The sequence below is a fragment of the Pseudophryne corroboree genome, chromosome 3 (assembly GCF_028390025.1).
Source record: "Pseudophryne corroboree isolate aPseCor3 chromosome 3, aPseCor3.hap2, whole genome shotgun sequence".
NCBI lineage: Eukaryota > Metazoa > Chordata > Amphibia > Anura > Myobatrachidae > Pseudophryne > Pseudophryne corroboree.
The window spans coordinates 604,852,482-604,924,570 of NC_086446.1; the positions used below are offsets into that span (position 1 = coordinate 604,852,482).

At 46.6% G+C, this 72,089-nt stretch overlaps 1 long non-coding RNA gene across 1 annotated transcript; it reads left to right on the forward strand.

Annotated features, from left to right (window-relative positions):
* The first annotated feature begins 30,192 nt into the window (after nucleotides 1-30,192).
* Nucleotides 30,193-51,168, forward strand: LOC135058076 (uncharacterized). Its single transcript, XR_010244580.1, has 2 exons — nucleotides 30,193-30,302; nucleotides 48,781-51,168. It is a non-coding gene; the product is annotated as an uncharacterized LOC135058076 (long non-coding RNA).
* The last annotated feature ends 20,921 nt before the right edge of the window (nucleotides 51,169-72,089 follow it).

Genomic DNA, 72,089 nt, shown 5'->3' on the forward strand with positions numbered 1-72,089 from the left:
GGTATATGGGGTACTACTACAGCGAGGCGCAATGCGTATATTGGGTACTGCAGTGAGGCACAAGGATATATAGGGTACTACAGTGAGGTGCAGTGGGTATATGGGGTACTACTACAGTAAGGTGCAATGTGTATATGAGGTATTACTACATTGAGGCACAATATGTATATGAAGTACTACTACAGTGAGGCACAATGTGTACATGAGGTACTACTACAGTGAGGCTCAATGTGTATACGGGGTACTACCACAGAGAGGTGCAATGTGTGTATGGGGTACTACTGCTGTGTGGTGCAATGAGTATAGGGTACTACTACAGTGAGGTGCAATGGGTATATAGGGTACTACTACAGCGAGGCGCAATGGGTATATGGGGTACTACTACAGCAAGGCGCAATGGGTATATTGGGTACTGCAGTGAGGCACAAGGATATATAGGGTACTACAGTGAGGTGCAGTGGGTATATGGGGTACTACTACAGTAAGGTGCAATGTGTATATGAGGTATTACTACATTGAGGCACAATATGTATATGAAGTACTACTACAGTGAGGCACAATGTGTACATGAGGTACTACTACAGTGAGGCACAATGTGTACATGAGGTACTACTACAGTGAGGCACAATGTGTACATGAGGTACTACTACAGTGAGGCGCAATGTGTATGGGATACTACTGCTGTTTAGCGCAATGTATATGTGGTACTACTGTTGTGTGGTGCAACATGTATTGGGTACTACAACAGTGAGGCACAATAGGTATATGGGGTGTTTCTACAGTGAGGCGCAATTACTACAGTGGGGTGTAACGGGTATATGGGCTACTAATGCTGTGTGGCGCAATTGGTATATGGGGTACTACTGCTGTATTTCTTTTTTAATGTTTCTGAATGGCTGCTGGAAAATATCACTATATATCGCATCATTACGATATATAGTAATGTTTGGTAACCATTCAGGAAAGTTTACCTTTCTTCCAATAAATGGCCCCTCTGAGAGCCTGACAAACCTTGTGGATAATGCATTACCCAAATTAGGTACGTGTTTTTAGCACTGCACAGGCAGGACAGGGCAGGGGTGGGAGCAGAGAAGCCAACCATATGAGAGTAGGGGCAGTCAGCAGTGACCCAGCATATGCAACCCCATTTTTTATGTATTATGGGGGTAATTCCAAGTTGATCGCAGCAGGAATTTTTTTAGCAGTTGGGCAAAACCATGTGCATTGCAGGGGGGGGGGGGGGGCAGATATAACATCTGCAGAGAGAGTTAGATTTGGGTGGGTTATTTTGTTTCTGTGCAGGGTAAATACTGGTTGCTTTATTTTTACACTGGAATTTAGATTGCAGATTGAACTCACCACACCCAAATCTATCTCTTTCTGCACATGTTATATCTGCCCCCCCTGCAGTGCACATGGTTTTGCCCAACTGCTAAAAAATTTCCTGCTGCGATCAACTTGGAATTACCCCTTATGTTAGTGAGCTTACTATGGTGATTGCTGAGCTCTCTGTTTTTGTTTATTTAAGCGATGTGGTCACAGACCACTGCACCCCAACCTGGGAATGGTGAGTGCAGGTGTTTCTTTTGAAACTGCAACCAGGTATTTTTTTTTCACCACCTTAAGGAATTACATCTGGTCACATCAGGATGTCTTTCAAGTTGCGTCTGTTTCTGTAACTTATTAGTGGTTTACCCAAAGTTCTTCCAGTAAGAGCTGGATCGCTAGCTACCACGTGCCAATGTTTCTTAATTGCCTAACGAGCAACTTGTGTTAAAGTTAGTAGTTATAACGAATGGATCAGCCAATTCCGCCTGTTGTTTCTTTTGTATTGCCATTTTAAAATATCTTCTGGGCCTTGGCCAGGCATCTAGTGACAGTCAAACTACTATATCATCTGTAGACAAATCTCTCACTCATCTCTTTTAGTTGAATTTCAGCAATCTTATTATCAGAATTGTTCCTGTAAACCCTTAAAAACTGTGACACCGAGGGTGATGGCTATCAAAAGTCAAGAGTGTTGCGGTCCTATTGGCTTTCTGCACAGTCTATAGCCATAGCCCAACCAGTAGTATAGATCGTGATATCTGGAAAATCAGTACATTCACTATTATAGGACATTGTGAATCTGATAGGTGAATAAAGTTTATTAAGATGTACTAACATCCCCTGCAGAGCCATCTCAGTCCCAGTCCAGATCAAAACTAGAGATGAGCGCCTGAAATTTTTCGGGTTTTGTGTTTTGGTTTTGGGTTCGGTTCCGCGGCCGTGTTTTGGGTTCGAACGCGTTTTGGCAAAACCTCACCGAATTTTTTTTGTCGGATTCGGGTGTGTTTTGGATTCGGGTGTTTTTTCAAAAAACACTAAAAAACAGCTTAAATCATAGAATTTGGGGGTCATTTTGATCCCAAAGTATTATTAACCTCAAAAACCATAATTTACACTCATTTTCAGTCTATTCTGAATACCTCACACCTCACAATATTATTTTTAGTCCTAAAATTTGCACCGAGGTCGCTGTGTGAGTAAGATAAGCGACCCTAGTGGCCGACACAAACACCGGGCCCATCTAGGAGTGGCACTGCAGTGTCACGCAGGATGTCCCTTCCAAAAAACCCTCCCCAAACAGCACATGACGCAAAGAAAAAAAGAGGCGCAATGAGGTAGCTGTGTGAGTAAGATTAGCGACCCTAGTGGCCGACACAAACACCGGGCCCATCTAGGAGTGGCACTGCAGTGTCACGCAGGATGTCCCTTCCAAAAAACCCTCCCCAAACAGCACATGACGCAAAGAAAAAAAGAGGCGCAATGAGGTAGCTGTGTGAGTAAGATTAGCGACCCTAGTGGCCGACACAAACACCGGGCCCATCTAGGAGTGGCACTGCAGTGTCACGCAGGATGTCCCTTCCAAAAAACCCTCCCCAAACAGCACATGACGCAAAGAAAAAAAGAGGCGCAATGAGGTAGCTGACTGTGTGAGTAAGATTAGCGACCCTAGTGGCCGACACAAACACCGGGCCCATTTAGGAGTGGCACTGCAGTGTCACGCAGGATGTCCCTTCCAAAAAACCCTCCCTAATCAGCACATGATGCAAAGAAAAAGAAAAGAAAAAAGAGGTGCAAGATGGAATTGTCCTTGGGCCCTCCCACCCACCCTTATGTTGTATAAACAAAACAGGACATGCACACTTTAACCAACCCATCATTTCAGTGACAGGGTCTGCCACACGACTGTGACTGATATGACGGGTTGGTTTGGACCCCCCCCAAAAAAGAAGCAATTAATCTCTCCTTGCACAAACTGGCTCTACAGAGGCAAGATGTCCACCTCATCATCACCCTCCGATATATCACCGTGTACATCCCCCTCCTCACAGATTATCAATTTGTCCCCACTGGAATCCACCATCTCAGCTCCCTGTGTACTTTGTGGAGGCAATTGCTGCTGGTCAATGTCTCCGCGGAGGAATTGATTATAATTCATTTTAATGAACATCATCTTCTCCACATTTTCTGGATGTAACCTCGTACGCCGATTGCTGACAAGGTGAGCGGCGGCACTAAACACTCTTTCGGAGTACACACTTGTGGGAGGGCAACTTAGGTAGAATAAAGCCAGTTTGTGCAAGGGCCTCCAAATTGCCTCTTTTTCCTGCCAGTATAAGTACGGACTGTGTGACGTGCCTACTTGGATGCGGTCACTCATATAATCCTCCACCATTCTATCAATGTTGAGAGAATCATATGCAGTGACAGTAGACGACATGTCCGTAATCGTTGTCAGGTCCTTCAGTCCGGACCAGATGTCAGCATCAGCAGTCGCTCCAGACTGCCCTGCATCACCGCCAGCGGGTGGGCTCGGAATTCTGAGCCTTTTCCTCGCACCCCCAGTTGCGGGAGAATGTGAAGGAGGAGATGTTGACAGGTCGCGTTCCGCTTGACTTGACAATTCTGTCACCAGCAGGTCTTTCAACCCCAGCAGACTTGTGTCTGCCGGAAAGAGAGATCCAAGGTAGGCTTTAAATCTAGGATCGAGCACGGTGGCCAAAATGTAGTGCTCTGATTTCAACAGATTGACCACCCGTGAATCCTTGTTAAGCGAATTAAGGGCTCCATCCACAAGTCCCACATGCCTAGCGGAATCGCTCCGTGTTAGCTCCTCCTTCAATGTCTCCAGCTTCTTCTGCAAAAGCCTGATGAGGGGAATGACCTGACTCAGGCTGGCAGTGTCTGAACTGACTTCACGTGTGGCAAGTTCAAAGGGCATCAGAACCTTGCACAACGTTGAAATCATTCTCCACTGCGCTTGAGACAGGTGCATTCCACCTACTATATCGTGCTCAATTGTATAGGCTTGAATGGCCTTTTGCTGCTCCTCCAACCTCTGAAGCATATAAAGGGTTGAATTCCACCTCGTTACCACTTCTTGCTTCAGATGATGGCAGGGCAGGTTCAGTAGTTTTTGGTGGTGCTCCAGTCTTCTGTACGTGGTGCCTGTACGCCGAAAGTGTCCCGCAATTCTTCTGGCCACCGACAGCATCTCTTGCACGCCCCTGTCGTTTTTTTAAAAATTCTGCACCACCAAATTCAAGGTATGTGCAAAACATGGGACGTGCTGGAATTTGCCCATATTTAATGCACACACAATATTGCTGGCGTTGTCCGATGCCACAAATCCACAGGAGAGTCCAATTGGGGTAAGCCATTCCGCGATGATCTTCCTCAGTTGCCGTAAGAGGTTTTCAGCTGTGTGCGTATTCTGGAAAGCGGTGATACAAAGCGTAGCCTGCCTAGGAAAGAGTTGGCGTTTGCGAGATGCTGCTACTGGTGCCGCCGCTGCTGTTCTTGCGGCGGGAGTCCATACATCTACCCAGTGGGCTGTCACAGTCATATAGTCCTGACCCTGCCCTGCTCCACTTGTCCACATGTCCGTGGTTAAGTGGACATTGGGTACAACTGCATTTTTTAGGACACTGGTGAGTCTTTTTCTGAGGTCTGTGTACATTTTCGGTATCGCCTGCCTAGAGAAATGGAACCTAGATGGTATTTGGTACCGGGGACACAGTACCTCCAACAAGTCTCTAGTTGGCTCTGCAGTAATGATGGATACCGGAACCACGTTTCTCACCACCCAGGATGCCAAGGCCTCAGTTATCCGCTTTGCTGTAGGATGACTGCTGTGATATTTCATCTTCCTCGCAAAGGACTGTTGGACAGTCAATTGCTTGGTGGAAGTAGTAAAAGTGGTCTTACGACTTCCCCTCTGGGATGACCATCGACTCCCAGCAGCAACAACAGCAGCGCCAGCAGCAGTAGGCGTTACACGCAAGGATGCATCGGAGGAATCCCAGGCAGGAGAGGAATCGTCAGAATTGCCAGTGACATGGCCTGCAGGACTATTGGCATTCCTGGGGAAGGAGGAAATTGACACTGAGGGAGTTGGTGGGGTGGTTTGCGTGAGCTTGGTTACAAGAGGAAGGGATTTACTGGTCAGTGGACTGCTTCCGCTGTCACCCAAAGTTTTTGAACTTGTCACTGACTTATTATGAATGCGCTGCAGGTGACGTATAAGGGAGGATGTTCCGAGGTGGTTAACGTCCTTACCCCTACTTATTACAGCTTGACAAAGGGAACACACGGCTTGACACCTGTTGTCCGCATTTCTGGTGAAATACCTCCACACCGAAGAGCTGATTTTTTTGGTATTTTCACCTGGCATGTCAACGGCCATATTCCTCCCACGGACAACAGGTGTCTCCCCGGGTGCCTGACTTAAACAAACCACCTCACCATCAGAATCCTCCTGGTCAATTTCCTCCCCAGCGCCAGCAACACCCATATCCTCCTCATCCTGGTGTACTTCAACACTGACATCTTCAATCTGACTATCAGGAACTGGACTGCGGGTGCTCCTTCCAGCACTTGCAGGGGGCGTGCAAATGGTGGAAGGCGCATGCTCTTCACGTCCAGTGTTGGGAAGGTCAGGCATCGCAACCGACACAATTGGACTCTCCTTGTGGATTTGGGATTTCGAAGAACGCACAGTTCTTTGCGGTGCTTTTGCCAGCTTGAGTCTTTTCAGTTTTCTAGCGAGAGGCTGAGTGCTTCCATCCTCATGTGAAGCTGAACCACTAGCCATGAACATAGGCCAGGGCCTCAGCCGTTCCTTGCCACTCCGTGTGGTAAATGGCATATTGGCAAGTTTACGCTTCTCCTCCGACAATTTTATTTTAGGTTTTGGAGTCCTTTTTTACTGATATTTGGTGTTTTGGATTTGACATGCTCTGTACTATGACATTGGGCATCGGCCTTGGCAGACGACGTTGCTGGCATTTCATCGTCTCGGCCATGACTAGTGGCAGCAGCTTCAGCACGAGGTGGAAGTGGATCTTGATCTTTCCCTAATTTTGGAACCTCAACATTTTTGTTCTCCATATTTTAATAGGCACAACTAAAAGGCACCTCAGGTAAACAATGGAGATGGATACTAGTATACAATTATGGACTGCCTGCCGAGTGCAGACACAGAGGTAGCCACAGCCGTGAACTACCGTACTGTACTGTGTCTGCTGCTAATATAGACTGGTTGATAAAGAGATGTCTATGTAACTATGTATGTATAAAGAAGAAAGAAAAAAAAACCACGGTTAGGTGGTATACAATTATGGACGGACTGCCTGCCGAGTGCAGACACAGAGGTAGCCACAGCCGTGAACTACCGTACTGTACTGTGTCTGCTGCTAATAATATAGACTGGTTGATAAAGAGATGTCGTAGTAGTATGTATGTATAAAGAAGAAAGAAAAAAAAACCACGGTTAGGTGGTATACAATTATGGACGGACTGCCTGCCGAGTGCAGACACAGAGGTAGCCACAGCCGTGAACTACCGTACTGTACTGTGTCTGCTGCTAATATAGACTGGTTGATAAAGAGATGTCTATGTAACTATGTATGTATAAAGAAGAAAGAAAAAAAAACCACGGTTAGGTGGTATACAATTATGGACGGACTGCCTGCCGAGTGCAGACACAGAGGTAGCCACAGCCGTGAACTACCGTACTGTGTCTGCTGCGACTGGATGATAAATGATATAAAAAATATATATATATCACTACTGCAGCCGGACAGGTATATATTATATATTATATAATGACGGACCTGCTGGACACTGTCTGTCAGCAGAATGAGTTTTATTTTTATAGAATAAAAAAAAAAACAACACACAAGTGAAGTCACACGACGAGTGTTTAACTTTTTCAGGCAATCACAATATAAGTATACTACTAACTATACTGGTGGTCAGTGTGGTCAGGTCACTGGTCAGTCACACTGGCAGTGGCACTCCTGCAGCAAAAGTGTGCACTGTTTAATTTTAATATAATATTATGTACTCCTGGCTCCTGCTATAACCTATAACTGGCACTGCAGTGCTCCCCAGTCTCCCCCACAATTATAAGCTGTGTGAGCTGAGCAGTCAGACAGATATATAATATATATAGATGATGCAGCACACTGGGCTGAGCCTGAGCAGTGCACACAGATATGGTATGTGACTGAGTCACTGTGTGTATCGCTTTTTTCAGGCAGAGAACGGATATATTAAATAAACTGCACTGTCTGGTGGTCACTCACTATATAATATTATGTACTCCTGGCTCCTGCTATAACCTATAACTGGCACTGCAGTGCTCCCCAGTCTCCCCCACAATTATAAGCTGTGTGAGCTGAGCAGTCAGACAGATATATAATATATATAGATGATGCAGCACACTGGGCTGAGCCTGAGCAGTGCACACAGATATGGTATGTGACTGAGTCACTGTGTGTATCGCTTTTTTCAGGCAGAGAACGGATATATTAAATAAACTGCACTGTCTGGTGGTCACTCACTAGTAAACTCTCTGCACTCTCTACACTTCTACAGTACTCCTCCTAGTCCTAACTAAGCTCCAGTAAATCTCTCTCTCTTATAATCTAAATGGAGAGGACGCCAGCCACGTCCTCTCCCTATCAATCTCAATGCACGTGTGAAAATGGCGGCAACGCGCGGCTCCTTATATAGAATCCGAGTCTCGCGATAGAATCCGAGCCTCGCGAGAATCCGACAGCGTCATGATGACGTTCGGGCGCGCTCGGGTTAACCGAGCAAGGCGGGAAGATCCGAGTCGCTCGGATCCGTGTAAAAAAAGCTGAAGTTCGGGCGGGTTCGGATTCCGAGGAACCGAACCCGCTCATCTCTAATCAAAACAATGGCATTCATAAAACAACGGTAAAAAGCGACATTATCTCCAAACACAGAGAATATAAAACTCCTTTCCATGTATACATTTGCATACAATGGGGCAATGTTACTCCACATCTCAGTCCCAGTTGTTTGGAGATAATACTGCTCACTGTATTGGAAATAATTACATGTCAGTTCAAGCTCCAACAAGCCCACAAGGAATTCAACTGGAGGCAACCCCCTATGAGAGTTAATCAAAGCATCTCTTACTGCAGACAGGGGATAATTCAGAGTTGAACGCAGCAGCAAATTTGTTAGCAGTTGGGCAAAACCATGTGCACTGCATGGGGAGGGGGGTGGGGGCAGATATAACATGTGGAGAGATAGTTAGATTTGTTTCCGTGGCAGTGATCACGGCTTTGAAGAATACTTACTGGAGATTTGGTTTGGCCTGCCCTAGGTGGGCAGAACAAAGCCCCCCATAAGTGCTGGCAGTCGGGACTAATTAGCCACTGTAAATTACTACATCTATTTGGATTACGCCCTTAGGATGATTTTTCAGCAAATTGAAGGCACCAATATCTGAGCTACACACTAAGCAATTTTTTTCAAGTAACAGATATTCTGCCACACCACACTGAGTTTGCATATGCTCTGAACACAAGGCAGATGACGTCTCCGAAAATCATGGGAAATATGATAGGATTATCGAGAATGCCTACATATCGCATAGTATCTGGAGATTGAGGCAGATATTTTCTGTCATCTGTTTGTGACCATGATTTCTCCTGTTTATTTGCCAAACTCTAAACAATCGTTCATGCACGCTAAACAATAAAACAGGCATAACTTGCAAGATACTGCCATCTAGTGGCTATTATATGCAGTAATTTAGAAATTTTCTCATACTCCGTCCATCTAATTTTACTGCACAGTCACGCAGTACAAAACATAGCCAATAGACACTAAACAGATATCTTTGGTTAAATTAGTTTAAAATAAATGAATTAAAAAAACCTCTTGCTTTCTACTATCTGCCTATTTACAGTAAGTAGGACAATCACATACAGGCACGCTTTGTGCATCAGATTGACGTTCATAGGTGGTCATTCCGAGTTGTTCGCTCGGTAATTTTCTTCGCATCGCAGCGATTTTCCGCTAACTGCGCATGCGCAATGTTCGCACTGCGACTGCGCCAAGTAAATTTGCTATGCAGTTAGGTATTTTACTCACGGCATTACGAGGTTTTTTCTTCGTTCTGGAGATCGGAATGTGATTGACAGGAAGTGGGTGTTTCTGGGCGGAAACTGGCCGTTTTATGGGAGTGTGTGAAAAAACGCTACCGTTTCTGGGAAAAACGCGGGAGTGGCTGGAGAAACGGAGGAGTGTCTGGGCGAACGCTGGGTGTGTTTGTGACGTCAAACCAGGAACGACAAGCACTGAACTGATCGCACTGGAAGAGTAAGTCTCGAGCTACTCAGAAACTGCAAAGAAATTTCTATTCGCAATTTTGAGAACCTTTCGTTCGCAATTTTGATAAGCTAAGATTCACTCCCAGTAGGCGGCGGCTTAGCGTGTGCAATGCTGCTAAAAGCAGCTTGCGAGCGAACAACTCGGAATGAGGGCCATAATTACATCACCAGCCACCCTAGCAAGTGAAGTTTTGGCTTTGGCTCTGTACTGTAGATGGTAGTGGGCATAGGTAGTAGAACACCGTTGCAGGAAGTGTGGCAGGTAAGGGCTACCCTCAAATCTGTGCCCCATAGCCCTGCAACGGAAGCATTTTTAACATTGCATATTTCGACTTTCTCATTGTTTATAGTCTGCACAGTATGCGGTGTTTGTACAGACGTGATTTAGTGTTCTCCCTAGGTTTAGGGCAGGGCAGGGTGCAAAGGTGTAATGGTTAGCATTACTGCCTCACAGCAATGAGGTCATGGGTTCAATTCCCATCATGGCCCTAACTGTGCGGAGTTTGTATATTCTCCCCGTACTTGCGTGGGTTTCCTCTGGGTACTCGAGTTTCCTCCCACAATCCAAAAATATACTGGTAGGTTAACTGGGTCCCAACTAAATTAACCCTAGTGTGAGTGTGTCTGTGTGTACATGCGATAGGGAATATAGATTGTACGCTCCACTGGGGTAGGGACTGATGTGAATGGGCAAATATTCTCTGTACAGCGCTGCGGAATATGTGTGCGCTGTATAAGTAACTGGTAATAAATAAATAATAAATAAATAAAGGTGTCGGGCAGGTAGAAAGCGCCCCCTCAAAAAGGAAGTGTGGCTGGCCAGGGAGGGGGTGTGGCCCTGCTGGCATCTCTAATGTGGGGGATGGTCCCCTCAATGTCACTATTGGGGGCATGTCACAGCCATGGCCTCACTGATGAGGGAGTGTGTGCTGGGCTTCCCCTAAGCTCTCCCTTTAATGTGAATGCATGCTGTTCACATGCACATGGCATCTATTCACACTGCGCTGGCACAGCAGCAGGCAGGCTGTTTTAGCAAGGTGCCGCTGAGGGATCAGGGTGCATTTTGTGCTTTAAAAATCAGGCAGGACATGATGCCCAGCTAACACAGCCTAGCGTGAACACTACATGATTGTGTGCCATGTGCAGTCCAGCTTAACAGTAGATGTATACATCGTATAATATGAACTATGGCTGCTTATTGTGTTAAATATGTAGAAGGGTCTACAGATCTCCATCCGTATCGATATGGAGCTATGTAATGTGAATAAGGAGCGATACGGTGCAGTGTAATGTGAATAAGGAGCGATATGGGGCCGTGTAATGTGAATATGGAGCAATCCGGTGAGGTGTAATGTGAATAAGGTGTGATCCGGTGTGGTGTAATGTGAATAAGCAATACAGTGTGGTGTAAAGTGAATAAGGAGTGAAATGGGGTGGTGTAATGTGAATAAGGCGCATTACAGGATGGTGTAGCGTGAATAAGTGTTATGAACCACAAGCAGTGGTTCATTCCTGTTTGCTTTCTGTTTATTCATTTCATGTTATAGTTCTGTTTGCATGCCAGGATGGTACTGGTTTAGAAGACTCTTGTTGGCCGCCGGTGGTGAGTCTGTGTAACTGCAGCCTGTTTCTATGTGTTAAGCCTCACCTGTCAGATATTTGGTCATTATGTGGTGAGTCTCTGTACTGCAGTCTGGCTCTTGTCTGTGTACCTCACCTGCTTGTATTTTTTGCCATTAACCTGTACCTGGCTTCCAGCCATCCTGATTGGGCCGTGTTCCCTTATTATCCAGCTAGCCCTGCAGTCTAGTGCTGGTGATAGACATTTTGTTAAGATACCTGTATGTTCCTGGTTGTTTCATGTCCAGTATTGCATCTGTGTCCAGGCCCTGTTTGCCAGTTAATTCTGTATCCTGAGTCCTGGTATCCGGAGCCAGATCATTGGAATTCTTATCCAGCCTTCCAGTCCTGTTGTCCTGTACCTGCAGTCTTGGGGTTCCTGTTCCTTCAGCGTGCACCTTTACCAGTGTTGTGAGTAGCGGCTCTGCCGCATCTTACGGCTGTGGCCGTATTTGTTCTTACTTTCTGGCTTTTGTGTTTCTCTGCGGGGGTTTCCGCTATTGCTGTCCTCGCTGAATTACGATGGTGTCGAGTTTGGTATATGGGCAGCATTACCTTGGTTACAGTTTGTCTTGGCGGCTGTGCCACACATACCTTTGTTGTTGTGTTCAGTAGTTCCCCCTATCTCTGTGTTTCTGTTTCAGTTAGAGGTTCCCCTTGTTCTCGCCCCGTCTCGGTTTACGCCTTGTCTCCAACTAAGACCAGGGGGGCATCGGAGTTGGGCAGACCTAATCCGCCCTTCAAACCCGGCTGCCGTTGGCCCAAGCAAACATAGTCTCGCAGGCATAGACTGACCATGTGGGTGAGACAACGAAGTCAGGGTTCCATAGGGGTTGCTGCTGAACTTCGTGCCAACTACAGTATCACGTTCCTGTGCTTGGGGCTTATCCACTCAGCCTCTTGAGTTCCAAGTACGGTGAACATAACAATAAGGAGCAATAGTGTGTGGTGTAATGTGAATAAGGACCGTTACGGTGCAGTGTAATATGAATAAGGAACGATACGGTGCGGTGTAATGTGAATAAGTAGTAAAACATGTGGGGTAATGTGAATAAGTAGCGATACGGTGTGGTGTAATGTGAATAAGGAGTGACACGGTGTGGTGTAATGTGAATAAGGAGCGATAGTGTGTGGTGTAATGCGAATAAGGACCGATACGGTGCGGTGTAATGTGAATAAGTAGTGATACATGTGGGGTAATGTGAATAAGTAGCGATACGGTGCAGTGTAATGTGAATAAGGAGTGCTACGGTGTGGTGTAACACGAATAAGGAGCGATACGGTGCGGTGTAATGTTAATAAGGATCGATATGGTGTAGTGTAATGTTAATAAGGAGCGATACAGTGCGGTGTAATGCGAATAAGGAGCACTCCTGTGAGGCGTAATGTGAATGAGGGACACTATCGTGTGATATAATATGAATAACATTTCACTAGTGTGCTGCGTAATTTGAGTTTGGGGGTACTGTTGTGTTTCCAAGCATCTTCCCATCATGAAACATGCCCTTTTTTGGCCTGCATACCTTCACATGCAATGACCCTATTTCAAATATTGGGGCTGGCAAGGTCTCCAAAATGTAGCTTCCAGAGAATACAGTACAATCACACTCATTACTGTACCACTCTCCAGCTCTTCGGTGAACAAACTGCCTTCTGTTACAGCCAAATATTAAAATTTTGACTCATCAGTCCAAAGCACCTGCTGCCATTTTCTGCACCCAGTCTTATGTTTTGTGCATAGTTGCATCATTTAGCCTTGTTTTCACATCGAAGGTATGGCTTTTTGGACACAATTCTTCCACGAAGACCACTTCTGGCCAGACTTCTCTGAACAGTAGATGGGTGTACCCAGGTCCCACTGGTTTTTGCCAGTTCTGAGCTGATGGCACTGCTGGACATCTTCAAATTTCGAAGGGAAGTAATCATGATGTGTCTTTCATCTGATGCACTTAGTTTAGTTGGCTGACCACTGCGTCTACGGTCCTCAACCTTACCTGTTTCTTTGTGCTTCTTCAAAAGAGTTTGAACAGCACATCTTGAAACATCAGTCTGCTTTAAAATGTTTGCCTGGGAGGGACCTAGCTTCTTTATTTTCCAGGGACCATTAATGAGTCCGTTTAATGTTGGCCACACATGGGTGCACAAACTGAGAAACAGGATAATATTGCACCTTGTGTGGGATCATTAAAGCCACATTTTGTATTGTGATGATGATGATTATTATTATTATTATTATTATTATTATTATTATTATTATCTTTTATTTATATGGCGCCACAAGGAATCCACAAGGAACAAGTATGGCAAACAAGAAAACAGTGACTAACAGTTCAAGACAATATAGGACAAGTACAGGGTATATTAATAGCTGCATCAGCAGACGACACGGAAATAAGTATCATGATGGCAGAAAACCGAGGTATTTGGTGCCGTCAAAGGGAGTATGGAATAGAAAATAGTTTAAGTAGGACAAGGAAAAGCACAAGAGGGAAGAGGTCACTACTTATGAGAGCTTACATTCTAAAGGGGACACAGATGGGGTAGACAGTGAGCATGGGACAGAAGACTTAGGATGAGAGTTGTTGGGTTTGCTGAAGATGTGGGTCTTAAGAGACTGTTAGAAGTTTTGTAGAAAGGTGGAGAGTCTAATAGAAAGAGGGAGATAATTTTAGAGATAGGGAGCAGCACGTGCAAAATCTTGGAAGGTAGGAGTGGAAGGAAGTAATCAGTAGGCAGGAAAGGTGGCGTACATTAGCAGAGCGAAGAGGACGGACGTGAGTGTATAGGGAGATAATGTCAGAGATGTAAATAAGAGAGGAGTGGGTGGGTGCTTTGTAATTGAGGAGCAGATTTATTAAGACTGGTGAAGTGATAAAGTGGAAGGTGATAAAGCACGAGCCGGTCAGCTCCTAACTTACATGTTCTAGGCTGGGTTTGAAAAATTACAGGAGCTTACTGGCTGGTGCTTTACCACCTTCCACTTTATCACTTCACCAGGCTTAATAAATCTGCCCCTGTGTGTGAGAAGCTTGAATTGGATTCTGAAGGGGAAAGCAAGCCATTGACTTGTAGGAGAGGGGAGGTGGACGTAGTGCGTTTGGTGAGGAAGATGAGCCGGGCAGCAGCATTGAGGATAGATTGGAATGGAGGAAGGCATTTGTCAGGGATGCCGGACAGGAGAAGATTACAGTACATTACGGTAATTCTGGTTAGAAAACAAAGAATAGGAGAACGTATAGTGAAGGGAAATGTGGACAATAGAGAGGAGAGAGCTGTCACAACTGAGGGCTGGTACTGACCAGGGGAAGCCTCAATTGTAGGGGCAGAGGTATATGTGAACCTGGGAAGCAGTACAGAGTTCTTAGACATGCGGGGAACCTTTACCACAGATGCCCGAAGGCGTGACCACGACAACAAAGGAAAGTTCAAAGGTTTTATTGAAACTCAGCTCACAAGCATATGACGGCAGTTAGCAATATTAAGAACAGCATATAAGTCACAGTTCCCAGGAGTGCATATAGGCAGTCTCTAGGTGTGGTTTAATTAAGCACAGTCTTGAAGGACTTGGAGATGATATTTCCTTACCAACACCGATGCACTGGGTAGCTGATGGGAAACAGAAGCTGATGACTGAACTGCTGGGAAATGCCTGATAGGACCGACACAGGTGGTGAGCTGTGAAATGGTGTCAGATACCAGTGTAATGGAAGATCAGATGCAGAAACACTGGTGATGCTAGAGATTGATGACAGAGCACCGATGGTGACTTGGGATCGATGGCGGAACACCGATGGTGACTTGGGATCGATGGCGGAACACCGATGGTTACTGGGGATCGATGGCAGAACACCGATGGTTACTTGGGATCGATGGCGGAACACCGATGGTTACTGGCAGGGCAGAGCACCGCTGGAAGCTAGAAGCTGGAAGCCGGTCTCGGGTAACTGCCAGCCACAGGGTGCAATGTTGAGACACTGCAGAGTCAGGCTGTACTGCAGAGAAAGTCCATGGGATTACTGCACACTGGAATCACTGAAGACAATTGAAGCACTGACATCTTTCCACCCCAGGAACAGGATATTTATACCTGCTGGGAAGCAGGGATTGGCTGACTGATTAACCAGAGACCAGAGTGCAGCTGCTGTGTAATCAGGCTGAGAGCAGAGTGCAGCTGATAGGCTGAAAGGTAACATGTGATTAGGAAAACATGGCTGCGCCCATGGTAGCTTTTGGAGGGAAAGATTGTTTGTAACTTGAATGTGAGCTTTAACCATGAAGCTGCCAGAATCACAGTAAAGAGATTTGAGACAATGAGATGCAGCGTGCTGCACACAGACAGTGCAGATGGAATCCAGGCTTGGAACACTGGGACAGTCTCAGGAGGCATTTGGAAGGTAAATACTGATAAGGAATTACCTAGATCGTGACAAGAGCAGCTTGCGAGCGAACAACTCGAAATGAGGGCCATAATTACATCACCAGCCACCCTAGCAAGTGAAGTTTTGGCTTTGGCTCTGTACTGTAGATGATAGTGGGCATAGGTAGTAGAACACCGTTGCAGGAAGTGTGGCAGGTAAGGGCTACCCTCAAATCTGTGCCCCATAGCCCTGCAACGGAAGCATTTTTAACATTGCATATTTCGACTTTCTCATTGTTTATAGTCTGCACAGTATGCTGTGTTTGTACAGACATGATTTAGTGTTCTCCCTAGGTTTAGGGCAGGGCAGGGTGCAAAGGTGTAATGGTTAGCATTACTGCCTCACAGCAATGAGGTCATGGGTTCAATTCCCATCATGGCCCTAACTGTGCGGAGTTTGTATATTCTCCCCGTACTTGCGTGGGTTTCCTCTGGGTACTCGAGTTTCCTCCCACAATCCAAAAATATACTGGTAGGTTAACTGGGTCCCAACTAAATTAACCCTAGTGTGAGTGTGTCTGTGTGTACATGCGATAGGGAATATAGATTGTACGCTCCACTGGGGTAGAGACTGATGTGAATGGGCAAATATTCTCTGTACAGCGCTGCGGAATATGTGTGCGCTGTATAAGTAACTGGTAATAAATAAATAATAAATAAATAAAGGTGTCGGGCAGGTAGAAAGCGCCCCCTCAAAAAGGAAGTGTGGCTGGCCAGGGAGGGGGTGTGGCCCTGCTGGCATCTCTAATGTGGGGGATGGTCCCCTCAATGTCACTATTGGGGGCATGTCACAGCCATGGCCTCACTGATGGGGGAGTGTGTGCTGGGCTTCCCCTAAGCTCTCCCTTTAATGTGAATGCATGCTGTTCACATGCACATGGCATCTATTCACACTGCGCTGGCACAGCAGCAGGCAGGCTGTTTTAGCAAGGTGCCGCTGAGGGATCAGGGTGCATTTTGTGCTTTAAAAATCAGGCAGGACATGATGCCCAGCTAACACAGCCTAGCGTGAACACTACATGATTGTGTGCCATGTGCAGTCCAGCTTAACAGCAGATGTATACATCGTATAATATGAACTATGGCTGCTTATTGTGTTAAATATGCAGAAGGGTCTACAGATCTCCATCCGTATCGATATGGAGCTATGTAATGTGAATAAGGAGCGATACGGTGCAGTGTAATGTGAATAAGGAGCGATATGGGGCCGTGTAATGTGAATATGGAGCAATCCGGTGAGGTGTAATGTGAATAAGGTGTGATCCGGTGTGGTGTAATGTGAATAAGCAATACAGTGTGGTGTAAAGTGAATAAGGAGTGAAGTGGGGTGGTGTAATGTGAATAAGGCGCATTACAGGATGGTGTAGCGTGAATAAGTGTTATGAACCACAAGCAGTGGTTCATTCCTGTTTGCTTTCTGTTTATTCATTTCATGTTATAGTTCTGTTTGCATGCCAGGATGGTACCGGTTTAGAAGACTCTTGTTGGCCGCCGGTGGTGAGTCTGTGTAACTGCAGCCTGTTTCTATGTGTTAAGCCTCACCTGTCAGATATTTGGTCATTATGTGGTGAGTCTCTGTACTGCAGTCTGGCTCTTGTCTGTGTACCTCACCTGCTTGTATTTTTTGCCATTACCCTGTACCTGGCTTCCAGCCATCCTGATTGGGGCGTGTTCCCTTATTATCCAGCTAGCCCTGCAGTCTAGTGCTGGTGATAGACATTTTGTTAAGATACCTGTATGTTCCTGGTTGTTTCATGTCCAGTATTGCATCTGTGTCCAGGCCCTGTTTGCCAGTTAATTCTGTATCCTGAGTCCTGGTATCCGGAGCCAGATCATTGGAATTCTTATCCAGCCTTCCAGTCCTGTTGTCCTGTACCTGCAGTCTTGGGGTTCCTGTTCCTTCAGCGTGCACCTTTACCGGTGTTGTGAGTAGCGGCTCTGCCGCATCTTACGGCTGTGGCCGTATTTGTTCTTACTTTCTGGCTTTTGTGTTTCTCTGCGGGGGTTTCCGCTATTGCTGTCCTCGCTGAATTACGATGGTGTCGAGTTTGGTATATGGGCAGCATTACCTTGGTTACAGTTTGTCTTGGTGGCTGCGCCACACATACCTTTGTTGTTGTGTTCAGTAGTTCCCCCTATCTCTGTGTTTCTGTTTCAGTTAGAGGTTCCCCTTGTTCTCGCCCCGTCTCGGTTTACGCCTTGTCTCCAACTAAGACCAGGGGGGCATCGGAGTTGGGCAGACCTAATCCGCCCTTCAAACGCGGCTGCCGTTGGCCCAAGCAAACATAGTCTCGCAGGCGTAGACTGACCATGTGGGTGAGACAACGAAGTCAGGGTTCCATAGGGGTTGCTGCTGAACTTCGTGCCAACTACAGTATCACGTTCCTGTGCTTGGGGCTTATCCACTCAGCCTCTTGAGTTCCAAGTACGGTGAACATAACAATAAGGAGCAATAGTGTGTGGTGTAATGTGAATAAGGACCGTTACGGTGCAGTGTAATATGAATAAGGAACGATACGGTGCGGTGTAATGTGAATAAGTAGTAATACATGTGGGGTAATGTGATTAAGTAGCGATACGGTGTGGTGTAATGTGAATAAGGAGTGACACGGTGTGGTGTAATGTGAATAAGGAGCGATAGTGTGTGGTGTAATGCGAATAAGGACCGATACGGTGCGGTGTAATGTGAATAAGTAGTGATACATGTGGGGTAATGTGAATAAGTAGCGATACGGTGCAGTGTAATGTGAATAAGGAGTGCTACGGTGTGGTGTAACACGAATAAGGAGCGATATGGTGCGGTGTAATGTTAATAAGGATCGATATGGTGTAGTGTAATGTTAATAAGGAGCGATACAGTGCGGTGTAATGCGAATAAGGAGCACTCCTGTGAGGCGTAATGTGAATGAGGGACACTATCGTGTGATATAATATGAATAACATTTCACTAGTGTGCTGCGTAATTTGAGTTTGGGGGTACTGTTGTGTTTCCAAGCACCTTCCCATCATGAAACATGCCCTTTTTTGGCCTGCATACCTTTACATGCAATGACCCTATTTCAAATATTGGAGCTGGCAAGGTCTCCAAAATGTAGCTTCCAGAGAATACAATACAATCACACTCATTACTGTACCACTCTCCAGCTCTTCGGTGAACAAACTGCCTTCTGTTACAGCCAAATATTAAAATTTTGACTCATCAGTCCAAAGCACCTGCTGCCATTTTCTGCACCCAGTCTTATGTTTTGTGCATAGTTGCATCATTTAGCCTTGTTTTCACATCGAAGGTATGGCTTTTTGGACACAATTCTTCCACGAAGACCACTTCTGGCCAGACTTCTCTGAACAGTAGATGGGTGTACCCAGGTCCCACTGGTTTTTGCCAGTTCTGAGCTGATGGCACTGCTGGACATCTTCAAATTTCGAAGGGAAGTAATCATGATGTGTCTTTCATCTGATGCACTTAGTTTAGTTGGCTGACCACTGCGTCTACGGTCCTCAACCTTACCTGTTTCTTTGTGCTTCTTCAAAAGAGTTTGAACAGCACATCTTGAAACATCAGTCTGCTTTAAAATGTTTGCCTGGGAGGGACCTAGCTTCTTTATTTTCCAGGGACCATTAATGAGTCCGTTTAATGTTGGCCACACATGGGTGCACAAACTGAGAAACAGGATAATATTGCACCTTGTGTGGGATCATTAAAGCCACATTTTGTATTGTGATGATGATGATGATTATTATTATTTTCTCTGACGTCCTAGTGGATGCTGGGGACTCCGTAAGGACCATGGGGAATAGCGGCTCCGCAGGAGACTGGGCACAAAAGTAAAGCTTTAGAACTACCTGGTGTGCACTGGCTCCTCCCCCTATGACCCTCCTCCAAGCCTCAGTTAGATTTTTGTGCCCGAACGAGAAGGGTGCACACTAGGTGGCTCTCCTGAGCTGCTTAGTGAAAAGTTTAGTTTTAGGTTTTTTATGTTCAGTGAGACCTGCTGGCAACAGGCTCACTGCATCGAGGGACTAAGGGGAGAAGAAGCGAACTCACCTGCGTGCAGAGTGGATTGGGCTTCTTAGGCTACTGGACATTAGCTCCAGAGGGACCGATCACAGGCCCAGCCATGGATAGGTCCCAGAGCCGCGCCGCCGGCCCCCTTACAGAGCCAGAAGACAGAAGAGGTCCGGAAAATCGGCGGCAGAAGACGTCCTGTCTTCAACAAGGTAGCGCACAGCACTGCAGCTGTGCGCCATTGCTCTCAGCACACTTCACACTCCGGTCACTGAGGGTGCAGGGCGCTGGGGGGGGGCGCCCTGAGACGCAATAAAAACACCTTGGATGGCAAAAAATGCATCACATATAGCTCCTGGGCTATATGGATGAATTTAACCCCTGCCAGAATACACAGAAAAACGGGAGATAAGGCCGCCGAGAAGGGGGCGGAGCCTATCTCCTCAGCACACTGGCGCCATTTTCCCTCACAGCTCCGTTGGAGGGAAGCTCCCTGGCTCTCCCCTGCAGTCACTACACTACAGAAAGGGTTAAAAAAGAGAGGGGGGCACTAATTACGCGCAGTATTAAAAATACAGCAGCTATAAGGGGAAAAACACTTATATAAGGTTATCCCTGTATATATATAGCGCTCTGGTGTGTGCTGGCAAACTCTCCCTCTGTCTCCCCAAAGGGCTAGTGGGGTCCTGTCCTCTATCAGAGCATTCCCTGTGTGTGTGCTGTGTGTCGGTACGTTTGTGTCGACATGTATGAGGAGAAAAATGATGTGGAGACGGAGCAGATTGCCTGTAATAGTGATGTCACCCCCTAGGGGGTCGACACCTGAGTGGATGAACTGTTGGAAGGAATTACGTGACAGTGTCAGCTCTGTATAAAAGACAGTGGTTGACATGAGACAGCCGGCTACTCAGCTTGTGCCTGTCCAGACGTCTCATAGGCCGTCAGGGGCTCTAAAGTGCCCGTTACCTCAGATGGCAGATATAGACGCCGACACGGAAACTGACTCCAGTGTCGACGGTGAAGAGACAAATGTGACTTCCAGTAGGGCCACACGTTACATGATTGAGGCAATGAAAAATGTTCTACACATTTCTGATAATACGAGTACCACCAAAAAGGGGTATTATGTTCGGTGAGGAAAAACTACCTGTAGTTTTCCTGAATCTGAGAAATTAAATGAGGTGTGTGATGATGCGTGGGTTTCCCCCGATAACAACTGATAATTTCTAAAATGTTATTGGCATTATATCCTTTCCCGCCAGAGGTTAGGGTGCGTTGGGAAACACCCCCTAGGGTGGATAAAGCGCTCACACGCTTGTAAGAACAAGGGCTCTACCCTCTCCTGAGATGGCCGCCCTTAAGGATCCTGCTGATAGAAAGCAGGAGGGTATCCTAAAATGTATTTACACACATACTGGTGTTATACTGCGACCAGCAATCGCCTCAGCCTGGATGTGCAGTGCTGGGTTGGCGTGGTCGGATTCCCTGACTGAAAATATTGATACCCTAGATAGGGACAGTATATTATTGCCTATAGAGCATTTAAAAGATGCATTTCTATATATGCGTGATGCACAGCGGAATATTTGCCGACTGGCATCAAGTCTAAGTGCGTTGTCCATTTCTGCCAGTAGAGGGTTATGGACACGACAGTGGTCAGGTGATGCGGATTCCTAACGGCATTTGGAAGTATTGCCTTATTAAGGGGAGGAGTTATTTGGGGTCGGTCTTTCAGACCTGGTGGCCACGGCAACAGCTGGGAAATCCACGTTTGTACCCCAGGTCGCCTCTCAACATAAGAAGTCGCCGTATTATCAGGCGCAGTCTTTTCGTGGGCAAGCGGGCAAAAGGTTCCTCATTTCTGCCCCGTGACAGAGGGAGAGGAAAAAGGCTGCAGAAATCAGCCAGTTCCCAGGAACAGAAGCCCTCTCCCGCCTCTGCCAAGCCCTCAGTATGACGCTGGGGCTTTACAAGCAGAATCAGGCACGGTGGGGGCCCGTCTCAATGAATTTCAGCGCGCAGTGGGCTCACTCGCAAGTAGACCCCTGGATCCTTCAGGTGATATCTCAGGGGTACAAATTGGAATTCGAGACGTCTCCCCCTCGCCGTTTCCTAAAGTCGGCTTTACCGATGTCTCCTTCTGACAGGGAGGCAGTTTTGGAAGCCATTCACAAGCTGTATTCCCAGCAGGTGATAATCAAGGTACCCCTCCTGCAACAGGGAACGGGGTATTATTCCACACTGTTGTGGTACCGAAGCCGGACGGCTCGGTGAGACCGATTCTAAATCTAAAATCTTGAACACTTACATACGGAGGTTCAAATTCAAGATTGAGTCACTCAGAGCAGTGATTGCGAACCAGGAAGAAGGGGACTACATGATGTCTCGGGACATCAAGGATGCTTACCTTCATGTCCCAATTTACCCTTCTCACCAAGTGTACCTCAGGTTTATGGTACAGAACTGTCACTATCAGTTTCAGACGCTGCCGTATGGATGGTCCACGGCACCCCGGGTCTTTACCAAGGTAATGGCCGAAATGATGATACTCCTTCGAAGGAAGGGAATTTTAGTTATCCCTTACTTGGACGATTCCCTGATAAGGGTAAGATCCAGGGAACAGTTGGAGGTCGGTGTAGCACTATCTCAGGTAGTGTTGCGGCAGCACGATTGGATTCTCAATATTCCAAAATCGCAGCTGATTACGACGACTCGTCGTCTGTTCCTAGGGATGATCCTGGACACAGTCCAGAAAAAGGTGTTTCTCCCGGAGGAGAAAGTCAGGGAGTTATCCGAGCTAGTCGGGAACCTCCTATAACCGAGCCAAGTCTCAGTACATCAATGAAAGGGTTCTGGGAAAAATGGTGGCTTCCTACGAAGCAATCCCATTCGGCAGATTCCACGCAAGAACTTTCCAGTGGGACCTGCTGGACAAATGGTCCGGGTCGCATCTTCAGATGCATCAGCGGATAACCCTGTCACCAAGCACAAGGGTGTCTCTCCTGTGGTGGTTGCAGAGTGCTCATCTTCTAGAGGGCCGCAGATTCGACATTCAGGACTGGGTCCTGGTGACCACGGATGCCAGCCTGCGAGGCTGGGGAGCAGTCACACAGGGAAGGAATTTCCAGAGCTTATGGTCAAGCCTGGAGACATCACTTCACATAAATATCCTGAAGCTAAGGGCCATTTACAATGCTCTAAGCTCAGCAAGACCTCTGCTTCAAGGTCACCCGGAATTGATCCATTCGGACAACATCACGGCAGTCACCCACGTAAACAGACAGGGTGACACAAGAAGCAGGAGGGCAATGACAGAAGCTGCAAGGATTCTTCGCTGGGCGGAAAATCATGTGATAGCACTGTCAGCAAGTGGGGACTTCACCCAGAAGTCTTCCACATGTTTATAAAACTCGACAAGTATTGCGCCGGGTCAAGGGACCCTCCGGCAATAGCTGTAGACGCTCTGGTAACACAGTGGGTGTACCAGTCAGTGTATGTGTTCCCTCCTCTGCCTCTCATACCCAAGGTACTGAGAATTATAAGATGGAGAGGAGTAAGCACTATATTCGGGCTCCGGATTGGCCAAGAAGGACTTGGTAACCGGAACTTCAAGAGATGCTCACGGAAGGATCCGTGGCCTCTACCTCTAAGAAGGGACCTGCTCCAGCAAGGACCCTGTCTGTTCCAAGACTTACCGCGACTGCGTTTGACGGCATGGCGGTTGAACGCCGGATCCTGAAGGAGAAAGGCATTCCGGATGAAGTCATTCCTATCCTGATCAAAGCCAGGAAAGATATAACCGCAAAACATTATCACCGCATTTGGCGAAAATATGTTGCGTGGTGCAAGGCCAGTAAGGCCCCGACGGAGGAATTTTCAACTAGGTCGATTCCTACATTTCCTGCAAACAGGAGTGTCTATGGGCCTGAAATGGGGGTCCATTAAGGTTCAAATTTCGGCCCTGTCAATTTTCTTCCAAAAAGAACTAGCTTCAGTCCCTGAAGTTCAGACGTTTGTGAAAGGGGTACTGTATATACAGCCTCCTTTTGTGCCTCCAGTGGCACCTTGGGATCTAAATGTAGTTTTTGGGTTCCAAAAGTCACATTGGTTTGAACCACTTAAATATGTGGAGTTAAAATATCTCACATGGAAAGTGGTCATGCTGTTGGCCCTGGCCTGGGCCAGGTGCGTGTCAGAATTGGCAGCTTTATCCTGTAAAAGCCCTCATCTGATTTTCCATTCGGACAGGGCGGAATTGAGGACTTGTCCTCAGTTTCTCCCTAAGGTGGTTTTCAGCGTTTCACCTGAATCAACCTATTGTGGTGCCTGCGGCTACTAGGGACTTGGAGGACTCCAAGTTGCTAGACGTTGTCAGGGCCCTGGAAATATAGGTTTCCAGGACGGCTGGAGTCAGAAAATCTGACTCGTTGTTTATTCTGTATGCACCCAACAAGCTGGGTGCTCCTGCTTCTAAGCAGACTATTGCTCGTTGGATTTGTAGTACAATTCAGCTTGCACATTCTGTGGCAGGCCTGCCACAGACAAAATCTGTAAAAGCCCATTCCACAAGGAAGGTGGGCTCATCTTGGGCGGCTGCCCGAGGGGTCTCGGCTTTACAACTTTGCCGAGCAGCTACTTGGTCAGGAGCAAATACGTTTGTAAAATTCTACAAATTTGATACCCTGGCTGAGGAGGACCTGGAGTTCTCTCATTTGGTACTGCAGAGTCATCCGCACTCTCCCGCCCGTTTGGGAGCTTTGGTATAATCCCCATGGTCCTTACGGAGTCCCCAGCATCCACTAGGACGTCAGAGAAAATAAGAATTTACTTACCGATAATTCTATTTCTCGTAGTCCGTAGTGGATGCTGGGCGCCCATCCCAAGTGCGGATTGTCTGCAATACTGGTACATAGTTATTGTTACCAAAAAAAAAAAAAAAAAAAATCGGGTTATTGCTGTAGTGAGCCATCTTTTCTAGAGGCTCCTCTGTTATCATGCTGTTAACTGGGTTTAGATCACAAGTTATATGGTGTGATTGGTGTGGCTGGTATGAGTCTTACCCGGGATTCAAAATCCTTCCTTATTGTGTACGCTCGTCCGGGCACAGTATCCTAACTGAGGCTTGGAGGAGGGTCATAGGGGGAGGAGCCAGTGCACACCAGGTAGTTCTAAAGCTTTACTTTTGTGCCCAGTCTCCTGCGGAGCCGCTATTCCCCATGGTCCTTACGGAGTCCCAGCATCCACTACGGACTACGAGAAATAGAATTATCGGTAAGTAAATTCTTATTATTATTATTATTATTATTATTATTATCTTTTATTTATATGGCGCCACAAGGAATCCACAAGGAACAAGTATGGCAAACAAGAAAACAGTGACTAACAGTTCAAGACAATATAGGACAAGTACAGGGTATATTAATAGCTGCATCAGCAGACGACACGGAAATAAGTATCATGATGGCAGAAAACCGAGGTATTTGGTGCCGTCAAAGGGAGTATGGAATAGAAAATAGTTTAAGTAGGAAAAGGAAAAGCACAAGAGGGAAGAGGGCACTACTTATGAGAGCTTACATTCTAAAGGGGACACAGATGGGGTAGACAGTGAGCATGGGACAGAAGACTTAGGATGAGAGTTGTTGGGTTTGCTGAAGATGTGGGTCTTAAGAGCCTGTTAGAAGTTTTGTAGAAAGGTGGAGAGTCTAATAGAAAGAGGGAGATAATTTTAGAGATAGGGAGCAGCACGTGCAAAATCTTGGAAGGTAGGAGTGGAAGGAAGTAATCAGTAGGCAGGAAAGGTGGCGTGCATTAGCAGAGCGAAGAGGACGGACGTGAGTGTATAGGGCAGGCCTGGCCAACCTGTGGCTCTCCAGCTGTTGTAAAACTACAAGTCCCATCATGCTTTGCCACAGTTTTGCTATTAGGGAATGCTAAAACTGTGGCAGGGCATGCTGGGATGTTTAGTTTCACAACATCTGGAGAGCCACAGGTTGGCCAGGCCTGGTATGGGGAGATAATGTCAGAGATGTAAATAAGAGAGGAGTGGGTGGGTGCTTTGTAATTGAGGAGCAGATTTATTAAGACTGGTGAAGTGATAAAGTGGAAGGTGATAAAGCACCAGCCGGTCAGCTCCTAACTTACATGTTCTAGGCTGGGTTTGAAAAATTACAGGAGCTTACTGGCTGGTGCTTTACCACCTTCCACTTTATCACTTCACCAGGCTTAATAAATCTGCCCCTGTGTGTGAGAAGCTTGAATTGGATTCTGAAGGAGAAAGCAAGCCATTGACTTGTAGGAGAGGGGAGGTGGACGTAGTTCGTTTGGTGAGGAAGATGAGCCGGGCAGCAGCATTGAGGATAGATTGGAATGGAGGGAGACATTTGTCAGGGATGCCGGACAGGAGAAGATTACAGTACATTACGGTAATTCTGGTTAGAAAACAAAGAATAGGAGAACGTATAGTGAAGGGAAATGTGGACAATAGAGAGGAGAGAGTAGGATAACACAGGATATGAAAAATAAATTGCAGCAGTTGTAGTTTATGTTGAAGCAGGTAAGAGATAGAGCATAGGGCCAGTAATACAACAGTATAGTGATCAGAATGTAACAGGTTTTTACTAGAGATGTGCAGCGGGCATTTTTCGTGTTTTGTGTTTTGGTTTTGGATTCGGGTCCGCGTCGTGTTTTGGATTCGGACGCATTTTGGCAAAACCACCCTTTCGGGTTTTGGATTCGGATTAGTGGTGATTTTTTTAAAAACCTCAAAAACAGCTTAAATCATAGAATTTGGGGGTAATTTTGATCCTATAGTATTATTAACCTCAATAACAATAATTTCCACTAATTTCCAGTCTATTCTGAACACCTCACACCTCACAATATTATTTTTAGTCCTAAAATTTGCACCAAGGTCGCTGGATGACTAAGCTAAGCGACCCAAGTGTGCGGCACAAACACCTGGCCCATCTAGGAGTGGCACTGCAGTGTCAGACAGGATGACACTTAAAAAAATAGTCCCCAAACAGCACATGATGCAAAGAAAAAAAGAGGTGCACCAAGGTCGCTGGATGGCTAAGCTAAGCGACACAAACACCTGGCCCATCTAGAATTAGACTCCAGTATCATGTGAATTATAAGGCAATATCACTGGAATTATTTGTTCTAATCAATGGAATTATTGGTCCAAATCACTGGAAGAAAATTACAAAATCACTAGAATTAGAAGCCAGTATCACAGGAATTATTCGTTCTAATCAATGGTATTATTGGTCCAAATCACTGGAAGAAAATTACACAATCACTAGAATTAAAAGCCAGTATCACAGGAATTATTTGTTCTAATCAATGGTATTATTGGTCCAAATCACTGGAAGAAAATGACAAAATCACTAGAATTAAAAGCCAGTATCACGGGAATTATATCAAATGGCAGACACTGAGCAGCACGATGCAGCACAAGACACTGAGCACTGACCAGTGATACTGAGCACTGATGATACTACTGAGCACTGATACTGAGCACTGATGATACTACTGAGCACTGATACTGAGCAGCACAATGCAGCACAAGACACTGTACTAGTATTAGTAATGTAGTTTTACTGAGCAGCACAAGAAAATGAGCAGTGATACTGAGCACTGATGATACTAATGAGAACTGACACTGAGCAGGACAATACACTGTACTAGTATTAATAATGTAGTATTACTGAGCACCACGATGCAGCACAAGACAATGAGCAGTGATACTGAGCACTGATGATACTACTGAGCACTGATACTGAGCACTGCTGATACTACTGAGAACTGACACTGAGCAGCACGATTAGCACAAGACACTGTACTAGTATTAGTAATGTAGTATTACTGAGCACCACAAGACAATGAGCAGTGATACTGAGCACTGATGATACTACTGAGCACTGATACTGAGCACTGATGATACTACTGAGAACTCACACAGAGCAGCACGATTAGCACAAGACACTGTACTAGTATTAGTAATGTAGTATTACTGAGCACCACAAGACAATGAGCAGTGATACTGAGCACTGATGATACTACTGAGCACTGATACTGAGCAACACGATGCAGCAATAGACACTGTACTAGTATCAGTAATGTAGTATTACTGAGCAGCACAAAACAATGAGCAGTGATACTGAGCACTGATGATACTACTGAGAACTGACACTGAGCAGCACGATGCAGCACAAGACACTGTACTAGTATTAGTAATGTAGTATTACTGAGCACCACCAGACAATGAGCACTGTTACTGAGCACTGATGATACTACTGAGCACTGATACTGAGCACTGATGATACTACTGAGAGAACTGACACTGAGCAGCACGATGTAGCACAAGACACTGTACTAGTATTAGTGAGCAGCACAAAAGCACTCTAGAATTGTCACCCCTCAGATACCACTGTGACTGGAATGATGATGACCGATGCACAGTCACAGGCAGTGGCGTAACAAGAAATTTTTCTCCCCCAAGCCAAAAAATACACTGGGTGTCATGCTCGTTGCTAGGGGGTAGTGCTTGTTGCTAGGGCTGTGCTCTCCCAGTGCCACATATGCCCCCAGTGCCAGATATTCCCCCACAGTGCCAGGTACTCACATGCCCCCTGTGCCAAATATAGCCCCCCCCCGTGTGTCAGGTACACATATACCCCCCAGTGCCACATATGCCCCCAGTGCCAGATATTTCCCCACAGTGCCAGGTACTCACATGCCCCCAGTGCCAAATACAGCCCCCTTCCCCCCCATGTGCCAGGTACACATATACCCCCCCAGTGCCACATATGCCCCCAGTGCCACATAAGCCCCCCTCCCCCTGTGCCACATGAGCCACATAAGCCCCCCTTCCCCTACCCCCGCGCTCCCCCGCTGTTTTGTGTTGGAGGGACACGGAGGGCACAGCGCGCGCCTCTCCTGTGTCCCTCCTGGGTCTCTGGCGGGTCTGTTAAAGGAAGTGCCGGTTCGTGAGCCAATCAGAGCTCACGAGCGGCACTTCCTTTATTAGACCCGCCGGAGACCCAGGAGGGACACAGGAGAGGCGCGCGCTCTGCCCTCCGTGTCCCTCCTTACAGCAGCGGAGGGAAGGAGGAGACCGCAGGGAGAGGAGACCGCAGATTGACATGCGGACGCTCATCCGCATGTCAGTCTGTGCTAAATCAGTGGCGCCCCCGCAGCCCTTCGCCCCCAAGCCACCGCAAGGGCTGCGGGGGCAGTAGTTACGCCACTGATCACAGGACACTACTACCACAGCACCCTACAGCAGCAAGATGCAGCACAAGAGAGACACTGTACTAGTATTACTGAGCAGCAATAAGCCCTGATACTGAGAACTGACACTTGCCCGAGTGAAAATGGCGGTGATGCGCGGCTCTTTATATGGAATCCGAATCTCGCGAGAATCCGACAGCGGGATGATGACATTTTGCCTTGTTCAGGTTTTCCGAGTCAGGCGGGAACAACCGAGCCGGACTCGGACCCGTGTTTGACACGTGGAGTTCGGGGGGGTCGGTTCTCGGCGAACCGAACCCGCTCATCTCTAGTTTTTACATGTATTGCAGTTTATAGTAATATACCTAGAAATGGGATGCAGCTAAGATGCCAGCTGTCAGGACACTGGAATCCCGACACCCGTCAGAATGTCAATGCCAGAATCCCGACAGGGTCAGGAGACCGATGCCAGAATCCCGACAAGTATAGCAGGTGGGTTATGGCGGGGGTTAAGGTTTAGGTGCCACCCGGGGGGTTAAGGTTAGGCTGCAGGGAAGAGGTTAGGGTTGGGCTGCAGGAGGGGCTAGGGCTAGTCACCACCAGGGGGAGGTTAGGTTTAGGCCCTAAGGGTGGAGGGTTAGGGTGCGGGGAAGGGGGGTTTAGATTTAGCCTCCACCGGGGAAGGGGAGGTTAGGGTTAAGCACTAAGGGTGGAGGTTATGGTTAGGTTGCGGGAAAGGAGAGTTAGGGATAGGGGTAGGCAGGGCCGGCCCGACACATACTCAGGTTACGCGGCCGCGTAGAGCGCCATACCATGGAGGGCGCTGCTGCAGAGAGTGAGTCACCATCACTCACTCTCTACAGCGCCGCGGACGCCCGCCCTGCACACAGGCTGTTGAGGTCAGTAGACGCAGGAGCATCTGACGGATTACACTGAGCAGATCTGACTATCTCCACTGCAGGGGGGAAGCAGGGGGGGTCTGCACTGTAGATAAACATAGTCCTACAGGGCTCTCCTGCCTTCTGTGTACTCCAGTGCGAGGGACAGTTTTATAACACTTTCCCCTAATTGCGATTATTTGCCAGAGTGCTGTGACAAAGAGATGGGGTAGTGAGTCCACTTTGAGAACTTCCAACCCCCCCTCCCCAGTTACTGATGGTACAGCCCTGATTCTTGGGAGTATTATGCTGTTTACTTTTGCACGCGAATAAAGGAGTAGCAGCATGGCTCTGCCCCAGGAGAACCAGCAGCACATGGAGGAGGAGGAAAAACAGCAGTATTCTGAATGAGTATGAGGACTATCAGCAGGATGAGAAATTTAATTTAGGTAAGGTAGTATCTAGCTTCCCAGTTGTGGAACTACAAGTCCCAGCATGCTTTTAACAGCTCTTTCCATGGCATGTTGGGACTTGTAGTTCCACTGTAGCTGGAGAGACAGGGTTGCCTGATCTGATTATGCTTAATCAGGGGTAGGATACATGCTGTGGAACTGCACATTCCAGCATGCCTTTCCACAAATTTAGTATTTTCTAGCTGCAAAACGTTTTCAAAGTATGCTAGGATGTGTAGTCCCACAACATTGCCACAAGATTGTAGTGCCAAACATTGCCCCCACCTACCTTAAATCATTAATCCCATGATCTGCACCCTTTTGCAGTCAGTTTGTGATCTGCAATGTGTTTTGGTTGGTGTGGACTAGGGTTACTATATGTCACATAATTGGGTGCCAGATGACTGCTCCAGTGGGATCCACTGTCCCATATATTTATTTTTGAAAAATAGCAACACTAACTCCATCACCCCTGCCTCAGACACCTACTCTCTCTACTCTCTCCTATGACCCCTGCCTCAGTCACCCACTATCATCTTGTCACCCCTGCCTCACCAGTCACCCACTAACTCCCTGTCACCTCTGCGCCCCCAGTTACCTACTATATCCCAGTCACCCACTATTGACCTGTACCCTTGGGTGTACAATTGCGTGCCCATGCCCCTTTCTTTAGAGACCACACCCCGAGACCGCACCTTTGGTGCACACTGTCCCTTTAAAAGGTTTATCCAATCAAGGGTTGCCAAAATGGATTTTTGCTTACCAAAAAAAATAAGGTCAGGCCGGCCCTGGGGGTAGGGGATAACATAGTTACCCCTCCCCTGTTGGGATTTCAAAGATCAGGGTGCCGGCATTGGTATTGTGACTGCCTGCATCCCTTCCGCCCGTCAGTCATACCGAACCCCAGTAAACTCATTATTTCACGCATGTCTCCTTTCTCTTACCTTCATGTCACCCAATACAATTTTGTTCCTCTGTGGGGCATGTGGGATGATGCTCGGTTGTATAACGAAGGATAGTAGCTGTGTGGCTGTTACCACAGGCCCGGGATTTTGACCTATCTTCATAATTACTTGCCTCAGAAATGCTTTCATTAATAAAAATACAGAAAATGAAACCAGCTCCAGCAGTTCAGTTATTCTCCTCATAGCGCCAGCTCACACATGCTGGAAACTTTCATACAGTTGCATATTACTTTGCCATGTCTAGAGTCAGGTGAAATTGCAGCAATGTTTGCAAGAGTTTTGCATCAGAATAGAACATTTTGGACATGTGCAAAGTTCTGGCAGAGTAAGGACAACAGTCTGCAAACTATTTTCGAAATTCTGCTCCTCTCTATCCCCCATCCCTAAACTTCATTGACATTGGTCTCTAATCATTTTTTTGCCTATTCATCCAATCTGTAGTGTGGTGGAAGGACTTTTGCTACCCATTGGCACTGGACCTTATTCAGTAGCCAAAGCTACTGAGATGCGATCACATCTCCCTGTGTTCTGCTGCAGTGCGCACATGTAGGGCCCACTCTGCGTGTGTAAGGAGATGCAATTGCATCTTAGTAATGCAAACGCCTCTGCCTGATTGATAAGCAGAGGCGTTCGCGGGGCGGTGACACAGCATTGCAGGGGCGGAGAGGCAGCATTGCAGCGGTATGGCGTTGGAAATGGGGACAGATTCAGGGAGGCCACATGATGTCACATGTGGCCACTGCAACGGGGAAAATGGCAGCGGCCTGACTGACTCTGCAACCAGGCTGCAGAAGCAGGGGGTTTCCCTTATTCAGCTATGCAATCGCAATTGAATTGTGATCGTATCTCTGCCTGTCATTAGCATACTGGCCGGCCTTGCCCTATGCTGGGCGGCTCCTAGCATGTGATCACAAGCAGTTGCATTTTTTTTAGATAGATAGATAGATAGATAGATAGATAGAATGTGTCCAACATTGGCTCAAAATATAAATAACAGCCAACAGCAACTTTCTGAATCCATGTGATTCTTATTCAAGCTCAACAATATATGATGACGAAGGCCAAGTGTGTCCAACCACCCAAGGCGTGCGTATTTCATAGCGTGACTGTTATATCTAAAAATGGTCCCTGTTACGAAGTAGTTCTACATGAGATGATGTATGGTAAAACATTTAAAGAATAGGAGCACAAAATAGTCTTGTTCATGTTCTTTGAACAGATCATCATTGCGCCAATCATCTTTGGTGAATATTGATGTCAGGTCCTGTGAGTTAAGTATTAATTTTGACATAACTTGAAATTTTTCCGTCAGAAATGTATATTTCTGTCAGTGAGGCGGGGATGTGCTGCTATCAGTGAGGCAGGGATGTGCCGCTGTCAGTGAGGCAGGGATGTGCCACTATCAGTGAGGCAGGGATGTGCCGCTGTCAGTGAGGCAGGGATGTGCCACTGTCAGTGAGGCAGGGATGTGCCGCTGTCAGTGAGGCAGGGATGTGCCGCTGTCAGTGAGGCGGGGATCTGCTTCTGTCAGTGAGGCGGGGATGTGCTGCTGTCTGTGAGGCGGGGATGTGCTGCTGTCAGCGAGGCAGGGATGTGCTGCTGTCAGTGAGGCAGGGATGTGCCGCTGTCAGTGGGGCAGGGATTTGCTGCTGTCAGTGAGGCGGGGATGTGCTGCTGTCAGCGAGGCAGGGATGTGCTGCTGTCAGTGAAGCAGGGATGTGCTGCTGTCAGTGAGGCAGGGATTTGCTGCTGTCAGTGAGGCGGGGATGTGCTACTGTCAGTGGGGCGGGGGATGTGCTACTGTCAGTGGGGCGGGGGATGTGCTGCTGTCAGTAAGGCAGTGATGTTTATCTAGTGGTTTCAGTTGTGGTGTGATACAGCTGTGGTTCAACTCTGCTAATAGGTAGGGATGGCCATCGACCGTCGATGATTCCTAATCATTGATGGTTTATAGGCGATGTCAAATGCTTTTGCCATTGATGGGAGAGAACCAGATGGTTTCCCTCCATCGCACAGCATAAACTAATATTTTTTTTTGCTAGGTGCACAGATAAGGAGCATAGCTCTGCCGCTGACACCTGCTAAGCCCCGTCCCTTTTTTTATTGGTCTGCGGCCCAGCCAGCACCTTTTAGTGGTAGCTATCGAGTGGTGCAAACCATCGATGGTTCACCATAGATGGTTTGTATACCATCAATGGTTATCGTTGATAGTGTCTTCTATGGCAACCATCGATGGACTGCCCACCGATGGCAATTCCTACTAATAGGTAATGAGTCGTGCAGCCTCAAGTTAATAGACATTGGGCCTAATTTAGACCTGATCGCAAAAGCAAAATCTAATTCTCTCTGCACGTTGTACCTGTCCCACCTGCACTGCACATGGTTTTGCCCATTAGAGAAAAAGGTTGCTGCTGCGATCAGGTCTGAATTAGGCCCATTGGCTCCCCATACACCTACTTACACCTATAAAAATTTTGTAATTTGGCCCCACACCCCATGGTACAATGGTGCAAATTGCAGCATCAGACAGGGGGTGGGGTTATGCTGATTTGATTCACAGAGAATGATGTCATCATGCCTCTGTCCCACCTATTTCACTAGCAGATGGATGATGGGCAGGATGTGTGAGGGAGCTATACTCTTCTGGAAGTCAGTGGGACTTCCCCAAAAGGTAGGAGCTACCTGGACATTCTGTCAAACTATTGCGCCATATGGCGCAAGATGAGTGGTGTGATTCCCATGCTCTCCTCAGTTATGCTTCTGTTTCCTCAATTTTGCATCTTAGCTCATTTATAGTGTACTACGTACGAAGGGCTGTTTCACACGCAGCGTTTTTGCCCGGATGGAAAAAAGCCGGACTAACTTTGTCCGGCTTTTTGCTATCCGGCAGAGTCTATCACACACAATGGCTTTGAGCCGTGTGTAATGCTGTGCGCATGTGCAGCAGCAGACACGGCTTGAAAAAAAAATGTGTGTGAAAGCTCCCCATTCACACACACGGTTCACTGCATACAAGGACGGCGCGGCCCCGGCCCAGCAGCCGGACTTTTCAGTGGATATTTGCAGCTGCAACCCGGGATTGTGCCGTGTGAAAGCACCCTACACTTTACATTATTAATTACAATACCGGCACGGGAAAAAGTCGCCGCGTGTGTAATAGCCCTGAGACTTAAGGGCCCATCCACCAAAGTATATTTGCGGCTATATGCCTGAAAACACCCGTTTTACTGTTATGATTCCAATACTCTGGTCTGGGGAGATCTTATAGCAAGGACCCGAATACTGGAACGTAATGCTGAGAATGAGAGTGGGAACGGGAATAGCCCCTGGCGCCCTATCTCCGTTGTCTCGCCCGTGCTGTCAGAATTCTCTTGCGAGACTATGGTTGCTTGAGCCCATGGCAGCCGCGTTTGAAGGGCGGATTACGTCTGCCCAACTCCGATGCCCCCTCAGGTCTTAATGGGAGACAAAGAGAAATCCGAGACAGGGTGATAACAAGGGGCCCTCTAACTAAACAACAAAGCCAGGGGCTACAAACTAACCTAAAACTAGAGTATGTGCGGAAAACCGCCAGGGAAAAGGACAACCAAAATACCCACTTATCCATTCTCCTACCCGGCACCGCCGAGTTCCGGAGAGGACTGTGGAAGCGGAAACCTCCGCAAATGCTCCAAAACAGAATACAAAATAAAGCAGCCTAGGCCGCAGCACGCGGCAGAGCCGCCACTCACGAAAACCACACGAGATCCTCTGGCGACTGTTGTGGGTAAATGAGGACGAGAAGACTCCTTGGGATGGGATGACAAATACCAAGATTTCGGAAACTCTGAGGACAGGAATGACCGGACACAGCAGAACTGGAACAGACGTTCAGCAAACAAAAGCAGCATGCAGGAAGCTATAACCGGCGTCTGTGTGAGGCACTGGGAAGGCTTAAAACCTTGACTCCTCCAATCAGAGTTCCAGAGCCTGATTAACATAAATGTCGTGCAGCTGCCTTGCTGCACGACCAGGAAACATGTGTTTTAATTTAACTAGATCGACCCTGCAACGGGGAACGCGGTCCGCCCGTGGCGTCCCCGTTGCTAGGGTCCTGGCGGCTCGGCGTCCTAGCGTTGCTAGGGAGCCGGCGGCTCAGCGCGCACGGCGTCCTAGCGTTGCTAGGGACCCGGCGGCTCAGCGCGCACGGCGTCCCTAGTTGCTAGGCGCCGGGCCGCGAAGGGAACCCGGACCGCGGCGCCTAACAGTACCCCCCCCCCCCTTGAGGAGGGGTCAATAAACCCCTAAAGCCAAGTTTCTGAGGAAATTCCAGAAAAAATTATCTCTTGAGTTTAGGGGCATGAAGATCCTTATCCAGGACCCAAGACCTTTCCTCCGGACCATAGCCTTTCCAGTGGACCAAAAAATAAAGCCGACCCCGGGACACTTTAGAATCAAGAACCTTCTCCACCAAGAACTCCTGTTGTCCCTGTACATCCACCGGAGATCTACCCTGAGAGGTCCTCCGAGGAAATCTACTGGAAGAAACATATTGTTTCAACAGGGAACAGTGAAAGGTATTTCCAATTCTGAGAGATCTAGGTAAACGTAGCCAAAGGCAACTGGGTTGACCTTCTTAATGATAAGAAACGGTCCAATAAATTTGGGTCCCAGTCTAGCCGAGGATTGTCGAAGCTTGATGTTGCGAGTTGACAACCACACCTTATCTCCCACCTTAAAAGTGCAAGGACGTCGGAGCCTATCAGAAAATTTATTTTCACGGAAGGACGCTTTTCTGAGAGCAAAGTGCACTTTTCTCCAAATTGCTCTGAGATGGGAGGTTAAGGACAACGAGGAAACTGGAGAATGATGAAAAAAAGAGTTGGCTCTAGGGTGAAAACCAAAAACTGAAAAGAATGGAGACTCTTTGGTGGAGGAATGACAAGAGTTATTATAAGAAAATTCAGCCAAAGGGAGAAACTCGGACCAATCATTCTGGAGTTTGGCCGAATACAAACGTAAATACTGTTTTAGTGACTGGTTGACTCGTTCGGTTTGCCCGTTAGACTGTGGGTGGCAACCAAATGTTAAAGACAGTTTCATCTTCAATGAGGCACAAAAACGTTTCCAGAATCGTGCGATGAATTGTGGACCCCAATCAGAAACGATATCAGTGGGCAAACCATGAAGCCTGAACACATGGCGGAGGAACAAAACTGCCAACCCTTGAGCAGAAGGCAATTGGGGAAGAGCAATAAAATGAGCCATTTTGCTAAAACGGTCCACTACCACCCAAATGACTCGGAATCCGGCTGAAAGGGGAAGGTCAACCACAAAATCCATGGAAATATGAGACCATGGCCTGAGAGGAACAGTTAAAGGCATGAGTTGCCCGATAGGCAACGAACGAGGAACCTTATGCTGTGCACAAACCTGACAGGAATGGACGAATTCCTTAACGTCTTTAGGAAGACTAGGCCACCACACTGAGCGAGAGACTAACTCCAAGGTCTTAGTGATACCCGGATGCCCTGAGACTTTGTTGTCATGAAACTCAGCTAAAACAGTGCCTCTCAAAAATTCAGGGACATAAAGACGACCAGCAGGAGTAAGTCTAGGAGCTTGGTGTTGAAGCTGGTTTAACTGAGTAAATAAATCCTGTGTGAGGCCTGCCCAGATGACCGAAGATGGAACTATGGGGGTAACAACAGGATTGCTATTGTGAACCGGATGAAAGCTACGTGAGAGGGCATCAGCTTTCGTATTCTTGGAACCAGGCCTGAAGGTAATTATAAACCTGAAACGAGTAAAAAATAAAGCCCAACGTGCCTGCCGAGCATTAAGCCGTTTAGCTGATTCAATATACTGCAGGTTTTTATGGTCAGTTAAAACTGAAATAGTATGTCTAGCTCCCTCCAGCCAATGCCTCCACTCCTCGAAAGCCCATTTTACTGCCAGTAACTCCCGATTACCAACGTCATAGTTGGATTCAGCGGAGGAGAATTTCCTGGACATGAAGGCACAAGGATGTAACTCCAGAGACTCCGGATCTTCCTGAGAAAGGACAGCCCCCACTCCAACCTCTGAGGCATCAACCTCCACAATAAAGGGCAGTTCCGGATTAGGATGTCTGAGGACAGGAGCCGAGACAAAGGCTTGTTTCAAGGCCCGGAAGGACAACTCCGCTTCATGCGACCAATTGGAGGGATCCGCTCCTTTTTTAGTCAGCGCTACTATGGGAGCGACCAGGTCAGAAAAAGTATGAATGAACCGCCTATAATAATTCGCAAACCCTAAAAAGCGCTGAATTGCTTTTAAATTAGTGGGTTGCGCCCAATTAAGGATGGCCTGGAGCTTCTTCGGTTCCATGGAAAATCCCTGGGGAGAAATTATGTACCCTAAAAAAGATACCTCTGTGATGTGAAAAATCACACTTCTCCAGCTTGGCATATAAATGATTCTCACGTAACTTTTGAAGAACCTGACGCACCTGGGTAACATGTTGTTCCATCGACTCAGAATATATCAAGATGTCGTCTAAATAAACGACCACGAATTTCCCAAGGAAGTCACGGAGAACATCGTTAATGAGGTCTTGAAAAACCGCCGGAGCATTTGACAGGCCGAACGGCATCACCAGGTATTCATAGTGACCCGAATGAGTGCTGAAAGCCATCTTCCACTCATCCCCAGATTTAATTCGGATGAGGTTGTAAGCTCCCCTAAGGTCAATTTTAGAGAAAATCACGGCGGAACGTAACTGATCAAAGAGTACAGAAATTAACGGCAAAGGATAGGTATTTTTAACAGAGATCTTATTCAGTGCCCTAAAATCAATGCATGGTCTTAAACGAAAATATAGCTTACAAGCTTCTTTAAAATTAAAAAAAACCTTTCTGTCACCGGAAAAACGATCAGGTAAATGCATCTTTGGTTCTGGGACTACCCTCGGGGAGGCTCGCAAAAGATCTTCCTGCGATCTCACCCGAAGAGAAAGATCCTGAACCATCTGAGTAAGTTCTTGCATCTGGTTGAATAAGAGCTGACCGGGATTAGGTCCTAAACCTGTCGGATTCATGAGGCCGATAAACTCTCACAAAAACAGAATGAGAAAAAATTAAACCCCCTTTAATTTTTAAGTTTTGTGGGCCGGTTATAATGTTATGATTCCAATACTCTGGTCTGGGGAGATCTTATAGCAAGGACCCGAGTACTGGAACGTAATGCTGAGAATGAGAGTGGGAACGGGAATAGTCCCTGGTGCCCTATCTCCGTTGTCTCGCCCGTGCTGTCAGAATTCTCTTGCGAGACTATGGTTGCTTGAGCCCATGGCAGCCGCGTTTGAAGGGCGGATTACGTCTGCCCAACTCCGATGCCCCCTCAGGTCTTAATGGGAGACAAAGAGAAATCCGAGACAGGGTGATAACAAGGGGCCCTCTAACTAAACAACAAAGCCAGGGGCTACAAACTAACCTAAAACTAGAGTATGTGCGGAAAACCGCCAGGGAAAAGGACAACCAAAATACCCACTTGTCCACTCTCCTACCCGGCACCGCCGAGTTCCGGAGAGGACTGTGGAAGCGGAAACCTCCGCAAATGCTCCAAAACAGAATACAAAATAAAGCAGCCTAGGCCGCAGCACGCGGCAGAGCCGCCACTCACGAAAACCACACGAGATCCTCTGGCGACTGTTGTGGGTAAATGAGGACCAGAAGACTCCTTGGGATGGGATGACAAATACCAAGATTTCGGAAACTCTGAGGACAGGAATGACCGGACACAGCAGAACTGGAACAGACATTCAGCAAACAAAAGCAGCATGCAGGAAGCTATAACCGGCGTCTGTGTGAGGCACTGGGAAGGCTTAAAACCTTGACTCCTCCAATCAGAGTTCCAGAGCCTGATTAACATAAATGTCGTGCAGCTGCCTTGCTGCACGACCAGGAAACATGTGTTTTAATTTAACTAGATCGACCCTGCAACGGGGAACGTGGTCCGCCCGTGGCGTCCCCGTTGCTAGGGTCCTGGCGGCTCGGCGTGCCCGGCGTCCTAGCGTTGCTAGGGAGCCGGCGGCTCAGCGCGCACGGCGTCCTAGCGTTGCTAGGGAGCCGGCAACTCAGCGCGCACGGCGTCCTAGCGTTGCTAGGGAGCCGGCGGCTCAGCGCGCACGGCGTCCTAGCGTTGCTAGGCGCCGGGCCGCGAAGGGAACCCGGACCGCGGCGCCTAACATTTACAGGGTTATCCGCAAATATTATGGATCTCCCTAATGTATGTAGGGACCGAAACCTGCTGCAATCCCTCCATTGTCGCCTGCAGCCGCATCCCCCAAAGGTTTTTATGGGATATGCGATGCTGTCAACTTTACCAATATCTGGAATGCAAAGCATTCCCGACATTGCTACAGATCACACTTGTGGCAGGGTAGAGGGTTCCCCTGAACCCCTCCTCGGAAATGGCCTCTGATGTGCAGACTCCCTGGCAGCCGCCACAGCACATCGCAGGGAAGGACTCCTGCATGTGCTGAATGATACATCCAGACGATAGGATCACATATGCAATGCAATCCTGGGCAGTAAGATGCCATCCCAATCACATTCATTATGCGATCCATGATAAATAGGCATCTTAGTGTTTTTGTGCAGCTAAAAACAAAGGCCCTCATTCCGAGTTGTTCGCTCGCAAGCTGCTTTTAGCAGCTTTGCACACGCTAAGCCGCCGCCTACTGGGAGTGAAACTTAGCTTATCAAAATTGCGAACGAAAGATTAGCAAAATTGCGAATAGACACTTCTTAGCAGTTTCTGAGTAGCTCCACACTTACTCGGCAACTGCGATCAGTTCAGTCAGTTTCGGTCCTGGTTTGACGTCACAAACACTCCCAGCGTTCGGCCAGACACTCCTCCGTTTCTCCAGCCACTCTCGCGTTTTTCCCAGAAACGGTAGCGTTTTTTCGCACACACCCATAAAACGGCCAGTTTCCGCCCACAAACACCCACTTCCTGTCAATCACATTACGATCACCAGAACGAAGAAAAAACCTCATAATGCCGTGAGTAAAATACCTAACTGCATAGCAAATTTACTTGGCGCAGTCGCACTGCGGACATTGCGCATGCGCATTAGCGACTAATCGCTCCGTTGCGAGAAAAATATAATGAACGAACAACTCGGAATGACCCCCAAAGTCTGTTGTATGTTAAACTGGGCTAAAGTATTTGGCGTGATTGAGTGTAGATGTTTGTGGACACCTCTCTACTAACCATATACAGCTTAATAAACATGGAAAAGTGTAAACCATCACTAAGATACAATTGGCGTATATTAAAAAAAAAAACTGTTAATAAGAATTCAGAAAGACATTTGCAGTTTTACATATCTGGGCAGAAAATTAACATTATTTAAATTTGCTTTGCAGATAAGTGAAAGCTCTAGTTATTTGTTATCACCAATGCAAACTGCAAGTGTGCATAAATAGGCATCACGTGCTAAATGTAATAGGATGCGATTTTGGAAAACGTCGATTTTTATCACAAAAGCGCACATTTTCTGAAAATCGCAAATGTAATGGGGTGCGGGAACATGCAAATTTGCATGTTTTCTGTAGTCCAAAAAAACGCAATGGCAAAAATCGCATCCTGATGTTTTGCCATTGCATACATACAACTCGGGCAATGTAATAGGATGCGAGTTTACAACTCACCTAAAACATTGGCAAAAAATTAGAGTAACATAGTAACATAGTATCTAAGGTTGAAAAAAGACAATTTGTCCATCGAGTTCAACCTATTTGTGGTCTCCTATGCAGTATTATTTTTGGACTAATTTTGTTTGATGCTGATTTCAGCCGTTGTGTTTTATTCCTCTTTCTCTAACGTCCTAGTGGATGCTGGGAACTCCGTAAGGACCATGGGGAATAGCGGGCTCCGAAGGAGGCTGGGCACTCTAGAAAGATCTTAGACTACCTGGTGTGCACTGGCTCCTCCCACTATGACCCTCCTCCAAGCCTCAGTTAGATTTCGTGCCCGGCCGAGGTTGGATGCACACTAGGGGCTCTCCTGAGCTCTTAGAAAGTTATAGTCTTAGAATTTTTTTTTTTCAGTGAGACCTGCTGGCAACAGGCTCACTGCAGCGAGGGACTAAGGGGAGAAGAAGCGAACTCGCCTGCTTGCAGCCGGATTGGGCTTCTTAGGCTACTGGACACCATTAGCTCCAGAGGGATCGACCGCAGGCCCAGCCTTGATGTTCGGTCCCGGAGCCGCGCCGCCGTCCCCCTTACAGAGCCAGAAGCAGGAAGATGGTCCGGAAAATCGGCGGCATGAAGACATCCTGTCTTCACCAAGGTAGCGCACAGCACTGCAGCTGTGCGCCATTGCTCCTCATACACACTTCACACTCCGGTCACTGAGGGTGCAGAGCGCTGGGGGGGGGCGCTCTGAGGCAGCAATAAAAACACCTTGGCTGGCTAAAATACCTCAATATATAGCCCCTGGGGCTATATATGAGGTAAATACCCCTGCCAGAATCCCAAAATAAGCGGGAGAATAGGCCGCGAAAAAGGGGCGGAGCCTATCTCCTCAGCACACTGGCGCCATTTTTCCCTCACAGCTCGGCTGGAAGGAAGCTCCCTGGCTCTTCCCTGCATTTCTACAATACAGTAAGAGGGAAAAAGAGAGGGGGGGCACTAAATTGGCACTGTATACAGTATAAGCAGCTATTAGGGACATAACTCAGTTAGTCCCTGTATATATATAGCGCTCTGGTGTGTGCTGGCATACTCTTACTCTGTCCCCCCAAAGGGCTTTTGTGGGTCCTGTCCTCTATTTGAGCATTCCCTGTGTGTGTGGAGTGTGTCGGTACGGCTGTGTCGACATGTTTGAGGAGGATAATGATGTGGAGGGGGAGCAGATGCCTTTAGCAGAGATGTCACCCCCTGCGGGGCAGACACCGGAGTGGATGGTATTATGGCAAGAAATGAGTGCACGTATAGACTCCTTACATAAAAAATTTGACGACATGCCGACTGTGGGACAGCCGAGTCTTCAGCTCGTGCCGGTCCAAGGGTCTCAAAAGTCATCAGGGGCTCTAAAACGCCCGTTATCTCAGGTGGCACAAGTAGATGTCGACACGGATACTGACGCCAGTGTCGACGACGATGAGTCAAATTTAATGCCCGTTAAGGCCATTCGCTGCATGATTGAGGCAATGAAAGAGGTGTTAAATATTTCTGATTTACATCCAGGTACCACAAAAAAGGGTATTATGTTTGGGGAGAAAAAACTACCTGTAGTTTTTCCCCCGTCAGATGAATTAAATGAAGTGTGTGAAGAAGCGTGGGCTTCCCCTGATAAGAAATTGGTGATTCCTAAGAAATTACTAATGGCGTTCCCTTTCCCGCCAGAGGATAGGTTACGTTGGGAAACACCCCCGAGGGTGGATAAAGCGCTCACACGTTTGTCAAAAAAGGTGGCACTACCGTCCCAGGATACGGCCGCCCTTAAGGAACCTGCTGATAGAAGGCAGGAGGCGATCCTGAAGTCTGTATATACACACTCAGGCATTATACTCAGACCAGCAATTGCGTCAGCTTGGATGTGCAGTGCTGCCGCTGCATGGTCAGATAACCTGTCAGAAAATATTGACACACTAGACAGAGACACGATCCTGTTAACAATTGACCATATCAAAGACTCAGTCTTATACATGAGAGATGCACAGAGGGAAATCTGCCGGCTGGCATCTAAAGTAAGTGCACTATCTATCTCTGCTAGGAGATGCTTATGGACTCGCCAGTGGACTGGAGATGCAGATTCCAAAAGGCACATGGAAGTTTTGCCTTATAAAGGGGAGGAATTATTTGGGGATGGTCTCTCCGACCTAGTTTCCACAGCAACGTCTGGGAAGTCAGCATTTTTACCCCATGTCCCCTCACAGCCTAAGAAGGCGCCATTTTATCAGGTTCAGTCCTTTCGATCCCAGAAAAATAAGCGGGGAAAAGGAGGGTCTTTTCTGTCTAGAGGCAGAGGCAGGGGAAAAAGGCTGCAGCAAACAGCAGGTTCCCAGGAACAAAAGTCCTCCCCCGCTTCCTCTTCCAAGTCCGCCGCATGACGGTGGGGCTTCACAAGCGGAGCCAGGTACGGTGGGGGCCCGCCTCAGGAATTTCAGCGATCAGTGGGTTCGCTCACAGGTAGATCCCTGGATCCTTCAAATAGTATCTCAGGGATACAGGCTGGAATTCGAGGCGATTCCACCCCGCCGTTTCCTAAAATCCGCCTTGCCGATTGCTCCCTCAGACAGGGAGGCAGTGCTAGCGGCAATTCACAAGCTGTATTCCCAGCAGGTGATAATCAAGGTACCCCTACTTCAACAAGGCCGGGGTTACTATTCCACACTATTTGTGGTACCGAAACCGGACGGTTCGGTGAGACCCATTCTAAATTTGAAGTCCTTGAACACATACATAAAAAAATTCAAGTTCAAGATGGAATCGCTCAGGGCGGTTATTGCAAGCCTGGACGAGGGGGATTACATGGTATCCCTGGACATCAAGGATGCTTACCTGCATGTCCCCATTTACAATTCTCACCAGGAGTACCTCAGATTTGTGGTACAGGATTGCCATTACCAATTCCAGACGCTGCCGTTTGGACTCTCCACGGCACCGAGGGTATTTACCAAGGTTATGGCGGAAATGATGATACTCCTTCGAAAAAAGGGAGTTTTAATTATCCCATACTTGGACGATCTCCTAATAAAGGCACGATCCAAGGAACAGTTGTTAGTGGGAGTAGCACTATCTCAGGAAGTGCTGAGCCAGCACGGTTGGATTCTGAATATCCCAAAGTCACAGCTGGTCCCCACGACACGTCTAATGTTCCTGGGAATGATTCTGGACACGGCCCAGAAAAAAGTGTTTCTCCCGGAGGAGAAAGCCAGGGAGTTGTCTTCTCTAGTCAGAGACCTCCTAAAACCAAAACAGGTATCGGTGCATCACTGCACGCGGGTCCTGGGAAAGATGGTAGCTTCTTACGAAGCAATTCCATTCGGCAGGTTCCATGCCAGAATCTTTCAGTGGAACCTGTTGGACAAGTGGTCCGGATCGCATCTTCAGATGCATCGTTTAATAACCCTGTCTCCACGAACCAGGGTGTCTCTTCTGTGGTGGCTGAACAGTGCTCATCTTCTGGAGGGCCGCAGATTCGGCATACAGGACTGGGTCCTGGTGACCACGGATGCCAGCCTACGGGGCTGGGGGGCAGTCACAAAGGGAAGAAATTTCCAGGGACTATGGTCAAGTCAGGAGACTGCCCTTCACATAAATATTCTGGAACTAAGGGCCATTTACAATGCCCTAAGTCAAGCAAAATCCCTGCTTCTACACCAGCCGGTGCTGATCCAGTCAGACAACATCACGGCAGTCGCCCATGTGAATCGACAAGGCGGCACAAGAAGCAGGACAGCGATGGCAGAAGCCACAAAAATTCTCCGATGGGCGGAGAATCATGTACTAGCACTGTCAGCAGTGTTCATCCCGGGAGTGGACAACTGGGAAGCAGACTTTCTCAGCAGGCACGACCTCCACCCGGGAGAGTGGGGACTTCATCCAGAAGTCTTCAAAATGATTGTAAATCAATGGGGTCGTCCACAGGTGGACATGATGGCGTCCCGCATAAACAAAAAACTAGAGAAGTATTGCGCCAGGTCAAGAGACCCTCAGGCGATAGCGGTGGACGCCCTAGTGACACCGTGGGTGTACCGGTCAGTATATGTGTTCCCTCCTCTACCTCTCATACCAAAGGTACTGAGAATAATAAGAAAGCGAGGAGTAAACACAATTCTCGTGGTTCCGGATTGGCCAAGAAGAGCGTGGTACCCGGAACTTCAAGAGATGATCTCAGAGGACCCTTGGTCCCTGCCGCTCAGACAGGACCTGCTACAGCAGGGCCCCTGCCTGTTCCAAGACTTACCGCGGCTGCGTTTGACGGCATGGCGGTTGAACGCCGGATCCTGAAGGAAAAGGGCATTCCGGAGGAAGTCATTCCTACGCTTATTAAAGCCAGGAAAGATGTTACGGCAAAACATTATCACCGCATATGGCGGAAATATGTTGCATGGTGCGAGGCCAAAAAGGCCCCAACAGAGGAATTTCAACTGGGTCGATTTCTACATTTCCTGCAAGCAGGAGTGAATATGGGCCTAAAACTAGGCTCCATTAAAGTACAGATCTCGGCTCTGTCGATTTTCTTTCAAAAGGAACTAGCTTCAGTACCTGAAGTTCAGACATTTGTGAAAGGAGTGCTGCATATTCAGCCCCCATTTGTGCCTCCTGTGGCACCGTGGGATCTCAACGTGATGTTGAATTTCTTGAAATCACATTGGTTTGAGCCACTAAAAACCGTGGATCTGAAATATCTCACGTGGAAAGTGGTCATGTTATTGGCCTTGGCATCAGCCAGGCGAGTGTCAGAATTGGCGGCTTTATCATGTAAAAGCCCTTATCTGATTTTTCATATGGATAGGGCAGAATTGAGGACTCGTCCCCAGTTTCTCCCTAAGGTGGTGTCAGCGTTTCACCTGAACCAGCCTATTGTGGTGCCTGCGGCTACTAAGGATTTGGAGGACTCCAAGTTGCTAGACGTTGTCAGGGCCCTGCAAATATATGTTTCCAGGACGGCTGGAGTCAGAAAATCTGACTCGCTGTTTATCCTATATGCACCCAACAAGCTGGGTGCTCCTGCTTCTAAGCAGACTATTGCTCGTTGGATTTGTAGTACAATTCAGCTTGCACATACTGTGGCAGGCCTGCCACAGCCTAAATCTGTCAATGCCCATTCCACAAGGAAGGTGGGCTCATCTTGGGCGGCTGCCCGAGGGGTCTCGGCTTTACAACTTTGCCGAGCAGCTACTTGGTCAGGGGCAAACACGTTTGCAAAATTCTATAAATTTGATACCCTGGCTGAGGAGGACCTGGAGTTCTCTCATTCGGTGCTGCAGAGTCATCCGCACTCTCCCGCCCGTTTGGGAGCTTTGGTATAATCCCCATGGTCCTTACGGAGTTCCCAGCATCCACTAGGACGTTAGAGAAAATAAGAATTTACTCACCGGTAATTCTGTTTCTCGTAGTCCGTAGTGGATGCTGGGCGCCCATCCCAAGTGCGGTCTATCTGCAATACTTGTACATAGTTATTGTTAACTAAATCGGGTTATTGTTGAGCCGTCTGTTGAGAGGCTCTATCGTTTCATACTGTTAACTGGGTTTCATATCACGAGTTGTTCGGTGTGATTGGTGTGGCTGGTATGAGTCTTACCCGGGATTCAAAATCCTTCCTTATTGTGTACGCTCGTCCGGGCACAGTACCTAACTGAGGCTTGGAGGAGGGTCATAGTGGGAGGAGCCAGTGCACACCAGGTAGTCTAAGATCTTTCTAGAGTGCCCAGCCTCCTTCGGAGCCCGCTATTCCCCATGGTCCTTACGGAGTTCCCAGCATCCACTACGGACTACGAGAAACAGAATTACCGGTGAGTAAATTCTTATTTTTTTTAATAACTATAGTGCGTGACTACGCACCATAACCCTGGATATCCTTATCCATTAGGAATTTATCTAACCCATTCTTAAAGGTGTTGACTGAGTCCGCCATTACTACTCTCATTGAAGAAGGAATAGGGAATGGTCAATTCTTATGCTCCAAGGGTAATGGCAACTATGGCCCTCATTCCGAGTTGATCGGTCGCAAGGCGAATTTAGCAGAGTTACACACGCTAAGCCGCCGCCTACTGGGAGTGAATCTTAGCTTCTTAAAATTGCGACCGATGTATTCGCAATATTGCGATTACTAACTACTTAGCAGTTTCAGAGTAGCTCCAGACTTACTCTGCCTGTGCGATCAGTTCAGTGCTTGTCGTTCCTGGTTGACGTCACAAACACACCCAGCGTTCGCCCAGGCACTCCCACCGTTTCTCCGGCCACTCCTGCGTTTTTTCCGGAAACGGTAGCGTTTTCAGCCACACGCCCCTGAAACGCCGTGTTTCCGCCCAGTAACACCCATTTCCTGTCAATCACATTACGATCGCCGGAGCGAAGAAAAAGCCGTGAGTAAAAATACTTTCTTCATAGTAAAGTTACTTGGCGCAGTCGCAGTGCGAACTTTGCGCATGCGTACTAAGCGGATTTTCACTGCGATGCGATGAAAAAGAACGAGCGAACAACTCGGAATGAGGGCCTATATGCAGATACCCATAACAAATGTATTATATGTTCCCAAGTTAGAAGGAGCACTGATGTCAGTAAAGAACCTAGTAGAAAAAGGACTTATGGTAAAAGTTCCAGAATAACAAATGTTTTATCCAAAATGGAAGAGAAACGCTAGCTACAGTCAGAATAGAAGAACATTTATATTGTCTGGATATCGCAGTGCAGCAGGTAAAGCTAAGTGCACAGAAACACAGGGCCGGTTCTAGACCTTGTGGCGCCCAGGGCGAAAGTTCCCTTTGGCACCTCCCCGACAGGTAAAACAGGGTTATTTTATGCCATAGGCGCATGGCAAAAAATAGGGGTGTGGCTTCATGGGGAAGGGGCGTGGTCATAGTTATGTCCCCTGTAGCTGTGCCCCCAGTACTGTGCCCCCTGTAGATGTGCCCCCAGTACTGTGCCCCCGTAGCTGTGCCCCCATACTGTGCCCTCAGTAGTTGTGCCCCCAGTACTGTGCCTTCTGTAGCTGTGCCCCATGTAGCTGTGCCCCCAGTATTGTGCCCCATGTAGTTGTGCCCCATGTAGCTGTGCCCCCAGTATAGTGCCCACAGTATTGTACCCCCAGTAGTTGTGCCCCCAGTAGTTGTGCCCCCTGTATCTGTGCCCCCAGTACTGTGCCCTCAGTAGTTGTGCCCCCAGTACTGTGCCCTCAGTAGCTGTGCCAATTACACCAAAAAATAAATAAATATATGCTCACCATCCCCACTCCCCGACCGCTGCTGTCCTCCGTATCCAGCCACCGGCGCCGCTCCTCGGATCTATGGGAGAGACGTCATGACGTCTCTGCCATAGCACCGCACAGACACTAGAGGTAAATTATGACCTTTAGTGTCTATGTCTGCTCCCACAATGCTGTGCGGTGCACGATGACATCATCATCGTGCACCGCACGGCACCAGTAGCGGATCTTGCCATGGCGGCGTCCTTGGGACTGCGGTGCCCCGGACAAAAATCCTGCTTGCCCGTGGCAAGATCCGCAACTGTAGAAACACGCTGACTGCATTCACAAGTGGCATAGAAGATTAGGACACAGACACCCATATTGTATAAAGGAATGCAGAGGAGAGATCTAGCCAGGGATCTCACAGTGTCAGATTGTACAGAAATTATGAAATGCCAATACTGCATAAAACCAAAAGCAACAAGGGTGACAATTCCAAAGAAAAGTGAAAGCAGAGCTTCAAGACTACTAGACCTTGTACATAGTGATGTATGCAGACCTATGAAAATACGCACGTCAGGAGGCAAAAGGTATATGCTAACATTTATTGACGACTATTCCAGGTTCACAGTCACTTATCTAATACAAAGTAAAGATGAAGTCTTAGACAAGCTGCAAGACTATGTATCCATGACCAGAAACAGATTCAAGAGGAATATGCTAACCTTCCACAGCAACAACGGAGGTGAGTTCACAGGACAGAAAATGGAACTGTACTTAAGAGGACTCGGCATAGAGCATCAGAAGACAATACCGTACACACCAGAGCAAAACGGTGTATCTGAAAGGAAAAACAGATCGTTAACAGAAATGATAAGATGTATGCTTACAGATTCAGGACTACCTGATAAATATTGGGGTGAAACAGCAATGACAGCCACTTATGTTCAAAATAGACTACTCTCCAAAGCAGTAGGGAAAACACCTTTTGAGCTATGGCATGGTAAGAAACCCAGCCTTAAGCACATCAGAGTTTTTGGATGCAAAGCCTTCACCTACATTCCAGCAGAAAAATGGAACAAGTTGTTAACGTACGAGAACCTACATCATGGGAAGAAATTGCTACCTTTACAGAAAGAGAAGCACAGAAATGGCTAAGAGCCGCAAAGGAAGAAATGGAATCAATGAAAGACAACCAAATATGGACGTTGACCAAACTACCAACAGATAAAAAGACCATAGGATGTAAATAGACTTTTAAGGTCAAGTATGATACTGAAGGAAAAGTAGAAAGATACAAGGCAAGATTAGTTGCTAAAGGATATTCACAGACATTTGGAGAAGACTATGATGAAACATTTGCTCCAGTTGTGAAGCACACCACCATTAGAACCTTACTTCTAACAGCAGCCATAAAAGGTACGCAGGTGAAACATTTTGACGTGAAGACAGCTTTCTTACATGGCGAAATAAAGGAAGACATATACATGGAACAACCACCAGGTTTTGTGAATTCTCAAGAACCAGATCATGTATGTACGCTTAACAAAAGCATATACGGCCTAAAGCAAGCAGCAAGATCATGGAATACAAAGATAAATTAAGTCTTGATGGAGAAGAGGTTCATCAGAAGTACAGCAGACTCCTGTCTTTATACAAAGTTAATAGAAGAAAGATGGATCTGTGTATTAATTTCCATGGACGATTTGCTAGTTTGTTTCGAACAAGAAGGAGATGAAATTGAACTACTACAAGAACTAAACAGTCAATTTGAAACAAAAGATCTAGGTCACATAACGCATTATTTGGAAATGCAAATCTCAAAAGAAGATGATGGAACATTCACATTAAATCAGAAATGCAAGACTCAGGAAACCATTGATGAGTTCAATATGCAAGATGCAAAGACAGCAACCACTCCTATGGAGACAAGTTATGTAAAGGAATCAAATGATCAGAGTGAACTGTTACAAGATAATCATCTATACAGAAAAGCTACAGGGAAATTGTTGTACATTGCGACTGTCACCAGACCAGACCAGACATTTCCACAGCAGTTGGGATCCTAAGCAGAAAGGTTTCCAAACCAACACAGATGGACTGGAACACAGTTAAGAGAGTAATTCATTATTTAAAAGGAACGATTATCAAGATGCTTAAACTCTCAGCAAGCACAAGTCACAAGTTAACAGGACATGTTGACTCAGACTGGGCTGGAAACACAAATGACAGAAAATCCATACGTGGATATTTATTCTCAATCGGAGAAGGAATAATCAGTTGGACAAGCAAGAAACAGTCTTTCATAGCATTGTCATCTACAGAGGCTGAATATATCACGGCAGCTCACGTTAGTCAAGGTGTGGTCTTTAGTTTGCCGGCTGTCAGGGTCCCGGCGCACAGTATACCGGTGCCGGAATCCCAACAGCTGGCATGCTGACACCGTTTCTCCCTCTTGGGGGTCCACAACCCCCCTGGAGGGAGAATAGATAGCGTGGCGTGCATAACATGCTACTGCGCGCGCAGCGTGGTGAGCACAGCGAGCCCACAAGGGGCTCATTTGCAGCAAATGTGTAGGGAGCACTATGTGTGTCATTATGCGTATAGAGGCATTAATAATGTGCAGCATATGTGTAAGGGACATTATGTGTAAAAGGGCATTAATAAAGGTTGTCATAATGTGTAAGGCGCATTATGTTTATAAGGACATTAATAATGTGTCTCATATGTGTGAGGGGCATTACTGTGTGGCATTATGTGAATAAGGTGCTCTACTATGTGGCATTGCGTATAGAAAGGGCACTACTGTGTTGTCTAATGTGAATAAAGAGCAGTAGGGTGTGGTGTAATGTGAATAAGGAGCAATTCAGTGTGATGTAATGTGAATATGGGGCTCTACTGTGAGGAGTAACGTTTATTAGGTAAAGTGATACTACTGTGGGATGTAATATGAATTATGGACACTATCGCATGATCAAATGTGAATAAAGTTGCAGTACTGTGTGGCATAATTGGAATTGGGGTTACAATTGTGTGGCCATGCCCCTTGCCAGCAAAAACACACCCCTTTTTGGGCTGTGCGCCAAATGTGCGAACTGTTCCTATTTAAAATATAGGGGGTACAAACACCAAAATATGGACTGCTATGGACGAGGGGTGGTGGTGCTGGGAAAGAGGTGCAAGGTCAGAGGCGGAACCAGTGGTGGTGCTAGGGGGCACCAGCCAAAATCTTGCCTAGGGCATCATATTGGTTAGGGCCGGCTCTGCATGCCCCTTTTTCTTTAAAGCATGCAATGCAGTTCCTGACAAGGAAATGTTCTCTCCTCAAACTCTTGAGGCCCACATTACGATAATTCACAAATAGGATAAAGATCTCACCCAGTGTACTAGTTAAAGGCTTATCTATTTACTAAATAATGACATAAACTTGTTTGCCAAAATGCTGGCTAATCGGCTGGGGTCCCTTCTTCCTGACCTGATTCATGGAGACCAGGTGGGTTTTGTTAGAGGCAGGGAAGCCAAAGACATCTAAAATTACTGACCTTATCCACCACGTCAAAGGTGATTCTTCTATCCATAGACACGGAGAAAGCCTTCATTAGGATCGACTGGTAGTTTATGGAAGGTCTTCTGCAATGCATGGGATTGGGCTCTCACTGTCTCCATTGTATACTCGCTTTATATCACCTACCTCCTGCATGGGTATGAGTAAATGGGGATATTTCAAATCCCTTTATGATTCGTAATGGTACTTGCCAAGGATGCCCCCTATTCCCGCTATTTTTTGTGCTGTGCATGGATGCATTGGCAAGGGCAATCCAAGCCAATGGAACTGTTAAAAGTATACAGGTTGGTGACTACAAATACAAATTGGCATTATTTGCCAATGATCTCCTCGCTACTATTTCTGAACCCGTGACCACTCTCCTTGCTCTAATGCATGAGTTTCACAGATTCAGCCATGTACCTAATTTTAAGATCAACTATGCTAAATCAGTTGCCCTTAACATCTCCACACCCAAAAACACTGTGGCTGGTCTTAAAGAATTTCAGTTCCTTTGGCATCCTTCCTAAGCTAAATAATATTATTATTATTATTATTATTATTATACTTTATTTATATGGCGCCACAAGGGCTCTGCATCACCCATTACACAGTACATAATCTAATGAGCAAACAAGAAAACAGCACTCACAGTTCAAGGCAATATAGGACAGGTATGGAAAACCAGGGGTTAGGTGCCATCAAAGGGAGCATCAAGTTTCCCAGCTTTTCTGGCTGGGGAAGATTAATATGATAAAAATTAACATCTTACCCAAGGTTCTTTACCTCTTGCAAGCAATGCCACTTTTGATCCCAATCTTTTTGTTTAGGAAGCTTCAAGGCCTGGTGGGTGCTTTGTTTGGGTATCTGGCAGATCGCATCTTTCTCAGACAGTCCTAACTCAAAACCATACCAGAGAAGGTCTTCAGCTTCCCCATTTCCTTAGTTATTACTATTCGGTACATTTGACTAGGATAGTGGAGATGTCCAGACTGCCTGCCGCTAAACAAGTATTATGAGTCATGCAACTAATATCCCATCATCTGTTCTCCCCTGGGTAGCTAAATGTCCCCGTTCCTCATTCCCCTCTAGGATCTACTCTCAACTGCTGGAAGAGATTTAGAGATAAACTCTCATTTAGCCCTGGGGTCTCGCTGCCAACTCCTCTCTTTGGCAATCCTGATTTCCCACCAGGCCTCTCAGCCCATTTCCTATATAGTTGGTCTTCAGCTGGTGTATCTCCCATTTCTAACTTAGTTACAGAGAAGGGTCTATGATCCTTTATGGATCTTCAACAGACTTACCACCTCCCACACCAGTCATTCTGGGCCTATCTCCAGCTTCGACATTATATCTTATTGTTTCATACCGAAAGCCCCCGGTGAACCCCAACCAAATTCGAGCAATTATGCTTGACAGACTCACCTACACATCTTGTTTCTATACTATACCAGTTGTTTCTAGAGGCTCTATCTACTGTTTTACTCTCTTACATAAAAGCCTGGAAGACAGAATTAATGAGACAAATGTCAGACAAACACTGGTATAAGATATTTCAATATACTTTTGCTAGCTCCTGCTCTATCCAAGCGCTTAGAAACTCAATACAAAATCTTGTCCAGGTGGTATTCAGTGCCCACTGCATATTCACCACATGTTTCAGAATTTATCTGATTTCTGTTGGCGGTATAACTAGTCACAGGGTACTCCACTCCATATCTGGTGGCTTTGCCCAGAATTGACTGAGTACTGGTGCATAATACAGAGATTATCAATGATAATTACTGGTCTTGCCCTGCCAGATACTCCTGGGTTTTAGCTACTTAATCTTATGGATATACCCATTTTAAAGTTAAAAAAATCCTTGCCCCAACATCTGATGAATGCTGCAAGAGCAACCATACCGTGCTTTTGGAGATCATAGACTCATCCTCCTATCTCCCAGTGGTTCCAGAAAATAGACTGTTGCATGCTTATGGAAGACCTTATATCCTTCTCGAAAACTCTGACTTTACTACCTCCTGGTATACTTAGCTATGCTTTAAAGAGACCTCAGACTATGCTACTTCTCCCCCTCCTGACATAACTTCTCCCCCTCCTGCCATAAGTGACATGGATGACTTGTCACAACTGAGGGCTGGTGTTGGTCTGAGACAGCCTCAGTTGTAGGGGCTGGTGTATAGGTGAATCTAGATGGCTGAATAGGACTCCTAGACATAGAGGACTTCTCCCACCAATGCCCGAAGATGTGACCACGACAACAAAGATAAAATTAATGTTTGTTTATTAAACACAGTTCTGGTGGTACACCGGCAGTTGCATAGTATGATATGAAAAATAATTAAAAACAGTACATAGTTCCACAAGAAATAGCTGATGTAATATTCCCTTAGGTGTGGTATCCGCACAAGGCTAGCTTGGGAGATTAGGAGATGGACAGTCCTTACCAACACCTAGGTGCTGTTGAATAGATGAAAGCCGAAACTGGTCAGCAGATGTAGTACAGAGGCTGAGCGTACTGTAGAATGAATAATATTTGTAAACTGCCGGTTTTGCCGGATGAAACGGATGATGAAGAACTGTGAATGAAGTGCAGATGATCCAGTGTAATTAGCAGAGTTTGAATGACACTGGAGATGCTAAAGATCGATGAATTGAGAAACACAGATGACTTGAATACTGTTGATAACAGGAATACCGATGACGATGGGTAGCTGAACACCACTGGAAGCCCAATGCTGGAAGCTGGTGTTTTTTGGAGCACTGCCAATAGCAGAAAGCAATGAGGATACTATGGAGTCAGGCAGGCACCGCAGGGTGGTGATTGGTGTAGGTCTCTGTAGAACTGGAGACTTCAGGAGATGGAATACCTGGAACACAGTTAGCATCACAGAGAGCAGAAACAGGATACACTGGTGATGACAACCAAAGCACTGACAACTTCCTGGGCTATCCTCAGTCCCTTTTTTACCCTCCGCAGTTCAGGGATTGGATCAGCAATCAGGCCGAGCTCAGCGGGACTGCAGATTGGTGGGAATAGCATCACATGATCAGAACCAACATGGCTGCACCCATACTGGTTCTGGGAGGGAAGCCTGGTTTGTAATTCCATGTGGAGCTTTCACAGTAATGGCGGCCGCAGGACACAGAGAATGTCAAAACTGTACAGCAACCTCCCAGCACCAGCGGCGGAAGCTACCTCGGATGAGAGGCGCTGCACAGACCTGTAGTGCTTTACTGTAGTAATCGCGGCAAAGGCCGCAGCTGACAGGGGATTCCACACAGATCCGTCCACGCACTGAAGCGCAGCTCTTTGTGACAGCACCTGCAGACTGGTAGAAAGGAATTATGAAGCCTGGACATTCAGCAACATGACTGAGACCCGGCCCTGGAACGCTGAGCCGGTCTCAGAAAACACCTAAAAGGTAAAATGATGTCCAGTAGTCCGGATCGTGACAGCACCCCCCCATCCCCTTTAGGAGTGACCCCAGGACACTTCTTTGGCTTCAGAGGAAACTTAGAATGGAAATTCCGAACCAATGTAAAAGCATGGACATCAGAAGCATTGGTCCAGGAACGTTCCTCAGGGCCATAGCCCTGGCAATCGATCAGATATTGAAGTTGACCATAACGGAAGCGTGAATCCAGAATATTGGTGACTTCATACTCAACACCACGTTGAGTCTGGACCTTGGGAGCCGAAGGAAGTGCAGAATGGAATCGATTCAGGATCAACGGCTTCAGAAGGGAAACATGAAACATCCTGGGAAGTTTTAAAAATGGAGGAAGCTGAAGTTTGAAGTCTACTGGGTTGATGACTTGTTCAATTCAAAAAGGGCCGATATATCGAGGAGCAAATTTCATACTTAGAACTCTTAGCCTTAGATTCTTCGTAGATAGCCAAACACGATCACCCACTTTGAGGGTAGGAATTGCCCTACGCTTCCTATCTGCAAACTTCTTATATCTAAAAGATGCTTTGAGTAGAGCCGCTCGAACGTTCTTCCAGTTATTTGAAAACTGATGAAGAATGATATCAGCTGCTGGCACTGAAGTTGCTGGAAGCGGTTGAAATTCTGGAACTTTAGGGTGAAATCCATAGTTAGTGAATAATGGCGTAGAAGAAGATGACGAGTGATAATAGTTGTTATGACAGAACTCGGCCCAAGGAAGAAGTTGAACCCAGTCATCTTGGGATGAGGATACATAAATTCGGAGGAATGCCTCCAAGTCCTGATTCACCCTCTCAGTTTGACCATTAGTTTGGGGGTGATACGCTGTGGTGAATTTTAGTTTGACTTGGAGGGCCAGACATAAACTTCGCCAAAACTTGGCTACGAACTGTACTCCTCTGTCAGAAATGATCTCCTCAGGGAGGCCATATAATCTGAAAATCTCTTGGATAAACACTTGAGCCAACTTGGAAGCTGACGAAAGACCGGTGAGGGGAGTGAAATGAGCCATCTTGGTGAACCGGTCAACTACCACCCAGATGGTATTAAACTTGTTGCACATAGGAAGTTCCGTAATGAAGTACATTGACAGATGGGTCCACGGACGATGAGGAACAGCTAGAGGAACCAGCTGCCCAGCGGGTGACTGGCGAGGTACTTTGTGTTGGGCACATTTTGGGCAGGAAGCAATAAACTCTGTCACATCTTTTTTCAGGGTCGGCCACCAGTATGATCTGGAGATGAATTTAAGGGTTTTCTGGATGCCCGCATGTCCGGTAAAACGGGAAGCATGTGCCCAATGCATGAGCTTCTTCCTTAGTCCCGGCTTTACAAAACTTTTCCCTGATGGAGGCATAGAGTCCATCCTTACCGTGGAGAAAGCCACTGGATTGATAATAGGATGCTTGTCCGTGGACTCAGACTCATTTTCTTGCTCCCAGGAGCGGGAAAGGGCATCAGCCTTGTGATTCTGGGACCCTGGACAGAACTGGAGTTTAAAGTCGAACCTAGAAAAAATAAGTGCCTATCTGGCTTGACGGGGGTTGAGACATTGTGCACTCTTCAAATACAGGAGATTTTTGTGGTCTGTAAGAATCGTGATGGTATGGGAAGCACCTTCTAACAAATACCTCCACTCTTCCAAAGCGAGCTTGATAGCCAACAACGCTTGATCACCAATGGCGTAATTGCTCTCAGCAGGGGCAAACTTCTGGGAGAAGAAGCCGCAAGGATGCAGATGACCATCTTTGGCTCTTTGAGACAGGACCGCACCCACTCCAACGGAAGAGGCATCCACCTCAAGGGTGAATGGCAAGTTGGTATCTGGCCGTTTCAACACTGGAGCTGAGGTGAATCTTTGCTTTAATAAATGGAAAGCTTGCACGGCTTCTTCGGACCACTTGGAGGGATTAGCACCCTTCTTAGTAAAGGCAGTATTAGGCGCCACAATGGTGGAAAAGTCTTGAATAAATTTTCTGTAATAGTTGGCGAATCCTAAAAATCTCTGGACCCCCTTGAGGGTTGTAGGTATTGGCCAATCCTGAATGGCTTGAAGTTTCTCAGGATCCATCTCTAGTCCTGAACCGGACACAATGTAGCCTAGAAACGGAATGGATTTGACTTCAAAGACGCATTTTTCCAACTTGCAATAAAGATGATTGGCACGAAGACGGGACAGGACTTCCTTCACCCAAAAACGATGTTCCTCCAGATCATTGGCAAAGATGAGGATGTCATCGAGGTATACCAAGACATGACGATAGAGGATATCTCTAAAGATCTCGTTCACGAAATGTTGGAAAACAGCTGGAGCATTACTAAGTCCGAAAGGCATGACGAGGTACTCATAATGTCCGTCACGAGTGTTAAATGCGGTCTTCCACTCGTCACCGTTCTGGATCCGAATGATGTTATAAGCACCCCTCAAATATAATTTCGTGAAGATGGTTGCTCCGCTAACCCGGTCAAAGAGTTTGGTAATCAACGGCAGAGGATAGCGTTTTTTTACTGTGATGTCGTTCAAACCTCTATAGTCGATGCATGGCCGCAGGCCACCGTCTTTCTTCTTAACAAAGAAGAAACCTGCACCAGCTGGGGAAGAAGAAGGTTGGATAAAACCCTTTGCCAAATTTTCTTTAATGTACTCCTCCATGGAATGAGTATGGGTCGTCCTCCAGTCAATCAGAGGGTTATGCAAACGAAGCCGTGGAAGGCCCAGAACCACCGGATGGGTGGCCTTTGGAATCACCAAAATGGAAATTAATTCTGAATGAAGAACTCCTACTTTCAGATGAACTGGTAGAGTCCTGGAAGAAATGACTGCATCAGAAATCTTGCTACCATCCACGGCAGTCAAAGATATGGAAGATGAAAGTCTCTCGGTGGGTAGAGATTACCGCTTAACGTATACCTCAGTCATAAAATTCCCAGCCGCGCCTGAATCCAACAGAGCAATAATGTTCCTAGTACGCTGAGCCACCTGGAGCGAAACTGGGAGATTACAATCACTTGAAGATGGAGAGGAATGCATTACTCCTAGCCGACCCTCTCCTTGGCGGGCTAGGACTTGGGGTTTCCCGGACGCTTGGGACAGGCATTAATGATGTGAGATGGTGCAGCACAATAGAGACAGAGATGCTCAGAGAGACGTCTCCTACGCTCTGCCGGAGATAGACGAGAATGACCTATCTGCATGGGTTCGTCCTTGGGCGGAGATGGCTGACGAGGAGGAGGAATGGACTTGGGAAATGATGATCTCCCCCGCTCGATTGCCCTTTCTCGAAACCATAGATCGACTTTGGTACACAGAGTTATCAGTTCATCCAACTTTGAAGGCAGATCCCTGGTAGCCAATTCGTCCTTGATACGCTCAGATAGGCCGTGCCAAAAGGCTGCATGTAAAGCATCATCGTTCCATGTCAGTTCTGATGCTAATATCTGGAACTATATTAGATACTGTCCAACAGTTTGTGTCCCCTGACGGATACGGAGAATTTCAGAAGAAGCTGAAGTTACACGGCCTGGCTCATCGAAGGTACACCTGAATCTTGCCACAAAGTCTGTATATGAAGACAGCAAATTATCAGATCTCTCCCAATCTAGAGTGGAACCACTGAGGAGGGAAATAATATAGGCAACCTTTGTGCGATCAGTTGGGAAACTGCCAGGCTGTAACTCGAAATGAATTTCGCACTGATTTAGGAATCCCCTGCAGGCTTTTGGGGACCCATCAAATTTTGCTGGAGTAGGTAAATGAAGACGTGGAGCAGAAGTGGGTATGGTGGGTGGGGTTACCACTGTAGGTACTGCCATCGATACACCAGACGCCCCGGAACCACGAAGAGTCATTTGGATTCCATCCAGCCGAGAGGAGAGATCCTGAAGACAGCGGATAACATGACCTTGTGCAACCTCCTGATGTTCAAGTCGGGCTGCCAGTTCTTGCATTGGCCTAGCCGCTTGGTCTTGGTCTCTGGCCGGATTCATTAGGTCAGTGCTTACTGTCACAACTGAGGGCTGGTGTTGGTCTGAGACAGCCTCAGTTGTAGGGGCTGGTGTATAGGTGAATCTAGGTGGCTGAATAGGACTCCTTGACATAGAGGACTTCTCCCACCAATGCCCGAAGATGTGACCACGACAACAAAGATAAAATGAATGTTTGTTTATTAAACACAGTTCTGGTGGTACACCGGCAGTTGCATAGTATGATATGAAAAATAATTAAAAACAGTACATAGTTCCACAAGAAATAGCTGATGTAATATTCCCTTAGGTGTGGTATCCGCACAAGGCTAGCTTGGGAGATTAGGAGATGGACAGTCCTTACCAACACCTAGGTGCTGTTGAATAGATGAAAGCCGGAACTGGTCAGCAGATGTAGTACAGAGGCTGAGCGTACTGTAGAATGAATAATATTTGTAAACTGCCGGTTTTGCCGGATGAAACGGATGACAGGGGACGCCACACAGATCCGTCCACGCGCTGAAGCGCAGCAATGGCGGCGGAGGCCGCAACTGACAGGAGATGCTATGCAGAGCCGACCAAGTGCTGAGAGTACGGTAATGGCGGCAGAGGCCGCAATGAGCTAGAAACGCCATTCCATTTAAGAGTTCTTTGTGACAGCACCTACAGACTGGTAGAAAGGAATTATGAAGCAAGGACATTCAGCAACATGACTGAGACCCGGCCCTGGAATGCTGAGCCAGTCTCAGAAGACACCTAAAAGGTAAAAAATGATGTCCAGTAGTCCGGATCGTGACATGACTTATGTTATCTTTTTCTTTTTTCATATCTTTTCATCTCTTTGCATTTTCTTTCTGTCTCTTTTATTTTTCTTCTTATTGTTCTTTATTTGTGTAATGTTTATACAGCAATGCCATACACTACTGTGTTGGGACTCTTAGTATCTACAGTATATAGTTATGCTATAGAAACCCATGTTTACTAATATTATATACTGACTGAGCTAATTGTGGCCTTATATATGTATTGCTGTTTTGTTTGCGTAAAACAAATTGCATAAAAAACCCCCAAAATGAAGTAAGAAGTAGAGAGGTCCAAATTAGCAATAGTAGGATCCTTAAAGAATATAACTGGCTTATCTACTGTGTAGATACCTTCCCAACCAGAATGCCTGGAAGAATCCCAGAATAAAGGGAAATCACCACCCCAGGACAGTAGATCCTGGAATTGCAATGTCCTGCTGAATCCCCAATATTGGCCCTCATTCCGAGTTGTTCGCTCTGTAAAAATCTTCGCATCGCAGCGATTTTCCGCTTAATGCGCATGCGCAATGTCCGCACTGCGACTGCGCCAAGTAAATTTGCTATGCAGTTAGGAATTTTACTCACGGCTTTTTCATCGGTCTGGCGATCGTAATGTGATTGACAGGAAATGGGTGTTACTGGGCGGAAACAGGCCGTTTTATGGGCGTGTGGGAAAAAACGCTACCGTTTCCGGAAAAAACGCAGGAGTGGCCGGAGAAACGGAGGAGTGTCTGGGCGAACGCTGGGAGTGTTTGTGACGTCAAACCAGGAACGTCAAGCACTGAAATGATCGCAGATGCCGAGTAAGTCTGGAGCTACTCAGAAACTGCTACGAGGTGTGTAATCGCAATATTGCGAATACATCGGTCGCAATTTTAAGATGCTAAGATTCACTCCCAGTAGGCGGCGGCTTAGCATGAGCAAATCTGCTAAAATCCGCTTGGGAGCGAACAACTCGGAATGACCTCCATTGTGCATGCCCGAGTCTGATGCATAGCAGAAGAGTGGTGAATGGTGGCTGCACTTACTGTGTACTGTACCTGTCCCGTGTGAATGTAGCAGTGACAAGGTGATAGCAGGAAGATAGGTGGTGAACTGGTAACCTAGAGATTTTCAGAACTAGATCCGTCCCTGGGTTGTGGCCAATCCCACTCTGTGAAGTGGCCATGTCCCCATCCTGATCCGCTCACGTCCTATGTTGGCAGGTAGGCGGTGGCCTATTCATAGCTTTATTTAAATTTTAATTTCTGACAATCTGTATACTTATTTCTCTGTCATTCAGCGTCAGTCACTTTATCTTCCACTCAAGCATCCCCTGTCTGCTTTTCCTACTCTGTCTACAACTAAATCTTATGCTCCTTGGCTGGATATGTGCTCTCTGCAGTACTGTCCCTGAATGCTGCAACGGAGTCTGATCATACTGCTGCCTCTGAGTGATATCCAAAAAGCATCTGCACTTTCTCTATCTCCTGACACATTCGTTCATGGAGCTGGTGCAGCAGTTATGTATTCTGTGCAACGGATCCATGTATGTGTATATGGCCGCGGAGTTCCTGTGACTTTTAGTGCATCTGTATATACCATGTGGAATTCACATTATAGCTATGTGAATGGAGGTACATTATATCAACTTCTCGCCTTGCTCAAAATCAAATTTGATAATTTATAGCTAACAGTATACATTTGACTGTTGTTGTTGTCATATGAGAGACTGTGTTTAAGCAAATGCTGAGTGTATTATTTATTTATTTATTTATTTATTTAAGAACAGTTTATTATATAGCGCAGCATATTCCGTTGCGCTATACAATTAGAACAATGCCATCCAGCTATTTATCGACATAACTCACATTAATGTATTTTCAATAAATTGGATTCAAATGTTAAACTGAAGCTATGGGTCTGATTCAGCTATGGATGGAGGCACTATAGCTAATATGGTAATGGAGCAGGAGGCAACACACATCCTACATGAATTACTGATCTGAGCTGCATCCTAGGACTTAGCATTGGGTCATCGGTGTAACCATTGGTCAGCTGCGTGACCCTTGGGGGCATGTAAGCTGACAGCCTCTACTATAAAATAGGCCAGGAAATCTCTGTCCACGGATGGAGATCCTTGGCCCATCTCTCCCCAACAACAGTGGTGACATGCGTCCTCTTTGAAAAACTGAGGCCATCGCTGCCCCCCTTCTTGCCCCCAAATAATAAATGGGACCTAAGTCTAAGCACAGAATGCATTTATGTTTCATATACACCTTATACACACAGCCTGAAGGTCATTTTAGCCAATATTTTTTATAACTTTGTGCATTAAACAAAGTGTGTCTACATTCATACAATCCATTTATGTTTCATATACACCTTATACACACAGCCTGAAGGTCATTTAATACAATATTTTTAATAACTTTGTGTATTAAACAAAGTTTGTGTACATTGAGCCATCAAAAAACAAAGGTTTCACTATCTCAGTCTCACTGAAAAAATTCTGTATTTTGGAATATTCCGTATTTTGGAATATTTGGATATGGGATACTCAACCTGTAATAATAATAAATGTTATTTATATAGCACTTGTCTCCTAATAGGACTCAAAGTGCTTTACATTTGCCTGTTACAGCTCAAAATACAACACAAGCTTAACAGCAGATATTAGTGAAATTCGTGAGTAAGTCTTTAGTCTATTTTTGAAGGATTCTATAGGGGAGGTATCTAAGCGGGGAAGAGAGTTCCATAGAGTCAGAGCCACAAAGCTGAAATCTCAACCCACAGATGAATTCACAGAGATTCTAGGTACTGTTAGTAATCTTTCATCTACAGATCGTAGTAATCGAGCGGGACAGTAAGGAATCAGAAGCTTCTTCGAGTACCTTGGGCCCTGGTCATGTAGGGATTTGAAAGGGAGTAAGCCAATCTTGAAAACGTTTCGCCATTTTACAGGCAACCAGTGAAGGGAGTAAAGTATGGATTTTATGTGGCTGGAATGGGGCTGCTTGGTTAACAGCCTGGCGCTGCATTTTGTACCATCTGCAGGCGGTGCAAATCTTTTGCTGGAAGGGCATTTCAGTAGTCTAGGCGTGATGATATAGATGTATTACTTTAGGCAGATCTTCTGAGGTAATGAAAGGAGGGAGGAGCTGCCTAAATTGTCCTAATTACCCACAATATGTTATAATGGTGATAACTAGGATTATATTCAAATTTTATTTGCCTGTATGCTGTATTCTGAGCTGTACACATCTCTGTTATCAAATGGAGATGTGACTGCTCTCCATGCTTCTGTGTCACCCAATGCTAGGTACGAAAACATGACATGAGAACACATATGAAATACCAGCAGTTGGGATGCTGGTGGTCACATAACCGACCTATACATCTCAACAGTGATGATTCCGACATCAGAGGGGTAAGTATATCTACCCTCCCGTCCCCTACCTTAACTCTAACCCTCAGGGGGGGTAAGGGGGGGGCAGCTATGGATAACCACCTCAAGTGCCTAACCCTAACCCCCCTAGTGCCTAACCCTACCTCCCCCCCCCCCCCCCCCCTCCCCGACCCTAACCCTAATAACAGTGACCCCGATACTTACCTTTGGGTTGTCTTCTGTCAGTGATCCGGTGCAGGTCCCCTGAGTGGTGATGGGATTCCAACAGCCATGACCATGACATACTATATATACACATAGATTTACAGGTTGATGCTGTCTAGCAGTCTCCTACAGTTAGGTTCCTTCCTGCTCATTCTGGCTACCAGTATCTTGAGTATGCAGTTCAGTTGTCCTGTGGTGTCATCAAATGGTCTATGACTACTCTTCCCTGCCAATACAGGCCTGTCTGCTTGCCTACCAGCTTGCGGGACAATGGGAAGAATGAGGAATGCAGAACAAAGCTAAAATAATATGGAGTATTATGCACATGTAGAAAAGCAAAGGGGAAAAAGACTATGTAAATGGGGATAAAAAAAAAAGTAATAACTAGATGGCCTGAACATTCATATTACAGTACTTTTTCAAAGAAGCTTATGCAATTTGTCATTTTGGTGTTGATTTATAATGAAGGAAGGAGAGGTACTCCTCTGCTCCTTTAATGTAAGAGCAGAATTGCACACTAAAAGTCAAATCAATAATTTTACTAAAAACATACAAACATAAAAAATAATTAGTACACAATAGGTTTAAAAAATAAAAGTTAAATAAAGCATCATGATAAAATAGCAGAGAGCTCTGATTGGTCAGATTGTGGGAGTTGCCATGCTTTGATCAATCAGAGCACTCCTATTACTTCTTATAGCAGTGCCTAGCGAGTGACCTTCCATTACTGACTGGGCCTCGTAAGAGGCAATCATGTTGTACAGTATGTTTAATTTACCAAGTACATTTGGTGCCACTCGTGGTTCTCTAGGTGTCAGCATGCCCTTACAGCCATTAAAATTGTGCATGACGGGGCTTGCTGGGACCTGTATTGTACCGGCAAAGTAATAATTTTCTCTTTTGTAAATACAGTATATTAACACCACACCTACCTCCCAAAGGTATGTAGGGAATATAGCTGTAGTCCTTTCAGCACAGAGCTAGTTGTTCCTAGTGGGGAATGGGCTGAGTGATATATATTTTTTGTGGGCTGGCACTATGGCTGATGACAGAGATAAAGAAAAAGAGAGATAAGAAAGAAAAGAGATATAGGGGCATATTCAGTTAGCTGCACTAATTATCTGCTGATTACTGCACAGTGGGGGTAATTCCGAGTTGATCGCAGCATCAAATTTGTTAGCAGTTGGGCAAAACCATGGGGGTCATTCCGAGTTGTTCGCTCGCAAGCTGCTTTTAGCAGCTTTGCACACGCTAAGCCGCCGCCTACTGGGAGTGAATCTTAGCTTATCAAAATTGCGAACGAAAGATTAGCAAAATTGCGATTAGACACTTCTTAGCAGTTTCTGAGTAGCTCCAGACTTACTCGGCATCTGCGATCAGTTCAGTGCTTGTCGTTCCTGGTTTGACGTCACAAACACACCCAGCGTTCGCCCAGACACTCCTCCGTTTCTTCAGACACTCCCGCGTTTTTCCCAGAAACGGTAGCGTTTTTTCACACACTCCCATAAAACGGCCAGTTTCCGCCCAGAAACACCCACTTCCTGTCAATCACATTACAATCACCAGAACGAAGAAAAAACCTTGTAATGCCGTGAGTAAAATTCCTAACTGCATAGCAAATTTACTTGGCGCAGTCGCAGTGCGAACATTGCGCATGCGCAGTTAGCGGAAAATCGCTGCGATGCGAAGAAAAATACCGAGCGAACAACTCGGAATGACCCCCCATGTGCACTGCAGGGGGGCAGATATAACATGTGCAGACAGAGTTAGATTTGGGTGGGTTATTTTGTTTCTGTGCAGGGTAAATACTGGCTGCTTTATTTTTACACTGCAATTTAGATTGCAGGTTGAACACACCACACCCAAATCTAACTCTCTCTGCACATGTTATATCTGCCTCACCTGCAGTGCACATGGTTTTGCCCAACTGTTCCTGCTGCGATCAACTCGGAATACCCCCTGTGTGTGGAGAGGCTATTCAACTAACTAGGGTTTTCCCTGTGCTGAAAATCAGAGGGTAATCCGCCGAAACTCAATGACTCCGCGTAAAAAGCAGAATAAATTAGTAAATCCCGTGGCTAATTGCATATCCCACATAGTTGTTGATGGGAAGCCACAAGGAAAGAGAACAAATAGGAAGAAAGCAGATGGAACATAAGAGAGAATGCTACAATTTCACAAGTCTGTATCCCAGTACACACTAGGCGATCCCCGCTGATGCCGATATTGGCGATGGCGGGGACCTGGCAGGGTGCCGGCATCGGCAAGTGCATACTCACTTGCCGATGCCAGCTGGGAAGGATGAGACATTAGGGGGGGGGAACGACGGCCAACGAGGACCACCTTCGTCTGTACATGTTCAGATGAGGGAGGGTGTCCCTCGCGCATCGTTAACGACATTGAGTGTACACACTGGACAAGATTGTCTCGTCTAGTGTGTATGGGGCTTTACATTGATGTTCTGCTGCTTCTTCTTCTTAGCTTGGAGTACTACTCTAGTGTGCTTATGCTTAGTCACTTGAGCACATTCCTCCACCAGCTGTGATATTCCGGTCTTAACAGTGTCAAGTTGTTCCCCATTCTAAGAGATCCAAGTGGTTGTTTTAAAGATTCTAAAAAACAGACAAAGGAAAATTAAAAGTGAGTCTTGTGCTGCAGTAGCCACAAATGAAAATGAAGTTCCCTGAATCTATCCTCCAGGCCAGACATCAATAGTCCAGTGCTAGACATACAGTATCCCAAGAACCAAAGCAGCCATAGTGCCTAATACATTTACTGCTAGCTATAGTACTTTATTCACAAATTAAGGGACATCATAATGAGCATGTTCCAACCAGAAAACCGTATACAATATCATAATATCATTCTAATCATATGGGGTTTTTTTGTGTTTTTTTTTTTTAAACAGTATTGCAAAAACAGAATAAATAAGAGTAGCAAAATAAAGTGTACAATCAAAAAATGACAATTAAAGAAACAAATTAATCATGACAAAGAGAAAATGCTTTCTGGAGCAGAATACAATATTGTGGTCATACAATGCAGTACAGATAACATAATAGCACTATAACAAAAGAATGGAGGGGTGGCAGGTTAGGAAGTCGGGAAACACAGTCAAACTGTATGTTTAAAGAGCCAGGGGGAACTGTAATACAAGAAGGCACGCAGGATAAGTGCGGGGGATGTATGTGTATATAGTAGAAATGAGTGGGTTCGGTTTTACTCGGATTTACTCGAATCTCCTTATTGGCTCACGGATATCACGTGTTTTGGTTAGCCAATAAGAAAAATTCAGAAAAAAAGCATTTGCGTAATGCTGGCGTTTAGAACCGAGTAAATCCGAACCGGCTCATCTCCACTATAAAGAGGCATTGTACGATGCAGAGAACAAATATATAAAGAAAGACATATTACAACATAGGGAAAAAAAAGTGGGCAGGAGGCATATGAAGTAATATGTTATAAACAATACCATCATGTGTGTTTAAAAACCTTGTATCTGAATTTGGGACATTTTTTGTAAGACATATGATACCAGCTTCAATAAGATAAGTAGCAACTCATCTGTCAAACTATATTGTGTCCACAAGCTCAGATGAGATCATGCCAAGAGTCAGCGGGGACTGAGAGATTCAATGTTGTAAAATAGCCTTCTTGGCTATGGTCACATACAGGGCTGCCACCAGAAATTGTGGGGCCCGGGACTGAAAAAATAGGCAGGCCCCACGCCCCCCATAAATGCTCAGCTCCTTATTCCTTAATTGCAGTATAAACCTCACAGTTTGCTTCAACCATCTATATTGCAATTAAGGAATAAGGAGCTGAGCATTTATGGGTTCATCTCTGTCTGGAAAAGACTCCTATAAATTCATTTTACGTGACACGTTTACCCTACCTTATATAAAGACTTTCAGGGACAATTATATTTATAAGGGTAATTTGGAATGTTCTTATCCGGAGATGATTGAGTCAGTTATCCAACACAGTTTTTATTGATTTGATTGTATGCTATATATGTCAACTATATGGTATAATATTTTTATAGTGTTTTTAATTTGAAAAGGTTGAATGAATAAATTCTTATTTTAATTCAATTAGCGCTCCCTTGATATATTTAATATCTTTTTATAGTATATGTACAGTTTGGCACTCCAGTAGCGCCATTTGGGAGCAGCTTATTAATCATTTTGCATATATAAAATATCGAGCAGAAGGGTGGCTAGGGACTTCTTGGTTTGTGTTTGTGTTACATTCACATGACAGGTGACCCAGGCCCAGGCTCCTCTTCTCAGAATCACAAACAAACACAGAAAAACACATACTTACCTTTACAAATCTGTCCTGAGAGTCCTCCTCTCTGCTCTCTCTCTCTCTCTCTCTCTCCCACGCTGTTCCTGGCTGTCCTAGCTCTTCACCACCGCGGCTCCTCTTAACCGACACAGCATGACGTCACGCTGCGCCGCATCCAGAAGAAAAAAACCTTTATTTAACAGCAAGCTGCTGCTTGCTGATTGTGATCGGCGGCGATGAAAGCTGCACAGTGACAGTGCACTGTCAGTCTCAACAGAAGGGGAGCGGCGGGCGGCAGGCGGCGGCTTTCTCAATGACAGGGATATGAAGGGCAGTGACAGTGTAACTGGTAGCACTAGCAACCGGCCAGCCGCAGTCAGTGTCACCGGCGGCCGCCGGTAATATCCACGGCTGGCTGTTTGAGCAGCCCGGGCCCTCCACTCAGTCAGAGTGGCCGGGCCCGGGACAACTGTACACAGGTCACCCCCTTGATGGCGGCCCTGGTCACATAAACCAATGAATAGTCACATTACAGTATGTTACATTCAGGGCCAGTTCTACACCTTGTGGCGCCCAGTGCGAAAGTTTCCACTGGCGCCCCCCCAAGAGCGACAAAACAGTGCACGCAAAAAATAGGGGCGTGGCTTCATGTTGATTTGCCCCCAGTAGATATGCCCCCAGTAGATATGCCCCCTGTAGCTGTGCCCCCAGTAGATATGCCCCCTGTAGATATGCCCCCTGTAGCTGTACCCCCAGTAGATATGCCCCCTATAGCTATGCACCCTGTAGATATGCCCCCTGTAGCTGTGCCCCCAGTAGATATGCCCCCTGTAGCTATCCACCCTGTAGATATGCCCCCTGTAGCTGTGCCCCCAGTAGATATGCCCCCTGTAGATTTGCCCCAGTAGTTGTGCCCCCTATAGCTTTGCCCCCAATAGTTGTGCCCCCTGTTGCTTTGCCCCGTTTCTTTGCCCCCAGTAGCTGTGCCCCCTCTTTCTTTGCCCCCAGTAGTTGTGCCCCCTGTCGCCGCTTACAAACACAGACACACACAAAAAAACAACAACAATACTTACCACTGCCCCGCTCCTGCTTCCCGACCGCTGCTGCTGCTGCTCCTTCTGACCGCCGGCTCCTCTCTATGGGAGAGACGTCATGACGTCTCTCCCATAGCAGCGCCGCACAGACACTAGAGGTCAATACTGACCTCTAGTGTCTGTCCCTGGAGCCGGCTGCAGCGGACGCCCACACAGCCCATGGCGTCTGCCGCAGACGTGGAGCGGGGTGCGGGTAGGCGGCGGTGCCTGTGGGGTGACTGCGGACACACCCCCATGCCGCAGCGCCCCGGGCGAGCGCACTGCTTGCCCGCACCAAGAACCGCTCCTGGTTACATTAGACCTCAGTAAAAATAGTAAGGACGTAATAGGGTTTCCAAGAGGAAAATCTATGTCATGGCAGATCGAGATCATACACTAGGCAACGCAGGCTGACATCTGTGGCCACCTGGGCCCTTGGGGGTTTGCCTACTAAACACTGCCACCATGAAGTAGATTTTTTATTTGTTTTCAATGTGAAACAATAATTGAGTGCGGAGGGAGGGGGGATGACACAGTGATGGACATGGTCTTGAGAAAGGTCTGGTATGGGATCGATACGTTGTGCAAATGTTTTACAATTTATGCGGTTATTACTATAGGTTGCCATCAGTCAACTAGGTGGTAAATAAAACGTTATACTTCACGTTTAGGGCAGTGAGTGTCCTATTTTATTGGGGTACTACTGAGAGCAGGAAGAGTAACTGATGTCCCTTCTTGCAGGTCATGGATTATATAATATACACCCATCAACCATAACATTAAAACTGCCTGCCTAATATTGTGTAGGTCCCCATCATGCCAACAGCTCTGACGCCAAGTTTGAATCTAAAAACAAGGCAAAACTTAATCTTTCCAGAAAAAAAAATCCGTGAAGCTCAAGATGTCTGTGAAGGATGACGTTTTGCATAATTTTCAGGTCCAAATTTGCAGAGTCAAAACTGAACCGCTCATTTCTAATACATTTTATTTGGAATTATCATCATATTAGACATTCCTGGTTCCCATCTCTAAAGTGTAGGGCCTACAGGTTCCCTGCGTGGATGAACTGAATGATGTAACTGGAGCTATATCAAACCTTCTAAAGAATAATGTGGAGCAGTTGCCCAAAGCAGCCAAAAGTTTTGTTAAATTGCACAAAGCAGTGATAACACTGTTTTCATGCCCTTCATGTGTTTGCTTTGGTAGAAAATGGAAATGGGTTTACGCACTGTGGGCCTGATTCAGAGATGGAAGCAGATTGCTGCATACGCACCAAGATCTGTGTCCATCTCCTCACATGCTGGGGTCCGCCCAGCACAGGGCAAGGCAGCCCAGCATATGTGGCGCTGCCTCCCAATGCGTCTGCAATTACACTGCAGATGCATAAAATTACGGTTGACCCCTGGCAGCTCAGGCGGTCCGCCACCATTTTTTAAATCAGAGCGGCTGTGTGTGACGTCATGCAGCCACCCGAAAAACGCTCCCGGTACACTCCCATCCACGAAACGCTGCATCGACAACCTCGATGGCCACCGCTCTTAATCACCATGCAGCCTAGAAGGATGCGGCAATGAGGCTGCAAGGTGTAGAGTTGTGCACACGCACTGCAGTAGGTGCACATGTGCAGACCACCCAAATGCAGCTGCTGTGTACAGATGCACGGCTGCGTTCAAGTCTGAATACGCGCGGCTGCTTTTTTGTCCCTAACACCCTGTGCTAGGTGTTAGGGAGTTTAAAATTCTACTTTGTATGCAGCTAAAATGCTGTCTTCTGTATGCGATGTCCATAGACTACACACAATTATACCCCTTTCAGACTGCCAGCTACTAAGATGGGTTATTGAACATGAGTGCGCATAACCCGTGTTGCTGTGCGGTCTGAAAGGGCCCAGGGAAAATATCCCAGGTTGCTGGGTCGATGCCACCCATTTACCATTTGCATTGATGAATGGGCGGTGCTTGAAGATCATCTGATCCTCCCGCACGCATCACCACTGACGTCACCAATATGCCGGGCTGCTCACGCCAGTGGGAAAGGGGCCTGATGCGGGTCACACCCCGGAAGCACTGTGTACAGCTCCTGGGAGCGACCCGCCATTCGCGGTCTGAAAGGGGTATTAGGGAAAACCCACTACCAATGTGTCTGAGTGATGCGTTCCACCTTGTGTTTATTGTAAGTGGTAATGTTTTGATCTGTTCTTGTACAGATTCACCACTAAACTGTAACCTCCAAGCCAGGGGTGGATTGGGATGGAAAACCAGCCCGGAAATTTATGGAAGCAGCCCTAATGGGGGTGCGGTATGATGAGGGGGTGGGGTCTGTTGAGGGGGGTGGGATCCCTTCTCATAGGACCTGATTGTATGCAGTTGTGGCCTTCCTTTTGTCTTTTGTTGCATTTGTGTATCAGACCAGGGGAGGATTGGGAACTAAAAGTGGCCCTGTAAAATTTTGTAGAAGTGGCACAACATGGGAAGCAAAAGGGGTATAACATATCGTGTAGCTATGTCGGCCTACCAGGAATCTTCCTGGTGAGTCCTATGGCCAATCCGCCCCTGCTCCAAGCTGTCTTTTCTCTTCTTCTTTTCCCGAAATTCCTTAAGTTCATTCTTTATTTTACCATTGTCAATACTGGTGACAGAAGGGGACAGTCACAGTAAATAATGTGTATTCTTGAATTAAACAATTTAGAGGAAAACAGGTTTCTACTTTAGACATTTTTATGCCCTCTACAATCTCCCATCGTCTTGCACACATAACCAGGCATCACAGCAACTGACTGTACTGAGTATCAGACACTAGGGGGAGATGTATAGCTGCTTTTAGAGAAACTCCCCAGTGTGGGCCTGAGTCACAGGTGTACACATGTTGGATGCAAGTGTTTGATGTTTTAAGTAAAGGGGAAGTATTGTCATCTCCTACTGTGACAGGAGCTGAGTGCTGCATGCAGGGCAACTGACAGTTCTGGTGGGCCCTGGTACAAGGAGGGGGCATGGCCAAATGGAGAGGGTGAGACCAGATCCCCTCCATGAAAAAAATTATAATTTTTCGTTCCGTGCGACCGCGCATGCCACACAGGGGGACGCAGGTGTCCAGGGCTGGGGGCGCCGGTGTCCACGGTGGTGGGCGGTGGGAAGCGATTGCTCGCTCCTACACCTGTCACACTCGGCTTGAGTTGAGGTATTGACGACTGACAATTGACTGAGGGAGCAGCTTTC